This window comes from Haliotis rubra, unplaced genomic scaffold, assembly GCF_003918875.1.
Source record: "Haliotis rubra isolate DU_JTF1 unplaced genomic scaffold, ASM391887v1 Scf44, whole genome shotgun sequence".
Lineage (NCBI taxonomy): Eukaryota > Metazoa > Mollusca > Gastropoda > Lepetellida > Haliotidae > Haliotis > Haliotis rubra.
In genome coordinates this window covers 1,114,727-1,175,674 of record NW_025767124.1, presented here as the reverse complement: position 1 = coordinate 1,175,674, position 60,948 = coordinate 1,114,727, and the positions used below count along the sequence as shown (strand labels likewise).

Sequence of the window (60,948 nt, the reverse complement as noted above, 5' to 3'; positions counted from 1 at the left end):
GGTATGACCGAGATCAGCAACCAGGTATAACCATGACAGAGATCATCGCCACAACCAGTAACCAGGTATGACAGAGATCATCCCCATGACCAGCAACCAGGTATGACCGAGATCATCCCCATGACCAGCAACCAGGTATGACTGACATCATGCCAACGACCAGCAACCAGGTATGACAGAGATCATCCCCATGACCAGCAACCAGGTATGACAGAGATCATCCCCATGACCAGCAACCAGGTATGACTGAGATCATCCCCATGACCAGCAACCAGGTATGACAGAGATCATCCCCATGACCAGCAACCAGGTATGACTGACATCATGCCAACGACCAGCAACCAGGTATGACAGAGATCATCCCCATGACCAGCAACCAGGTATGACCAGCAACCAGGTGATCATGACCAGCAACCAGGTATGACAGAGATCATCGCCACAACCAGCAACCAGGTATGACAGAGATCATCCCCATGACCAGCAACCAGGTATGACTGACATCATGCCAACGACCAGTAGTTGGGAAAATTTAGAGTTCCACCCTATGACCAGTGGACCATGGCAGGTCTCAGGCTCACAAAGAATTCCGACACACAACTGGCGCTGCTCCCTGGAATGTAATTCCTCATATATATAAATATCTACATGTATAGTTCATACTCAAATGACATCTCTATACAGCATTTGATTTCTTGAGCATTTTCTATAAAAATGATCTGATTTCTCACTGTTACATTTTTGGTAAAATTCAAATCTTCAAAAAACAGAGTAAAATATAAAAAAGAATGCTTCGTTTGATATTCTGTAACAATGACAACACCAGAACATATGGTTGCCTGAGTTTTACACATCATACTGAAGAGTTCCCGCAATTACCTCCCCTTAACAGTCTGTGCGTCTCCCTGTGACAACTCTCGGGTTACGTTTGTTCCACTCTTTGATACCCTTGTTCCACTTTAAAAATGTTTGTTCAGTAACATGGATTCCATAAAAGTATGAATGATAAATTCTTTCAAAGCAAGTAATTTAAAAGCAAAAAATTAGTATTCAACCACGTATGTACAAAAATACAATATATCCAAACACAGACCATCTGATCCAAAACAGGATACACAAGGAATAAAAAACATGTTAAAAAATATATCTAAACCATAAAATCACAATGAGAACCCGCTAAACAAATGCATATTAAGTATACATAAGGCATTCTATTGGTTTTTGAGATTATCAAGCTTGAAAACCCAGGCCCACTCGCAAGGCATACGATTAAATGGTATTGTTGGAATCATCACTGTCATTCCTGATGTGGCGCCAGCTTGGAAGTTAAAGTATCCTGGGTATCCCAGCAACGTTACTTTGGTGGCGGGACCCGCTTGTGGGGCACCTAGCTCCAGCTTATCTCCCCTTGGCCAGTGGAGAGTGATGGCGTACACAGTAATACCGGTTGCTGACTTCTTGGATGTGTACCTGTATGTGAAGAACACAGAGAATAAGTGCTGGAAGACTTGGTAAATCCTCAGACAAGCTTGCACCTCACCTTAGAGTCATAGTTTATTAAAAATATCTGGGTTAGACCTGGGTTAGAAATGGTCTTCAGTAACCCAAGCTTGTCGTAAGCACCAGTTACAAGGTGGTCAGGCTCGCTAACTTGGTTGACACGTGATCGTATCCCAATTGCGTAAATCAGTGTTCATGCTGTTGATCACTTGATTGTCTGCCTCAATCATTCACATAGACAATAAGCAAACAACAAAAACAAATATCCTTTCTTGTTATGGACAAATGGATATGAGAACGCTGTGGGTATTTCTACCTTTTGTTCGAGCTTTCAGTCATATCGCGGCAGTCATTTCAATGTGAGAGGCAAGGCCAAAGATGTGTAGATTGTAATAGCAGCAAGGCGAAAAGTTAATTTGCTGGCACACCAAGATAGTGGGCGAAATTCCCAACCTGAACACAACGGAGACAGATTTATGGCACAAGGGTGGATCCAGGATTTTGGAGAAATCCTGCACCCCACCTCTCGATCCGCCCGTGTGTACTTGAGTAACAAGCCGTCAAAAGACAGGGTAAAGTTAAAGGTGCGTGAAAAAGTTGGGTTTTACGTTGTATATAGCAACATGTTAGCAATATAACGACTGGGGACATCAGAAATGAGATGTTGAACAACCCAGTATGAAGGTATTGTATTAAAAGTTGAAATCGTCTGATCGTTGGATTTGGGCGTCGACCATTTAACACTAATGGACAGAGATTGTTTTACTGATATTTTTTTAAAAACACATTTGAGAACACTTGTTCAGTGGTGATTTCATGTTTCCTGTATGTAATGTACCTACCAGACACCAGGTGTCGCTGTGTCGTTCTGGGAAGTCCAGGGTCGAGTCCCATAGATGGCGTCCCCGTTAAGCTTCAGCCATTGGCCAATCTGGAGCAGCCTCTCAGCAAATATTGGGTTGATCATACCGCTGGACGTGGGGCCAGCATTCAGCAGGAAGTTACCACCACAACTGCAGTTAACATGTAGAATACTGAGATATGTAGACTAACATAAAATGAACACATTTCACAAAATGACAGTTCTTCATTTTTTTTAACAAAATATAATAAACAGGAGCCTAGAGACTCGTTATTTTCAGCCTGAAACTACAGTCATCTAGACTTGCCAACACACTCGGTGACTTGTTTTATAGAGTGAGCTCGTACCCTGATGGCGTGGGACGTCTCTCATAATATCAATCTCTAGTTTACTTGGGTCAGGTTTAGAGTCCCCATGCTTCTAATGGACACCCGTAAAGATCCAATACGAAAGTGTTGTAGAAAAAGGAATTCCCCCCTCCAAGCACCTTCGAAAACCACTTCCCGGGTTTGTTTCATAAGCCTAATTAAGATTTAACTCTGATGAGGACATGATTTGGAATATATCTCGGTTTCATTAGGGGCATTTTGGTAACATTGCATCTGAATCAAAGCTGATGGTAAGGGTCCAGTGTCCAGGGTCCAAAGGCATATATACTGAGGGAAAAAAATAAAGGAACACATGAAAGTAGAAGTATTCATATATTCTTTTCCAGGTTTCTTCACAAGCTTTGTATTGCCATGTGAGTGAAAATCGGAGAATAAATAACAGAACAAAGCAATGAAGTGGTCATCCCTTATTTGTTTCTCTCAGTATACATGGTATATGTCATCGTATACACTTGATAATCGAGGATGAAATATGAATAACACTATGGTCAGTGACCTGCTGATAGATAACACAACGATGTTGTGATTGTTTCAGGGACGTACCTGACAACTTGAACAAGCTGAGTAATAAGTTCATAGACTGTGTTGAAGTCTTCAATCTTGGCGTTACGTCGGAAGGCCCATGCATACTTATCAATAGTTGTCGCATCCTCAAACTTGTGTTTCTGTAGTACGCCTAGAAAAAATGTTCACATTAAAATATCTGACTGGCATTGGAAGTGATAAACACACAGGAGAAACAGATAGAGCCAGTCCCTTCAGTTTTTACACTGTAAATATCTATGACTGTCCCTATGCAAGACCCTCATACAATGATTGATACCTGTGAGAGTATCCGGATGAGAATCCGGCACATGAAACACAATTCTGCTCAGAATTGGTCTTCAGCAACCTATGCTTGTCATAAGAGGCGACTAACGGGACCAGGTGGTTAACAAAAAACAAACAAAAAACATATGTGAAACCTACCTGGATTGTACTTATCATGGCAGGTGAAGTATCCTCCGTTCTTACACATACATTCATCTCCCCAGCGGTCGTTCGTCACCACAGTGTCCTTGATGGGGCTGTAGAGGGAGAATGTGAGAAAAGTCTTTTAGGTATGTAAGTAAGTAGGCTTATATTCTAACACTAGCACATTTTTAATTCATACAGTTTGCCCGAGCTCCAGATTAGATTTAGCTCATGTGGGTACTGTACCCACTGTATGTTTTTGGAGTGGGTATTATGAATGTTGAGTGGGTATTTCATTTTCAGTTACCCACTGCTTGCAAATATGTGCGTATTTCAGGCATTTTACTCACCTAAGTATATGTCAATGAGTAAGTTTACTAAGCAGGTATGTTCTGCCTTATGTCATACCTAATCAAAATGATTCCATAAAAAATCACTCATCCTATACTGACAGTACACTTGTCCTATACTAACAGTACAACGATAGCAATCGATGTCTTTTTCATTACGCAATCCATTTTTATAAATATATTCCGTACGCATTTGTTTTAAACTTTTTGCGTATCTAACATTTTAAATGCGTAATTGGTACGCAACAATTATTTTTTCAATGCGTAATTGGAAATTTTCTATGCCTATTTTACCCGGATACGCAGCTTATCTGGGCCTCTGGTTTGCACATCAATTTTTCGATTCTCACCCCAACACACAGCCAAACTCTAATAACACATCTGGGCGACAGCTGGTGAGTGTGATCGACACAACACATAGGTACATTCCTGCCAAGGGTAACTAATCACACAAGAACTCAAGAATATAAATTTACTTGCTGTACAGTGTTGACAATGACCGAACAGCAGCATGCAACTGAGTCAGATGCATGTGACATGACGGGTTGGTACACAACACTGATGTGTTCAGTATTGATCATGGCGATTGCTAGGATTTGGTTTGGTTGTCATTTAACGCCGCACTCAGGAATATTCCAGCTATATGGGGGCGGTTTGTAAATAATCGAGTATGGACCAGACAATTCAGTGATCAACAGCATGAGCATCGATCTACATAATTGGGATACGATGACACGTGTAAACCAAGTCAGTGAGCCTGACCACCCGATCCCATTAGTCGCCTCTTACGATAAGCATGGGCTGCTGAAGACCAGTTCTAACCCGGATCTTCACGGGTGTGGAATTGCTTTAAGTCCTGAGTATTTCATATCTATCAGATCCGACTAAAGCGGGGATCTGATGGCCCAGCTGTGATTTGACTGATTGGATCGTGGGCGGCATTGATCCTTGCTCATCCATTGCCTAAGCTGGACTGCGTCGTAAATTTTCTCACTCTTGCGTTCATTCATTGTGTAAAAGTGTTAGTGGGAACCACAACAGTAAGCAGTGAATGAAAATGGTTTTTCACTGCTTTTGGCAATATACCAGCAATATAAAGGCGGTGACAGAAAAGGGCTTCACGTGTCATCGTATCCCAATTGAGTAGATCGATGCTCATGCTGTTGATCACTGAATTGTCTGGTCCATACTCGATTATTTACAAACCGCCGCCATATAGCTGGAATATTCCTGAGTGCGGCGTTAAATGACAACCAAACCAAACCAAATCCTAGCAATCGCCATGATCAATACTGAACACATCAGTGTTGTGTACCAACCATCTTGGGAACTCTTTAAACAGCTATATCCACACATGGGTACCCGCCGTGATATTGCTGAAATATTGCTAAAAGCTGATTAAAACTAAGCTCCCTCACCGCTGTACCTTATCACAGTAACAAACATCATGAACATCTTTAATAATATTCAACAAGCAGACATTACCTGTCGTTGTACAACCAGGCCAGAAAGTGTGTGGAGTTCCAGTAGGACGACGGCGCCAGCCAGGATCCATCAGACCATATCAGATCGGGCTCGTACTGATTCACCAACTCATACAACTCGGGCATGGTCTTGAACTGAAATGAAACAGAAAATGTGTTATTTCAAATATACACTTGATTTTGGGGGGATAATTTTTATGATTCCTTTAGGAGAAAAGTTGGGTATTTTTCATATTAGTTTACAGTGGACATGCTGGATGTCTTGACACCTTCTTTAAATTGTATGTACTTAAACAGTGATTGAAACAATATTCTCTAAAATATCACCCAACATATACTACTCACACCTTGCTAAGGATCACAAAACTTACTTTAACTTTACTTAAACGTAGATTTATAATTTGAAATTGTATCCACTTAAAACTGGATAAATAATAATATGGTAACCCCTCTTTAGGCAAACAGCCACTTTAAGCTAACCTTATGCACTTGATACATGAGTAGCCATAAAAATGGTTTTCATGGCACCAATCAACCATTTTGCAAATCATGGAACAAGTAACTAACAAATACACAACACATGTCAATAGCAGGTATGGGATCCACAAGATGCAGTGACATACTCAAACCTAGGATCCATCCATGCTTACAATTTAAACCAAATTTTGAATAAGTGTGAATAGTATGAATAGTATACGCTGGGTGTTACATTGATGATATCTTTAATAATAAATGTGTTAAAGTGTACCTAAAAGAGGGTGTCTGTGAACTATTGTTGGATGTTGTGTGGAACATTGACTCATTTAGTGCACACTTGTTAGTAATTAATGTGTATTCCTTTGACAAACGGAATCTCTGACAAAAATGCGGAAATGAAAAGATGAAATATTTGACGCTAAACAAATGTTATCATTATATCAAGGCTCACCCGGACAAAGTCCTGTGTGCGGAATTTGTTCTTCTGATCCTGGAGCCAGTAAGGGTTGACAAACTCGAACAGTGAGTGGTAAATACCAAACTTGAGAATGGACTTCTTCCGGATAGAGTTGGCCAGGTCACCTGAAACAATGTTTACTGCTGTCAGCAAACAACTAAAACTGACATGTTTGCCACTATAATAGTATTAATTAACTGACATCTGCTCATCCGTTTTCTCAATCACCAGTTTCCCCACTGCATTGAAACTCCTACTACATGGAATTTGGGTGTTGGCAAGGTTCCAACAGGACCAGCAGTATACAGATTTGCACTTCAAATTGAAGGTCTGTGCCAAATTGATATATTCCAGTGAGTTTAATAGAGGAAATATGGTATCTTCGAAATAAATACAATGAGCATATTTAATAAGTTAAAAAGACATCTGATTTGGGTGTGTTTAAATAATGAAAGCTTATTCACATGACAACTTGAACAAAACCTATGTTGAGTTAGCTGGATTGAAGGAGGCCTAAATCATTTTCCAATTCTATCACTGTAGGCTTACTGCTCAAACAGGTCTTAGAAATCTACCATTTTGGTGAAACCCATGGCCATGGTCACAATGCTGCCAGGCTAACAATCGTCATAGCAACCAGCTTGAATTAATACCCAAGATCAAGGATCTCTGCACAAATAACACAACATACCCACTAAGTCCCTTTTGGGTCCAACATCCATAGAATTCCAGTTGAAGGAGTGTTTGGTGTTCCAGTTGCAGAATCCTTCATGGTGCTTGGATGTAAGTACAACATATCTGAAATTATAAACCAGAATAGGTCCACGTAGGAAACATACTAAAATAGACACTGAAGTCTTGAAAGCAACTATGTCAATTAACTCACGTGCTGTATAAGTTTTAAGTAAGGATATTACAGTCAAGAAATTTAAATTAAGCCCCACCTTTTCCATTGTTTAGGGACATCTTTATGGACTGATATTTCAAGTAGGGACAGAAACGAATGTGTCCATAAGACATATATCAGGCTACACTTTTTATTTCTGTGTTTCTCATTGCCACTAGCCTGTAAATAAAACATTTGTTGGGTTTTGTATTTCGAACCTGCACTTAGTGACTGCTTATTTAATTGCTACCTTCCTGTGTCAGAGCTGGGAGGAAGGCTGTAGGTAGAGGACAAGTGAACTTCCCAAAAGGCTAAGGGCTAGACATGTTAACATCATTAACATTCTTCCTTCTATACATTTCATTAATTAATACACTTAGATACATCAAGAGTAAAGAAACATTCTAACCAATAGAGGTGTGACGATACAAAAATTTCACGATACGATACGTATCGCGAATATCTTGGAACGAAACGATTCGATACGATGCGTATCACGATATGCTATCTTTAGTTATTTTCTTTAAAAAGGTGTATTTTGATAACAAGAAACAGTGTAAATTTTGACATAACCGTCAATATCAAGTGAAAATTCACAATTTTTAGGTCAATGATACATATCACGATACGAAAAAGAGTATTGATATATTTATTGTCAGAAAAAGTATCACAATTATCGATACTACGATATATCGTCACAGCTCTACTTACCAAGGTATCTAACTTTGATTAATCTAGTTTGATGTTCTCTGCTGCTTTTCTTTGTTACTGCTTCTAGTTGCACTGCAGTCTGTGTTATGGATTTAAAATCTGCCAGCAGATGGATAATATGCTGTATAGTTTATTGGTATTTCCTGAATACCAAAAGGAAATTAGTTTTTGAAGACAGGTATTTTCTTCACTCCTAAAGTGGCAACCTAAAGCAGAATCGAAGTTACAGATATTTTTGTAGATATGAACAAATCAAGATTTTTTAAATTCTTATTTTGTGTTATGTTAAAGAGACCAACCGAACAACCCAACTATCGATCATGGAAGCTGCATGAAATACATAAACATGCTGCCCTAATGGTGAAAAAACAAAGCTCTACAACTACAAGAAGTGCTCACATACTTTTGATGGTATAGTGGTTTTAACCATATCCTATTGATAATGTTATATAAATAATAACTACAACCATACACAACAAACCTACTTCTAAAACACACAGTATGCTAAAACACTGCCTTACTGTCTTCCTATCACACCGACAACACCGCGTTGCAATTTCACAAGAGAAGTAATAGAATATTAAAATCTAAATTGATTATAACTACAAATTGTGACATCTGTCTAAAGGATTATATCATATCAGCCTCTCAAAACCTGGTCTTGTGTCCGGATATGCTGCAACCAGGATGGGAATTTAGTGAAAGTCTCACTCAAATATAATGTTTGCATAAAGCAGAGCTAACTTGAGCAATACCACAACATTGTTACTTATATACTACATTATTGTACCATCTCACACTCTGGCCAAGCATGAGGTGAGGTTTGCGTTTATTTGGATACATGCTTCACTGCATGTGCAAAGAAGGCAACATAAACATTCCTAGAGAAACATGCTTCATAAGAGCAAGGTATCTTTCAGTTTCGCTTTTATGTAATAGCAAGGAACACTGAGCTGCGACTTACACATTAAAGGCATAATGTTACACATTTTCAACAATATTTATGCCTATACATGTATTATATATATTGGGGCATATGCACTCACTTTAGCTTCCTATGGATGCAATAAAAGACATATTACCCCTTGCCTGAAATCGATACTTGAGAGGCGAACAACTTCCAAACAGAGAACACTTGCCATATATGGAATGTAAACAATTGCTCCATACATCGAAAACTGCCTCACGCGGTGTTGTCAGTGTTTGCCGGAATGGTTTCAATCACAAGTTGTGCATATGATATTTGTAAAGAGAGCTCCAAGGGACACAACTCTATGGGGTTCGCTTGAAAAAATGCTCGGCCAGTTAAGAGCGCAAAAGTCATTTAACGCAACATTGCATTAATTCATTTGAACTTTTTAATTTAACATTCTAATCTAAATACATAATTTGGGGGGGAATAAATGATTTGCAGGGGTTAACCTCGACTCACAGTCACAAACATGGGGGTCCCTGAGACCCCTAATTATTAGGTTTAAGGGTCCTTGCTGGCAATATGAGGGTCCTATGAAGTAACAGTGTACAGAACTGTACGATTTGATAATTTCTTTAGACCCTGAAATGACTCATTGATCATCTGGACTGGTGGATGAAATGATGCATGTAACTGCTGTGAAAGAAACAACCAAACACTTAGCAAAGTCATAGATATATTGTGGGTACAGTGAATAATATTGTGAGTCCCCGGAGATGCAGTGAATTTTTTTTCTGCTTCCATTCTCTACATTTCTGCACACAGGATGCACATTTGCGCGTCGCATAAAACCCTGTATATGGTAGCTTCCCTCAGGGCTGATAGTATTATCGAGAGAAATGCATTATTTAGTTTTCTAGAAGTGTGGTGTGACATAGTGTCTTTAACGATTTGTACAGAGGCTGGCTGGCAACCAGACAGTAGGGGTGAAACGGTATACCGCGGTATTAGTAGAACCGCGGTATTTTAGCGATATATATTACCTCCGTTAAAATAACTGCTGGAGATATAAATTATTCTGGTAATGGAATAGAAATCCTTTGATGTTATATTTTCAGGTCGTTTTTACCTGAATCACCGGTAGATTGGAGCTAAACATAAGTACACAGCTGATTTTGAATTCCGGCTTAGTTGAATAATACATTTTTACTTGGTCTTTATTCCGGGTTATGTATAATGCGGGTGTCTCTTAACTCGGGAGGTCATCCATAGACCCCCAAGACCGGCGTTATGGCGAGGGATAACTGCAATTATGGGTATAGATCTGGTGGCTTTCCCATCACAGTTCTTAAGCCTTGTCACAGCTTGTGTTTGTTTGTTGTTGCTACCATCTCATTGCAAGCTATATCAGATCAATAAACATTTAACGACCAATAAAAAGAGAAAGTAGCTTTCTCAAGCTAAAACAATTTGTTTCAGAATGGAGAAATACATTTGGAAAAATGAACTTTAAACGATATTTTGAATGAATCTGAAAACTGAATAAAACAAATTCTGGAATGTGCCAAGATTGTGTAGCAGTAGTTCCCAAGGACTGTGGAAAGTCTCTAAATGTTTAACCGACTGAAATGAGAGATAGACAATGATTTAGAGGCAAGGACAATGACTGTAACTGTCTTATGACAACTGCGTTGAGTCAATTTGTTTAATTTATTTACCGGTATCTGTGATATGTCATCAACAGAGTCACATACGTCAAGATCTTATTTGTGGTTTGTTTTTAGGTTTTTTTTACCATGAATATATCTGGGACGTGGTGATTTCACTGCAGTAAATGCTGATGTGATTTTAGTGACTTGGCTACTTGCCATTTTGCCATTGCTGTGAGCTCCAAGGTTCCAATGATGCTTTAGTTGTTCTATCTTGTCATGAAATGACAGTTTTGTTCATTCAAAATAACAAAGATTATGGTTATTTTTTTCCACGATAATAAACAATGTTAAGTTTGGCTCTTGTTGTCAGTTTTCTGCATCATGATCATAACTCATATACCGAACCGAAACGGACCGAACCGAAGGCCTTGTACCGCAATACGTACCGTACCGTGGTAAGAGCGTACCGTTTCACTCCTACCGGACAGGAGGTTTCAAGGATACAAAGGTTCAGGTTATCAAACAAAATGCTTTGTCGAATCATTTCCATTCCAAAAACGTTGTGCACACTCAGGAACGCTCACTATTGTCCGGAAACTTGGCTATCCAGCTATCTGTTGTATTCTAGAATATAGGACACGACTGCATACATAAACACAATTTGGTAATCCCCCTTTGACCCAAATCCGACACAGAGGATGATACTATAAATGGTGGTATTGTCTGTGTTGCGATTATATAAAATACATTACAGGTTGACACGGTATTAATCCCTACAACTGGATGTTTCCAAGTTGAGGATCACAATATTATTTTCTACTTAACATGTCTATCAGTGTGGGGTGTTATTTATATTAACCACGGTATGGTTCAATAAAATTCTAAATCATTCAAATTCTTTTGTCTCTGATGTTCTTACTCAGTGCCAGGAAAGCCCGAATTAAAAATCACTGAACCAAAAGTATGGCCGGTAAAGTCCCACTGTATTCTACCTATATAATTTGAAATGTCGCTTTCTTGGCCCATAACATTCTCTTTTTGCCTGCAGGTATTGTTTAGGTATTAAAATCAGTGGACTGTACTAATCCTTAGAACAATGGGGATTTAAGGCTATAGTCTGTATTAGAAACGCATGCAAATAAGGAGAAACGGTGAAGTTTATCACATCTTGTTTATTGCATATAACACCTGCAAATACAATAAATAAACGTATATGAAACATTTGACAAATATGGTGACATTTTTAATTTTACTGACATTGTATGTAACAAATAGACAACCTTTCTTACAGCATCTCCACTGGACAGTTTGGTTTCTTCTTGATTTCACCAAAGACCATATAACATCTATCATATGGTCTCTGATTTCACTCTAAACTTACAACCATTGAATATTAAACTCTGGCCACTCCAGATATTGGGGCCCATTTCTGGTGTCCCCCGCCGTGATATTGCTGGAATATTGCTAAAAGTGGCATAAAACTAAACTCAGTCAGTTAGTCAGATATTGGGAACAAATTGAACACATGCCTTTGCCATTGTAGAATGACTTGTCATAAATTAAATTGTTGCTTTATAACCCCCATGTCTCATGTCATATTTGATTACTTTCAATGACTGAGTTCACTAATCATTATAAACTGTGGTCAGTGTGGTCAGTGAGTGAACTTCTTGATGGTGAGTGAACATCACTTACTCAAACTGGCTATAATTGTGCAAGCACTGGCCTGGTAATCCTAATCCGCTGATAGCCGAAGTGCAGGCAAAATGAGAATACACCATTAGAGTCGAGGTGGCAACAGAAAGTTTGGCATTATGACATCAGGTTTGCTTACACAACACTAGTTGGATAACTTTCAACTGGTTACATAACACCTGTTTCAAATAACCAACATTATCTCATACAGATATTCAGAACACGTGCGTAATAAAATTCAATATGATCTTTTCAATGATTTAAGTAACTGTTAAAATCTACAAAAGCATGAAAAACTGCAGTATTTATCGCCAATACCGGCCAATATAATGGCCGTTTTGACGTACACTGTTTTGTCCAAGGCGTTTCAGACTGACCATGGTTTAATATCTGAGTCCGTGTAGTGTCAACAGTCATCATACCGTTGGGTATTATGGCAGAAATATCATGACAAAGGCAAGTTTCGCTATGCTGAATTAACACTGTTACTGCAGCAATGTATGTTTGCTTGGTTGATTTTACTTCTTGTGCTATTGATCTCACCTTGCTCCAGAGGCGTTGAATATCTCCGCCCATTCGTCGGGGTTGTAGAATTCAGCTGTGAATTGAGCTGCAAAGTCAGCATAGGTAAAACCTGGTCTGTAGTTTTCCCTCATAAACTCCACAACGTCCGATCTGTTTTGTCGCCAGTACTCCTGGAACCAAGCTCCAGCGTAGCTTGGAACAGAGAACACCCCCCAGTGAAGGAAGATGCCAAACTTCGCCTCGTCGTACCAGGCCGGGAGGGGCCTTTGATTCAGTGACTCCCATGTGGGGTCGTAGTGGACACCTGCTGCTAATGTCACAGTCAACAGCGTAAACAACAACAGTCCAGCCATGTTGGCTGATCTTGTATACATATAAGATATCAGGATGTGGAGCTTGTTTTATCTGAATCACATGACTCGAAGCTAGTCACGTGATCGGTGTTGGTATGGGCGCTTTGTGAAGTTAAGCAGGTGTTTCGCTCCCCATGCGCGTCCTCAAATTATTACATCAAGAGACGGGGCCCAGCCCATTTGTGAAACCAGTTTCAGACTAAACGTACATGCAGTGAAGGACTAGTATTTTCACAGTACATTCTGCATGCCCGGTTTGTGATTAAACAGAATATGTTCCTGCCTCTTCTAAACACTTCTTTTTTTTTCGAATCTCAACATTTAACCCCATCACCTTATCTTTTGTGAAGACATGTCCATCTGGTAACAATAACGAGTAATGAAAAAAAAAGTAAATTGCCTTCTGCCATACAGACCCTGAAATAAATATACCTTATACAGACCATGCAAGTCTAGAATGTTTGGCAAGTCTAGATTACCACAGTTTAGTATCTGGGTTCTACATTAAAGTTTAACCGTATACATCAAGGACCGTTCGGCAAAATGGATCGATGTTAGTCATTTAAAGTGCAGTCACTAAATGGCACAATGTTAAAAATTTAATATAAAGTTGACAAGGGGGGGGGGGGAGACGGGCGGGGGTTAGCCTAGTGGTTAAAGCGTTCGCTCGTCGCGCCGAAGACCCGGGTTCGATTCCCCACGTGGGTACTATGTGTGAAGCCCATATCTTGTGTCCCCCGGCGTGATATTGCTGGAATATTGCTAAAACGGCGTTAAACTAAACTCACTCATTCTAACAGTTGGTTCATGTTCTGATGGGATTGATGCTATGGGTTTCAGTTAGAGCTTACTCTAACCCAGGTCTTATGCTTACGTGATATCGGAGCTATCTGCAAAGATTTGAACTACAGACTTGGAAAAGTAAACCTGTAACCCGACAGACGTTACACATGTTTGTTTGCTGTTTAACCCATGAGGCTACGACTTTGTTGGTTTAGAGTATTAAGTACATGATCCTCAAGTTGAGGCCTAGCTGAGTTGAAGGAGTATCTTCATGTAACATTGGAAGCGGTACACTGTCTATTTATTAAAAATATAATGGTGTCAATTATTCGTATCATCATAAGCATCGTCCATTTAATAAACTGTTCATTGAAAACCTTGGACTGTGTACATATCTCGATTTATGGTAATGAAACCTACTTGCACCCGGTGCAACCCTAGGTAATAGCCTTGTAGTACCAAACAAAAAACATGTTGCACCTGCTGCTCAATATAAAATTAAAATTAGTGTTTGGTATTGATGATTTAGAACATCATTATAACAAAATTATTCTCAGTCTGATAAGACCATTTTACCGTTTCACATAAATTATAGTTTCATTTGTGATCAGTCACAGTTATTCAATCCCTTTGCAGCGTCACCATGACAACACTTGCTGTTCCACGCCAGCCCCTCACTGTTCTGTTTCCAGGCTGAAATCTGTGTTCCTTTACAAGCGGCATATGTACATGCATTAGGCGCAAGATAGTATAAACATGAGGGTGCATGTTCTAGTTTCAGGGGCGGTGGGGTAGCCCAGTGGATAAAGTGTCTGCCCGTCACGCTGAAGACGCGGTTCGATTCCCCACATGGGTTCAATGTGTGTAGCCCATTTCTGATGTGAAATTTCTGGAATATTGCTAAAAGCAGCGTAAAACCACACTTACTCGCTTGTCTAAGGTTGCACCAGTGCAGGTTCGAAATGATTAATTAAGCCGAGCCCTGACAGCACAGGGGCGTGTCACGCTTAGAAACAGCGTTAGAAAGACATATAGGTATATAGACCCTACCCTAGTACTATATAAAAGGAAAGGGATGTGCCTGACAGTGTGTGCTCATGGCTACTCAGACAAAGGATATATCTTACTTCTATTATCTCGTAGCCACTATCTCAATAGACACTTATTACATAACCTACGGTATCACATAATGTGTTATCTACGGTTACCTAAGCCGATATTGTTAGGCAGCCATGTGACTCGATCACCCGCATGTGACCCCGTTCGCCATTGTTGTGTAACATAAGAACCCGGATCAATGAAGCACATGACTTGTATAGACTGTCACGTGGTGAGCAACATGAATAGATACAGAAACCCAGTTTCCTGATTGTATTGTCCTCGTTTCAGTGTTTGTGCAGGAATAATTGTCCTTGACAATCTTGTCACATGATGAATAACACGATATTTAAGAAAAACAAATCACGTTGGTATTGTATTTTGTAAAACCCAGACAGCTGAGAATATTTTTCTATAAACAATTTGAATCACGCTGAATGGTTATTTTTTACTTGATTTATTCATTCAAGGACATTCGAAAGAATGTTTAGATATTTTTTCCTTACAGTGTAGCATACTGATTCTTTGTTCACAGAGAGCTGTATCGAAAATCGTTTTCTACATACTGAGACTATAAATAGTTAATGGTCTCTGGTACGTGGCAATCGATTAGTTCAGCGTTATAACCTTATCCACGAATAACGTATTCGACCGTGAAAAACAAACAATTTCTGAATATTTGGAATAGGTTTGAGGTGGATATTTTCATACGAGTTGACTATCTGTCCGCTCTACATCACAAGATGTGTTTTCATAGGTTTTCATTTCTGAACGTGTTTGTATTCACCCTGACGGTGAAGAAGCTGCGTCTGTTTCAAGCTTCTCTGCTCATATGTGACAAGTGTTGAGTGTCATGATATATGATCTCCAGACCAAATCGAGTTTAAATAAAGCCGCACTCGTGACTAGCTTAGACTTGCACAAGTCTCTATAAGGTATTAATTAATAGTTTAAATGATATTTCTAAAAAAATATAAATTTCCGCCTAACAGACTGGTGTACTTTCCGTTTATCTAGACTTGCCTCTTTAAGGATAGGATTACTATTCATCCATGGGCTTAGCCTTCAGTACAGCCTTGGAGCAAGGCTAGACGAGCTACGAGTCATGCGATGCGTCCGTCCACCCGTCTCTTGATATAATTTAAGGACGCGGATGGAGAGCGAGAAACCAGTTTAGCTTCACAAAGCGCCCATACCGACACCGCACACGTGACTGGCTGCGAGTCATGTGATTCAGATACGCAAAGTGTACATCCTGATATCTTGTACAAGATCAGCCAACATGGCTGGGCTGTTGTTGTTAACGCTGTTGACTGTGACATTAGCAGCAGGTGTCCACTACGACCCTACATGGGAGTCACTGGACCAGAGGCCCATCCCGGCCTGGTACGACGAGGCGAAGTTTGGCATCTTCCTTCACTGGGGGGTGTTCTCTGTTCCAAGCTTCGTTGGAGCATGGTTCCAGGACTTCTGGTTGAATAAAAGAGCAGACGTCGTGGACTTTATGCAGAACAACTACAGACCAGGTTTTACCTATGCTGACTTCGCGCCACAGTTCACAGCTGAATTCTACAACCCCCAACAATGGGCCCTGTTGTTCAATGCATCAGGTGCAAGGTAAGATGACAAAGGCACTGTAAACAAACCCAGTGTTTCGTCCTAAGAATCAGCCGTGATTGTTACCATAGTTACCATTGACTGACGTTGACATGCTGTTACCAGAGACCTTATAATAGATGGTGTCTTCTACTACTGACAACCGCCCACTACAGAGTGAATACGAGTTAATAATTTCCTGTTCATCGGTAGAATCTATAAATAGTGTCAGCATCCCATTGGCTGGTGTGATTGGTTTCGCTCGTTTGATACGTTTTAAGACAACTCGTAGATATATAGTCTCTGACAGATAATAAGTATATTAAGAAATATTACTTTGAACATCACGATATTCATAAATTTATATCTCTGTTAACCTACTCTAGCAAGGAACACCTGGAAAAGTTGTCAATGTTCCTATACCATGCCTTTCTACACAAGAGAAATGTGCTCTCTACTGCCTAATAACAATATAGTCAGTATACATGTACTATAGGCCTGTGACCTCTTAAGTGCAAATAAAGACTATGTAGACAGACGCTCAAGTAGCAGTCTCCATGTGATACTATTAGCATGATTAGGTTGCTGGAGAGTAACACTGATATGCCATGAAGCATATATTACCGGTAGCCAGTGGCTAATGTGTGATATTTAATACCCCCTCTGAAGCCTGTCACATTTATTCAAGGTACAATATTTATCTTCAGCCCTCGCGATGCCTACACAGGTTAAATATATTTTGTTTGTACGCCAAAATCAATATACCTGTGAGGTTCGTCGTGAGTTACTGCCATGGACGTTTACAAGTAAAGGGAGGTCACTCTTCATGCTCTGTCCTCGTTTCCTGAGCCAATGATATGGTCTGTTGTTACTCATGATTGGTTTGTTGTTTAAGGCGGCACTCAGCAATATTCCAGCTATATGGCGGCGGTCTGTAAATAGTCAAGTCTGGACAAGACAATCCAGTGATCGACAGCAAGAGCATCGATCAAGGCATTAGGGGATACGATGAAGTCATGATTTGATTCAGATAATTGTTCACAGGGGGAACATTCACTTCATGTGAATAAAAGCGACTAAAACCTTTCTATATTCATGTAAAAATCTCTGCTAAAAGCAGAGAAAACCAGTATTAATCATGGAACTGTCCGGTTACCTTAACTACAAGTATTATTTATTTATTTACTCATTCATTCATTTTTTTCTTTCTTTCTTTATGTTGTGTGGTTCCCAAATGAGGGTAAAAGCAGTTACGTTTAGCACTGTTGAATGGGTACATGTATACCCATGTCTAAGCGGTGTAATTATAATGAATCGTTCCAAATGCGGTAATCGTGTGCATAGAGCTCCAGATATTATATACCTGGCTTCTTCTTGTCATTTGTACAATAAAAATGTCATGTTGTATTTCAGATATGTTGTACTGACAACAAAACATCATGAAGGATTCTGCAACTGGCCAACCAAATACTCCTTCAACTGGAATGCCATGGACGTCGGCCCTCAAAGGGACTTAGTGGGTAGGTTTACCTGCAGCAGAGACATTAGCCTTGCTCCAAGACTGTACTGTGTGCTAAGCCCATGCATGTAGAGTGAGTGAGTTTAGTTTTATGCAGCACTCAGAAATATTCCAGCTATATGGCGGCGGTATGTGAGTGGGAGAAGAAGTTTAGTTTTACACTGCAGTCGGCAATATTCCAGCTATATGGCGGCGGTCTGTAAATAATCGAGTCTGGACCAGACAATCCAGTGATCAACAGCATGAGTATCGATCTGCGCAATTGGAAACAGATGACATGATTGTGTCAACCAAGTCAGCGAGCCTGACCACCCGATCCCGTTAGTCGCCTCTTACGACAAGCATGGGTTACCGAAGGTTCATTCTAACCCGGGCCTTCACGGGTCGGCAGCGGTCTGTAAATAATCGAGGACCAGACAATCAAGTCACTGGGGTACTGAAGATCAATTCTAAGCCGGATCTTCATGGGTGCATGTATAGTAATTTTATCCTTTAAAGAGGCAAGTCTACATAGCGGGACAGGACCCTATTCTGTTATTTTAGTTCTTTTATAAATTATTATTTAAACTATTAATTATAACCTTAGAGACTTGTGCAAGTCTACAGAGACATGAACACTTTCAGTCAGTATACGGACCCACAATACTGATTTGTGAAAAACAAGTATCAAAACATATATATGATTTTAATGGTGAATAATGGATGTTGAATTAGAAAAATAATACCAGTATCTTCCTTTACGTGTACAGAATAGTTAAAGGCTACTCTGTCACTGAATCTATTGTACAATGAATGGCGTTAAGCATGCACGTTTCACATGTCAATGCTTCTCAAGTTAATGTCCGAAATATAGCCGGAGGTAGGCCTCGGGCGTTCAGAACTTAAATGAAACCCTCAGATATGATACTAACAAACCTAAAAATATTATCAAGGCGAATGTTAGATTCGATCCCACAAAGGGAAGCAACTCTGCATTGCGAATTGCAGTGTCTTTAAAGAATGGCGCCCGGACCCTTTCACTGTGGAAATAGAATAGACGGGTGTCTTATATGTAGAATGTATAGGGTTAGAATGGAATCCAAAACATTAACAGGAAACACGAGCAATGGGGACTTTCGACCATGTACCTCTGTCGAGCATGTTTGGAAAAGATGTTTTTGTTCAAGATTTAACTTGTTTTAACATTCTCGTTGTCATAAATTGTAAGAAATTGGGAAATCAGGAATTCAAATTGGGAATTTTTACTGTTAGTCGCTACAAACCTGAGAAGGTCTAGATAAATCCCCGATCAGGTTGTTAGTACCTCCGTCAAAATTGCTGTTGAAACTGAACTAGTGCAGTTACAGTCACACGCCAACATCCCTCAAGAAAGGGCGATATAACCACACTTCTCTCTGTGTTTCAGGTGACCTGGCCAACTCCATAAGGAAGATCACGAACATCAAGTTCGGTCTTTACCACTCACTGTTCGAGTTTGTCAATCCGATCTTTCTTCAAGATCAGAAGAACCATTTCAAAACTCAAGACTTTGTTAAGGTTGGTCTTTTATACATTCCTCAATCAGGCCGTTTATATGCCATGTCTACTTCATTTATACTTACCGTGTCTTCTGTATTTACACTCAACATGTCTACTGCATTTACACTTACTGAAGTAACAGCATTTACACTTACCGTGTCCTCCGTATTTACACTTAAATCCTTCTCATAATGTGAATAGCAGTGGCTGAACAAAATGAACGATTTGTATTGTGAAAAATATCCGAAAGTCAAACAAACAATAATGTAAATAAATAGATTGTTTGATGGTGTAAATACATGTAAACAGTTGGTTGCTTACAACTGAGGAAAACAGAGATTGTACTTAACATTTACCAGCCCATGGCCAGTGTAACTTAGGTTACATACAGACAAATTGTGTATTATATCAAACAAATGATCATTCCTTATTTGGTGTCCTACCCAAGTTATTGCTTCCAGTACAAGACAATGCCCGAGTTATACGAGCTGGTGAACATGTACAAGCCTGACGTTATCTGGTCTGATGGGGACTGGATGGCCAATTCTACCTACTGGAATTCTACTGAGTTCATAGCCTGGCTCTATAACAACAGGTAATTTTTCGAATATTATATCTAGAGCATTCCCTGTTTGGTTTCTGTGTTGAAAAAGGCCCCAGCAACACTACTGCCCCAAAGAACACTAAATAAAATGAGTGGTCATTTTCAACTTCCTCAATTGTGTCATTGTTGCTAATAATGTCACTGAGTCACTGGATTGTTTGGTCCTGACTCAATTATTTATAGGCTTTCGTCATTGCAAAATATTTAAAATTTGACAAAATATAGAAATTCAAAATCTAAAAACAATGTATTTTGTCTTTGTTTGTCGGCATATCATTATTTTATAACAACTGCAGTTATTATCCACAGTTGCCATACAACAACAGTTTTCAGCTACTTGTTACATTTCGTATGTATTCATCCGCTACATTATAAATGATATACATAACTCATTTATGATGACTATACGTTGTTTAAAGCCTTGGTGGGGGCGGTGGGGTAGCCTGGTGGTTAAAGCGTCCGCTCGTCACGCCGATGACCCGGGTTCGAATCCCCACGTGGGCACAATATGTGAAGCCCATTTCTGGTGTCCCCTGTCGTGACATTGCTGGAATATTGCTAAAAGCGGGGTAAAACTCACTCACTCGCTTTAAACGTTGGTTATTTGATTATGAATGTTATTGTTTTGCAGTCCCGTGAAGGACTCTGTTGTGGTCAACGACCGATGGGGAAATGATACATGGTGCAAACACGGGGATTACTACACGTGTAGTGACAAATACAACCCAGGTAATACAGGGAGCAATACAACGTGTAGACAGGGTCCCAGTTTCACACTGTCAAAACGTTGTCACAACGTTATTCTGTGGACTCCCATTTACCTTGCAATTGTCACAACGTTGTGGCCTGACGTTGTGAAACTTCCATTTTTACGTGCCACGGGTTATTTGATGCTAACGTAGTATTAACGTTCTAACTTTAATAATTGAATAGTTTTCCCAGTAGTGAACAGTACATAAGAAACGAAGCAGACATTCACTTCAATGTTTATTCGTCAATTTGCATGTTCTGTTGGTCGTGTGCTCTGAAGCTGTAGCTTTATAGTGAAGAAAGAATCTCAAAGTGAAAAGTTTTATAATAAACTTTATCGTGACACCATCGTGTTATAACGTTGTGAGGAGCCCAAAACATAACGTTTCATCAAAGTAAATTTTCAACGTTGTTATTACGTTGTGACGTAGCGTTATAAAAAGACGTTGTGTCGTGACAACGACGTGGTATGACGTTACCAATCTACAAACTCCCCACAACGTTGCGTTAGCTAGGGTGGCCTTAACAGCATAAAACGAGCTCAGGTAAAACAGTGCATTAAGGCCCTACCTGCGAAAACACCCACAGGAATAAAGATGTAAATGGTCGATAAATTTAAACACTTTTTATTATATTTATATGCTTCCAACAAAGTCAGTGTTCAAACATTAACACATGTTGAACAGCAAAGATTTGTCAAACGTTTGAACAAAATCATGTGAACCTTGAAAAATAAATTCAACAAGATATCAAGTTTGGTATTTTTCATTATATTTAGTAAAGTTCATGCTTAATATGCATTTACACGCAGTCACAACTTATTTACATTCCAACAATGCAATTAAATTTATGTATACTATATATCCTATGCTCTTGTACCACCGTGGGTGGTTAAAAGAGAATAAAGATTGATTGATTGATTTACATTAGCATGGAGCCCCCATGTTTATAGAGGCACCCGGGCAAGTGACATTGTGTTCTAGCATAAGACGGAACTGCCCGTACCTACCTAGTCTGTCTCACAGTCCCTGAACCACATTATTTTCCCTACTGCCTAGCCCTTCAGAGACGAAGCAGCGTTAGTCTAGTAAATACCAAGTCCGCACTGAAGGCCAGGCATTGGTATTACCTGCATACATTTTCACTCTTCAGGTGTCCTGTCTAAGCACAAGTTTGAGGATGCTACCACTATTGACAAGGTGGCATGGGGGTTTAGACGTAACGCCCTGCTGAGTGATTTCAACACCATAGAGGAGCTTCTTCAACAGTTTGTAACTGTTGTCAGGTAAACGAATGGAAGCTTGAAGACCCGCCAAAGAATTGGTATTGATTGTAAGAGGAGTGAGTGAGTTTAGTTTTACGCCGCACTCAGCAATATTCCAGCTATATGGCGGCGGTCTGTAAATAATCGAGTCTGGACCAGACAATCCAGTGATCAACAGCATGAGCATCGATCTGCGCAGTTGGGAACCGATGACATGTGTCAACCAAGTCAGCCAGCCTGACCACCCGATTCCGTTAGTCGCCTTTTGTGGCAAGCATGAGTTGCTGAAGACCTATTCTACCCCGGATCTTCAGGGGTCGCTTGTAAGAGGGAACTAACTGGATCGGGTGGTCAAGATCGCTGACTTGGTTGACACATGTCTTCGCATGACTGTTGATCACTGGATTGTCTGGTCCAGACTCGATTATCTACAGACCACCGCCATATAGCTGGAATATTGCTGAGTGCTGCGTAAAACAACAACCAAACCAAACCTAAATGAATGGAGATATACAAACTCAAGTATTTTCTAACACTTGGGCCAGTGTAACACGTGTAACGCCGGGCGCCGAAAAAACAAAGCCAGGCAAATTTGATAGTATAGTGTCATTTTCGAAATCCACTTGTTATTATAAAACTACAGGTAGAATATTTAAGTTACAGCAATATTAATTTGACGATAACTATCACCTGCGAAAAGTGGGGTTTGGGTGTTGCTATCACGTAAAGTAGGGCGTTATTATAAAAAGAAACACGGAAATTTAATAAACTATTGCCTTATTAGAGAATTGTGTGATGTTATAACCGTAAAATAGTTTCAGTTGTTCCGAATGTATTGAATTTCCTATCTCATCGGACCTCTTTTTCTATCAAAATTGCATATTTTCAGAAACTAGTTTTATGGTGTACCATCAGACCCACCGGCGCGTCACGTTGCTTCTATTATTTCCCACTGGAACTCGTTATTTACCCGCTACTTTCTTTATTAATTTCTTAATAATCTTTAAATAGATGTATTAATACCTTGTTGAATTTGTGTTAATTAAATAATGACAGGTATTTTTTATTGGTTGTGACTGGTACAGGAATATGTACTCTATGAGTGAATAAATGTTGTCATGAATCTTGAAACCATTTGCTGAATTTTGAAATAAAATCCTCGAGGAAGTCTTTATAACATTAATAAAGTTGTTAATTCTCAATTTATAACAGCTGCGGTGGCAACTTCCTGCTGAACGCTGGCCCCACCCCTGACGGAATGATCACCCCGATCTTTGAGGAGAGGCTACGACAGATAGGACAATGGCTGAACGTTAATGGAGACGCCATCTATGCGACTCGACCCTGGACTACCCAGAATGATACAGCGACACCTAGTGTATGGTGAGTGCAAGGCAGGGCACTGTTGTCTCCATGACAATTTGACTATTGTTGACTGGGAACCTAATTACACTGACCCGTGAAGATCCGGGGTAGAATTGATCTTCAGTAACCCATGCTTGTCGTAGGAGGCGACTAATGGGATCGAATGGTCAGGTTCGCTGATTTGCTTGACACATCTCATCGTATCCCAATTGCGTAGATCGATGCTCATGCTGTTGATCACTGGATTGTCAGGTCCAGACTCGATTATTTACAGACCGCCGCCATATAGCTGGAATATTGCTGAGTTCGGTGTAAAACTAAAGTCACTCACTCATTCACTCTTAATTACACTAGACACACCATTTACCTTCGTTAAAGGTCTCAACAGGCTTGCGATACTTTTCATTAACACTGGGCCCAAAAAAAATATTCGGGTAGGGGGCGCTCGGGTAGTTAACGTCGGAAGCCTGGAGACGAGATTATTCTGAGAAACGAAGACTTTAAATTAACAATAGAATAACATATGATATGGGTTTAAAAGGTCTTATTACCCATTTCTCCCGAAACTCCCCTTATTTCAAAGTGTTCATCTGGGGGCTGATGCTGCACTGTTTATATTTTAGGTGACAGCCGAAAACTTGAAATCATTCACATATTTCTCTTCCTCCCAAATGTCGTTTGCAAATTCTCGTTCTCTATTTCCGTGCCTCACCCAGGGCGTGTAACTGTAATCGCGTTTCGGGTAATGGTGACTGAACAATACTTTTCATTGTCATATATCAAAAAATGGTATGTGGTATTTTACGAGTGTGAATGATATGTCACAGCATTGCTTTCACTGCAGGGTCATATCATATCATATCAGTACAATAACTGTGACGAGTCGTACAGAGCCCTGAAACATGTATTCTTATAGCGTCTCGATTATTAGGCAGGTCTAGATTACTGTTTTGGAGAAAATATCTGGGCTGCTTTTTTTATCATATTGTATGTAGAGAAAATCTTTTTATATTCAAGATTTAAGTGTTACTTAAAACGGATATTATTTCCAGGTACACTTCCAAGAAGTCTGCCACCGGCATTTCCGTGTACGCCATCGCTTTGAGCTGGCCAAAGGGAGATAACCTAGAGCTAGCTGCCCCACAAGCGGGTCCCGCCACGAAAGTGGCGTTGCTAGGATACCCAGGATACTTTGATTTCAAAGCTGGTGCCACGTCAGGAATGACGATCATGATTCCAGGAATTCCACCCAATCGTTTGCCTTGTCAGTGGGCCTGGGTCTTCAGACTTGATAATCTCAAAAATCAATAGTAAGATCAAAGTGAAGTTGTGTGCATTTTTAAACAAAGGTACTTGAGCGGACGTCCGTGGTTTTTGTCTCTTATGTGTTGTATTAATTACATGTGCTTGTACACATTTTATTTCATATCCCATTCTGAAAAATACTTTGAAAATATTTGTCCATCATACATTCATTAAATCCAATGCGATTACTTTGCTAACTGGAACAATCTCATATCGACTTTACCTCAGATAGGGGCGCACAGATCCTTGAGGATACATCTCAATCGCGGGAAGTCTTTTGAATGTAAACATCCGGGTATCATATGTTGGTAGTGACGTCATTTCAGGACCAATGTGAAATAGTAGGTAGTGATAGATTTGTAACAGTTCTGTGAAAAATTCGTTACCCACTCGGCGTTATACCGCCCAAAGCCGAATAGCGTGGTTACGGAAAGGGGCGAGACGTGACGAATGCTATGAAAAGTCATTTGAGGGGTTGTGGGTTATTGTACCGGAAGCCAAATTCTGGTGTCCCCCGCCGTGATGTTGCTGGAATATTGCTAAAACGGCCTAAAACCAAACTCAGTCAGTCAGTCAGTATTGTACCGGAACTTCACGCATTCCATATTCTGCCTCCACGTGTCTGTGACTATTTGTTTTGGTGTGTGTTTAACACATTACCTTCGTGTTGTTAGCTGTTCAGATATATTGTTAACGAAATCCTCAAATTTATTAAATGTGTTGGAACCTGTCGCAATGATGAAAGGTGACCCTGAATAGTCTACCATGGGTATTCCGCCGTGTTTCAACAGTGTGAATGAAATCAGAAGGGGAGGTAACTTCGTGTGGCCTGAGCTATAACACTCATTTAATGTGGAGATAACATGCTTATCAAATTCATTTTGTACAGAATGTTATCAGATATATGTCAAAAGCAGGGTATCGGAGTAAACAAGGGATGAACTGTTCAAAACCCCTATTGTCCGTATTGTTTAAAACAAGCCTGTTTTGTTTTAACAGCAGGAAAAAAAGTGTTTTATTACTCACCCTTTGAAGATATTACTGTTTAATATATCTACAATGTTATTACACATTGCGTACACATTGTGTAATGACATCACGTGCTGCCGGAACTCTTTGCACTCGGCCACATGACCAAAGTAACGTGATCAAAACAATATGTCGGCTGTCATTCATAACACATCTGGAAGTCGCGATATTCAACTGTTCTTTGCTCGGATGCGTGTAATATCATTTATATCAAATAAATAACATGTTGGCTGAAGTCATTTGGTCCCTTTTTCATACCCCCTTGTTTATTTAAAAAAATCAAATTAAATAGACTAATGTTTAAATGAAATGTAATTATACGCGTGACCCCTGTTATGTCGGCGTAATGCACTCGTTCTGTAACTTGAATTCTGAGATATTATTCTGCTAATGATGGGTGAGTAATAATACAATACTAAACGATGCCCCGTGTAATGCGATATTTATGAAACGAGTGAATGGTTTGGTATCTAACGAGCGAAAATGTCTGTTTATTGTACATTCCATTTGTTTACTATTGTAATAAAGACACATGATGCTGTGTTGCAGCGGCTTTGATGTCTCACATCAAAGTTTCTCTGTATATTTCCTTTGTAATATTTTTCATATTTGTCCATACTTACAACTTATGCTCCACAACATCCTTTGAAATATTTTTAGCAGTTGTCATGTATACAATTTATGTTTGTACAAGTTTGTAAATACAGACATCTGGATGGTCTGTGTGTTGTTATGTAAAGTATTTTGCATTTCCCGACGTGACCTCCTTCTCCGGGTTTCCTCCACAGTAAGCTCACGCTATACAAAGGGGCGTTGAACCAAATCGACTCACTCACGTACATATGTCTTCAAAGATGCCTTTACTGTAGATACAACGTTCACGGATGTAAGATCACTGACCGATCCAGGGTGGTGGTGGGTTGTTCAGGTGGTTCGAACATGAAAATGACTAAAGACAACATTGAAGTTAATGTTTTGCATTGGCGGAGCCAACGGGGGTTCAGGGGAACCCCCTTAGACAAAACACACACACACACAGACACACACACCCTTGAAAATTCCTGGATCCGCCTATGAAGATGGTAGATCTGTGTCAAAAGATTGATGTGAATCACTCGACGATCGAACATTTTTATCTGCCATTTGCTGGATTTCTGGGTAAGCATACAGGAGCCTAAAACTTTATCCACACTCTTCGTTAGAGGCGACTAAATTGGTCTGCTATCCAGGCTCGAAGTTAGGAATTCAATATCGATATGAATGGAGTAGTGAGTTTAGTTATACGCCACATTCAGCAATATTCCAGCTGTATGGCGGCGGTCTGTAACTAATCAAGCCTGAATAAGACAATCCAGGGATCAACAGCATGAGCATCGATCAACGCAACTGGGACACGATGACATGTGTCAACTAAGTCAGCGAGCCTGACCACCCGATCCCGTTAGTCGCCTCTAAATTACAAGATGCGCTCGTAATACTTCAGCCCCCGCATTCTTTCCAATCATCATCCACTTGTTGATATATCCCGAAAATAGTGTATTAAATACAATTTAAAAAGCAGACAAATGACCTAAAGGATTGAAACATTGTACCGAAACATTTACAACATTCAGAATATACGAGGGAGAGGGATATTTCCTATCGGTTTTTTCCAAATCCACAAAGAAATCTGGGACGTCCTCGGGGGTTGCACCGCCTGAGCTATAACACTCATTTAATGTGGAGATAACATGCTTATCAAATTCATTTTGTACAGAATGTTATCAGATATATGTCAAAAGCAGGGTATCGGAGTAAACAAGGGATGAACTGTTCAAAACCCCTATTGTCCGTATTGTTTAAAACAAGCCTGTTTTGTTTTAACAGCAGGAAAAAGTGTTTTATTACTCACCCTTTGAAGATATTACTGTTTAATAAATCTACAATGTTATTACACATTGCGTACACATTATTGTAATGACATCACGTGCTGCCGGAACTCTTTGCACTCGGCCACATGACCAAAGTAACGTGATCAAAACAATATGTCGGCTGTCATTCATAACACATCTGGAAGTCGCGATATTCAACTGTTCTTTGCTCGGATGCGTGTAATATCATTTATATCAAATAAATAACATGTTGGCTGAAGTCATTTGGTCCCTTTTTCATACCCCTTGTTTATTTTAAAAATCAAATTAAATAGACTAATGTTTAAATGAAATGTAATTATACGCGTGACCCCTGTTATGTCGGCGTAATGCACTCGTTCTGTAACTTGAATTCTGAGATATTATTCTGCTAATGATGGGTGAGTAATAATACAATACTAAACGATGCCCCGTGTTATGCGATATTTATGAAACGAGTGAATGGTTTGGTATCTAACGAGCGAAAATGTCTGTTTATTGTACATTCCATTTGTTTACTATTGTAATAAAGACACATGATGCTGTGTTGCAGCGGCTTTGATGTCTCACATCAAAGTTTCTCTGTATATTTCCTTTGTAATATTTTTCATATTTCGTCCATACTTACAACTTATGCTCCACAACATCCTTTGAAATATTTTAGCAGTTGTCATGTATACAATTTATGTTTTGTACAAGTTTGTAAATACAGACATCTGGATGGTCTGTGTGTTGTTATGTAAAGTATTTTGCATTTCCCGACGTGACCTCCTTCTCCGGGTTTCCTCCACAGTAAGCTCACGCTATACAAAGGGGCGTTGAACCAAATCGACTCACTCACGTACATATGTCTTCAAAGATGCCTTTACTGTAGATACAACGTTCACGGATGTAAGATCACTGACCGATCCAGGGTGGTGGTGGGTTGTTCAGGTGGTTCGAACATGAAATTGACTAAAGACAACATTGAAGTTAATGTTTTGCATTGGCGGAGCCAACGGGGGATTCAGGGGAACCCCCTTAGACAAAACACGCACACAGACACAGACACACACACACAGACACACACACACACACCCTTGAAAATTCCTGGATCCGCCTATGAAGATGGTAGATCTGTGTCAAAAGATTGATGTGAATCACTCGACGATCGAACATTTTTATCTGCCATTTGCTGGATTTCTGGGTAAGCATACAGGAGCCTAAAACTTTATCCACACTCTTCGTTAGAGGCGACTAAATTGGTCTGCTATCCAGGCTCGAAGTTAGGAATTCAATATCGATATGAATGGAGTAGTGAGTTTAGTTATACGCCACATTCAGCAATATTCCAGCTGTATGGCGGCGGTCTGTAACTAATCAAGCCTGAATAAGACAATCCAGGGATCAACAGCATGAGCATCGATCAACGCAACTGGGACACGATGACATGTGTCAACTAAGTCAGCGAGCCTGACCACCCGATCCCGTTAGTCGCCTCTAAATTACAAGATGCGCTCGTAATACTTCAGCCCCCCGCATTCTTTCCAATCATCATCCACTTGTTGATATATCCCGAAAATAGTGTATTAAATACAATTTAAAAAGCAGACAAATGACCTAAAGGATTGAAACATTGTACCGAAACATTTACAACATTCAGAATATACGAGGGGAGAGGGATATTTCCTATCGGGTTTTTTCCAAATCCACAAAGAAATCTGGGACGTCCTCGGGGTTGCACCGCCTCACAATAATTGTAAGTACAGGACGCCCAGAAGTTTTGTTTACGACAGAATATTGTTAGAGTCCTGGCTACAAGACAAACATATTTTTCGTTGCCAATATCATATATCCAGCATATCAGGTAAACGCCAGGAAGGAAGCGATGCGGGTCTGCCGGTCTATTTCTGACAAATGCTGTCCTTATCATCACTATTGTGAACTGGTATAATCAAATAAAAATGCCACGCAAATAACGTCCTTTATAAATACACCGAAATAGACTCCTTACATAATCCATATGTCACGATTAATCTAAAGACAAAAAATCATAACTGTGAATGCATGAAATTCCCTTTCAAAACAGATTTAGGGGGCGAGGAGCTACAGTAAAACGGAGAGGTGAGTTCATGTGAAGCTGGTATGGAAATTATGCTTAGGAAAATGCAATCAAGGACCGTTAATAATATAAGGAGGGAGGGTGATGCGAGAAAATAAAACCTCAGCGTAAAGACTTTTCTTAACATATTTCCTCTTACTAAATGATTTACTCTAAAATATAGGCCTATATATGAACTGATATAAGGGGGATATGTATTAGCATATTCGGGAAAATTATTAAAATATGTGAATAAGTATAATACATGCGAATAGTTAATTTTATAAGGAAAGAGGTAATTAAGCCTATGTGTCCTGACCCTTCGGTTCTAGTAAATAAGGGATACGCCCACTGGAATGCCGCTGTTTGAGACGGGTAATTGAAATATAAACACACAATGTGGGTCACAACGCTGACACTCTTCACCGGTACATGGACCGTTCCACTTTGACGTATGAGTTACTTCCCCTGATCGATACAGTCGCGTCAGTCAGACGCGAGGCAACCTCCAAGGCTGATAGTATTAACGGCTTCTTGTTCAATCGACAATCATGGCGGGAGACTCCGGAAAGATGAAACTGTACTGGTATCCTGAATACAGGTCTGTGCGACCGATATGGCTTATCAAAGGTACGTGCTGTAGCTTTAAAGGACGATATCTTAAATTATGAACAGTTAAATATTTCCAAAACGACAGTCGCTTCTAACCAAACCATCGGTTCTCTTCTGTGAACGATTGCATCTACAGAGACGGTTGGTGGAGTTACGTCCGCTGCTTCTGTGCTCGATTAGACAGGTGCGACTTGAGCTTGGTTTGTTATATAAACAGCTATTCTCCATTGCGGAAAGCTGAAACTGCACTGGTATAACCTCTCGATCTGTGTCAGACACAGACCCACTTTCTGAATAGCCTTGATCTGCCTGTCAACAACCAATGCTAGAAAAAACTTCAGTAACACACGCTGATAAAGAGGTCGGCTGTTCTGCTGAATCACGATGTAGTAGGCCAACACAGCTAGCAATATGTCCAGGACACAGTCAATACGTCTGGCCCGTTCAGAAACGATCGATGATATAACTACTACAATGTTTCAGTTAGTCTGTACTGGGCCTCTCCCAAGGTTTGGGGCGGTGGGGTAGCCTAGAGGTTAAAGCGTTTGCTCGTCACGCCAAAGACCAGGGTTCGATTCCCTACATGGGTACAATGTGTGAAGCCCATTTCTGGTGTCCCCCGCCGTGATATTGCTGGAATATTGCTAAAATGGCGTAAAACTAAACTCACACACTCACTCTCCCAAGGTTTAATAGATAGAACGCCGTCCGAGATAGCGGGGTCCCGGTGGTTCAATCCCGTCACTCTGTCTGTTTCTCTCCTTGCTGCTCTGGCGTTCTACCAACCAAAAGACTTTAAAAGACGGCACATAAACTATAGGTTAAAAAGGTACTTAAGACGGTACTGAAGAGGGTTGGTAAACAGGTACTTAACACGGTACAGAAGAGGGTTGGTAAAAAGGTACTTAAGACGGTATAGAAGAGGGTTGGTAAAAAGGTACTTAAGACGGTATAGAAGAGGGTTGGTAAAAAGGTACAGACGGTACAGAAGAGGGTTGGTAAAAAGGTACTTAAGACGGTACAGAAGAGGGTTGGTAAAAAGGTACTTAAGACGGTATAGAAGAGGGTTGGTAAAAAGGTACTTAAGACGGTATAGAATAGGGTTGGTAAAAAGGTACTTAAGACGGTACAGAAGAGGGTTGGTTTAAAAGCACTAAAGACGGCACATAAGAGGGTTGGTAAAAAGGTACTTAAGACGGTACAGAAGAGGGTTGGTAAAAAGGTACATAAGACGGTATAGAAGAGGGTTGGTAAAAAGGTACATAAGACGGTATAGAAGAGGGTTGGTAGAAAGGTACTTAAGACGGTATAGAAGAGGGTTGGTAAAAAGGTACTTAAGACGGTACAGAAGAGGGTTGGTAAAAAGGTACATAAGACGGTACAGAAGAGGGTTGGTGAAAAAGGTACTTAAGATGGTAGAGAATAGGGTTGGTAGAAAGGTACTTAAGACGGTATAGAAGAGGGTTGGTAAAAAAGGTACGGTACAGAAGAAGACGGTACAGAAGAGGGTTGGTAAAAAGCACTTAAGACGGTATAGAAGAGGGTTGGTAAAAAGGTACTTAAGACGGTATAGAATAGGGTTGGTAAAAAAGTACTTAAGACGGTACAGAAGAGGGTTGGTAAAAAGCACTTAAGATGGTATAGAATAGGGTTGGTAAAAAGGTACTTAAGACGGTATAGAAGAGGGAAGGTAAAAAGGTACTTAAGACGGTACAGAAGAGGGTTGGTAGAAAAGCACTAAAGACGGCACATAAGAGGGTTGGTCAAAAGGTACTTAAGACGGTACAGAGGAGGGTTGGTAAAAAAGCACTTAAGACGGTACAGAAGAGGGTTGGTAAAAAGGTACATAAGACGGTATAGAAGAGGGTTGGTAAAAGGGTACTTAAGACGGTACAGAATAGGGTTGGTAAAAAGGTATTTAAGACGGTATAGAAGAGGGTTGGTAAAAAAGGTACTTAAGGTATTTAAGACGGTACAGAGGAGCGAAGGTAAAAAGGTACTAGGATACAGAAGAGAGATAATTTAAAGATTCTAATTTTTTTCACTCATTACTCATGTATCAAATTTGAATATAAGCAGAACATTAATCCAGATTCAAAGACAGGTGAACAGTTAGTATTTTGTCAAGTCACCATGGGCTTCAATGCAGGCTTCAATGCGGCGGGGCATACTACTGATCAAAGAAGTTAGAAAGTCGTGGCCCATGCTGTCCCAATATCGGACCACCTCTTCTTTCTTTTCAGCAATATTTGTCAGATTTTTCTTATTGATACTTTCCTTCATAAGTCCCCAAACATTTTATATTGGATTTAGGTCAGGCTTGGCCAATCTAATAATGTCATATTTTGGGTCCGAAACCAGGCCTGTGAATGCTTTGAACGATGTTTTGGGTCGTTGTCCCGCTGGAAAATCCAAAAAATTTCCATAGAACACGTGAGCAGATGGAAGTAAATGTCCTTCGAGAATATCTGTGTACCGCTCACTGTTCATATTCCCTTTAAATACACAGAGGGGCGTTGTCCCTAACACAGATATGCCACCCCACACGTTATATTTCGGACTACTTTGGGCGCTGATACAAAGGTTTTTCAGTTTGTTTGGTCCAAATTTCAGTGTATTAGGAAACAGCCACACAGAACTTTTATCTGAGAAAATCACATTGTCCCAGTTAAAATTTCTATGCTGTAAGCACCAGTTCAACCTTCGCTCCTTTTGTTCAGGTTTCATGATCGGTGATGGAATTCCTCGACTTTTCTGCCAACTCATTGCATGCAGCTCAGTTCTAATTGTCTCCTTACAGACAGCCACAGTTCCTCTATCAATCATATCCAGCCTTAACTTTTCTAAACTCCTTCGTTTGTTTTTAGAAACAAGAATACCAAGCCGCCTCCTGTCACCGACAGTCAATTTTCTGGGCCTACCTGCGCCTCCCTGGTGCTCAATGCCATATCCATTTGCAATATTTTTCAAAACACAATAAACAGTGGACAAAGGGATGCCTGTTCTACTTGAAATCACTATAGCTGATCTGACGTCCTTGTTATAATACTCTAAAATCAACCCTCTTTTCTAAATCATCCATACTGAGGATCACTGAAAATGTCGTCTGCTAGCAAGTAAACAAAGGGGGATAACTCTTCACAAACTAATGAAAAAGGATTAACGGAGTTGTGTCTCTTGAATGAAACCAAGCACTTGGTAGCTGGTCAAGGTTGTTTATACTAGAAATCCAATTAAACATATCCCTAAAATTCGCAATAATTTCTGGTCATACTATACACGTAACGCTAAAATACAAGGATGGGTTGGCTCGGTGTATAATGCGTCTTTGTAGGGTATTCAGGACAAAGTGTGTCATGGTATCCCAGTTTACAGCACTAAGTACAACAGGGTAACCCCAGTCTGGTACGAGCACACATACCGTGGTGTATTTCTCTATGTATATTTGTGCATGCACTCCGCCAAATGAATTCATTAGCCTTGGACTTCAAACCCCATGCCTCTCATCCCACTTTCTATGCATAATGAGTTTCATACCAAACCACCAAATGTGCACAATCATGCTGTGAATAGAAGTAAAGACGCCCGTCCTGCCTGTGTACATATTGGTTTGGATTCGATTGATGTCGGTTGAGTCGCCGTCCCTTACATTTTCCGTTCACTATGTTCACTTAAGACTAAAATTCACATGCAACTATTTGGCCTTTTGTTTATTAAACACTAGAGTCGGATGTGGGATCTTGACTGATATAGCTCCACAGTCTATGCTTGCATTATCCAGTGAGTACATATCACTACAGGGTAACGGCCTCACGACAGCTGAGACTCGAAACGGTATGAACTGGGTTGGACGCATACTCTTCAAAACGCCCCTTGTCTGTGCACGGATGGGTCATGGTGCTTGGCTTCAAGGGCAATCTTTTTCTCTTGCGAAATGTCTGGCGACTAGTGTCAACATGTTCTCAACATGAAATTAGACCTGCAACTTACTGTGTTTGGAATGAGAACAAATGTATATACTGATGATGTGTTTGATTTAATATTGTTGTGAGCTAAATTCTTCATAATATAAATGTAAAGTATTAAAAACTACTCTTAGCTATAAACATTTTAGACATTATTTACAAGATAGGTATTTTATTGAAAAGAATGTAACCTTCAGTAAAAGTGAACAATATAAGTTTTATAAAAAGTGGATGTTATATCATGATTTTGCAAATTTTAAATTACTTTCTGAATTCTTTCTTCTTGTTCCCTAATGAAGAAAAAATATAGGCTGAATGAACTTGAACTTAAACAAACTTACTGTAATTATTTGAAACTTGTGTGATTGGTGAGTGAATGTGTTGTGAGGTCTTGTGTTGTTTTGTGCTTTGTTAGAAAAAACATCGTGTTTTTCTGTTGTCAAGTTTTTTGAAAGGCCCTAGAGTCCCCTGGCTCTATTGCCTTCTACCGTAATAGGGGAAACAGGAAATTAAAATTGTCAATTATAAAAAAATTAAAAATAATTCTGGCTACTGATATATTCGTTAAGGAATTTAACTGTTAAACTTTGACGCTGACGAATGCAACTCGTGATTCTTGCCCTGAAGTTTACTTGTATCTACCAATAACTAAATTTATACCAGTTAACACCTTCAGGAGTCCCTGAAAAAGGAGGTGAAGATTTCCATAATCGATAATAGGTGTGGCCACTTTTATATATTTGAGACTTTTTATAGGCGGAGAAGGTGAAAATAATTCTTCAGCTAAGGAACCGTTCATAATTTATGGCTGGTGTGTGTGTGTGTTTGATGGTGATGTTAAGGGGGGAGAGGGGCCACCCATTTTGTACACATGTACCATAGGGGGGGGTCATCAATTTTGTACATGACATGCAGGGGGAAGCTACTTACTTTGTACATCTTTTTTTTTCTGGGGGGGGAGGGTTTTTTTTATTCACATCGTACATGCTACTACATAAAAATCACCTCACACTCACACACGCGCACGCACGCACGCACGGCCCCTAAGGTAGGATTCCCTAGCCTATCATATTTCCATTCAAATATAATTCAAACCATGGACCTATTTGTTGGGTATATTACACTGTTACGATGGATAATCGGAGACTTAAAATCGAATTCGTTTCAACACAAAATTTTAAATATTTGCAGAACTTGAGGCGGAGCAAGACTTTGAGCTGGTGCGCTTCTTTCCCGGTGGCGATGCGGCTCATGACGCCGCCTACCGCAAGGACGTCCACCCCCATTGCACAATCCCGGCTCTGGTTGTTCCTGGACACATTCCCATCCTAGAGTCGGGAGCCATCTGTATGTACCTCGCCGACCGATACGGCAAGCTCCTGCCGGAGCCCAAAGACAAAGAAGATTACTACAGGTGCTTATGTCAGGCTGTAGACGGGAGTTACTGAGTGTCCTGATGTTGCTGGGAAATTGCTAAAATGCACTCAACGTATCCCAATTGCGTAGATCGATGCTCATGCTGTTGATCACTGGATTGTCTGGTCCATACTCGATTATTTACAGACCACCGCCATATAACTGGAATATTGCTGAGTGCGGCGTAAAACTAAACTCACTCACTCACATTCTTTCACGTTTTAAAAGTCCCCATCTCGTCTGGGTCTTTTGTTTCTCTCACAATATATATACAAAAAGAGCTTAATTAAGCACCCCTTGTATTTTTGCAATGATAGGTTTTCAACACGAACATAAAACTCCTCGTGGTGACCACGATGGAAAAACATGAGTTTTTCTGACCCGTATGATCCTTTAACTCATAAGAGACGACAAAATGATTGGAATCCATGTTGATTTTATGGTGATAATTGCTCATTTTATAAAACAACTCGGATTTCCATACAAAACCATATCTGTACAAGTATGGCCCTGGAATGTTTAATGTTGAATTCATTGGTGAATGTGAACATTCAAAATGTTATTTTGCGTGTCATACACGATTCAAGGTCAATACAGAGTGTAACCTCGATGAGACTGTATACCAGCACTCTCCTCCTCATACCCCCTGTCAGCCTCCTGATCCTCTGAAGGGGCAGTCTACGCCATTCCTCGTGTAGAGCAGCTTCCAGTTGGGGATATGCTCCAAAGGGTTCAGATCGGGGCTCATTCAATCGTGAGATATGACAGGGGGTGCTTAACTAAGTTCTTTGTGTATATTTTCTTGAGACTAAGCGTAGGTCTAAAAGGTGACAAACGGTTGGCACAAAAGCCATTTATATTGGGCAGTCATTTTATGTAAACCTCACCCGCCCTGGTTTACCGCTAAGTTACCTGAAAACCGCGTGTTTCAGCTTCATGCTCTACACCACGGCCACCTTAGACGGAATTTTGGACTTCTTCTTCGAACTGTACGGCATGAACAAGACCTTCACCGACGAGAAGGTGCAGCAGATGACAGATAAGTTAAACGCCGGCTTCGACTTCATCTCGAGAAGACTGCAGGGAAGACAATTCATCTGTGGAGACAAGTAATAATATTTTTTTTCGTAATCCATGTAAATAATATAAATGGCAAAATGACATGAGTTGGGTTCAACCAAAACGTGGCGCTGATCGTTCGGCTGACCTATTCGATGAAACCCAGAGAAATGAAAACTTCGGATCCTTACACGGCTAACCGAGGTAACCCTGCATACAATCCACTGCACGGGACCTAACATGTCTCTATGTTCGTATAGCCTATATCTTCATCTGGTGTAACAAGGTTGTTTCTACTGTGTAACATGAAGTATTTGTATTTATCAACACTGAGGACAATAGTACTCTCTTGTCAATTAAACATAGCTAGACGAAATGACAGTGGACGGGGCAGTTCCCCAGACCCTAGGCACCAAATTAAGGAGCCGAGTTCCAAGAAGTCTAGAAAGATTCGGCAAGTGTAAATTAGTGTGCCTCAGCTCTAGGCTAAAATGAAGAATTGTACTGGGTTCCTTTTTGAATAATATATATATTATATTATATATTAGAAAACACCCAGAAGCTCGGCACTATATACTGAAGAATATTGGTTATATCTTTATGTACATTGTTGATGTATATATTATTCCAGATTCACTGCTGTTGACTGCGTCTTTGGCTACATCATCTACTACGCAATGGTTTTGAAGGATGGAGCGCTGCTTAAAAACCACCCCGTGCTCCTGGAGTACCGCGACCGTATCCAGAAGCGGCCACACTACCAGGCCACTATCAATATGAAGTAGAACCCAAACCCTAGTCACGCTGTGTCACCTACCACTTAACATTCTCAGTTTTGTAAGAGACAATCACAAATAGATTACTGCTTTAAGACAGTACAACACATTCTTTTTAAAACATCGTAGTTTTTTCAGTTGATTGTAAACATCCTATTTTACTGTTATAGGATATTTACTGATTCTTTATCAATATTTATTATGTGATAAAGATTTAGTGCATAATAAAGATTTGTTTTGTAAACGCAGACCCTAAGTTTTTGTTGTGACTGGAATAAGTACGATTTTGCCTTGAACAACATAGAAACATTATAATTATGCCAGTGAGTGAATGGTCTTTTACGCCGCATTCAGCAGTGTGTCGGCATGTGCCGACTACATCACGGTGACATGTAAAAATTCCATAAACAGAGTAACTGGAGTGAGTGAGTATGGTTTTACGCCGCTTTTAGCAATATTCCAGCAATATCACGGCGGGGGACACAGGAAATGGGCTTCACACATTGTACCCATGTGGGGAATCGAACCCGGGTCTTCGGAGTGACGAGCGGACGCTTTAACCACTAGGCTACCCACCGCCCCCAGAGTAACTGGAGGCTGACCGCCTGAGACACTCAGTCAGGTCAGACATTTTACCCATCTGATCCTCATTTGATGGCCCTTGTCACAAGGATGGAATTTCATAAATAGGTAATAGAAATAACATTTTATTTCAGCTGTAATAAGTAAAAAATAGATACAAAAACATGATTTTACAATATATCTCAAACTGAAGATTTCATGGAGAGTTCCATCATGATTTAGTGTAAGCGGTGTCTACCAGTTGTCTGAACGTGCATGTAATCTTGTAGACTTTTAACGCTTCGTCTCTGAATACATATTTTGGTAGAAACAATATTATTCTTTTTAAACTGAAAAAGGAGCCCCAGTGAGATGGGAGATTCTGAGGATTCTGAACCTGAGGAAATCTAGACTTGCTTCATTTAGGGATTTAGCATGGCAGAAAGGACAGGGTGTGTGGAATAATAATGTGGCTCAGTGACTGTGAGACAGACTGACTTTGCTGCCTGGTGGAGTTTAAAATGAATACGCTGAAAAATATGAACGGCCGCAGAAACGCCAGACTAAAATATCTCCATTGAAGTGAAATGTAAGCACAGTGTTTAAGATTTAAGTTGAGCAATAGTTATATATAAATATATTGTTTTGAAACTTGAAGCTATGCACACTGACATTACCTAAAAATGTTGGATAGCGAACGTAAAATCTCCAAAGCAAACCTACAAGATGGTCCAAGAAAACAAGAGAGACGTTATGTGAACAAGTGCACATGGGTGTATCTGAAACTCTCGAAATGACCATAATGCAATAACCCATTTAAGTACTCGGGTTTATTTTTATCAAAGTACCTCATTCCTTACGAGCATTTTGATTGGTTTGCCGTATTTTCCCACATCATATTCATCGATTGGGGAACGAGTCTTCTTAGATCAGGTGGAAAACAGTAAAGGTAACTCAAGGCATCTCTTCACTATTGTAAGAAATTTGACTGACATCAAATCCAATGTTCCAAATAAATCCTGCGATGAATCTCAGTCTCAAGCGGAGAAGCTGGCCAATTTCTTCACTGAGAAGGTCAATAACATTGTGTCGGACATTGCATCTATACAAACAGGCATCAGCCCTTGGCCGGTGATCGAGAATTTGCTGGTGAACACCTTACTGCCTTTAAGCCAGTCAATGAACTTCAGTTACTCAAGATTATCCAATCAATGAAAAGTAAGACTTGTTCCCTGGACCCTATACCATGCTGGCTGTTCAAGTCTTGTTCATCCGCAATCATCACTGCCACCTGTGATCTGCTTAACACATCACTTTCAAGTGGATGTGTTCCAGATTCATTCAAGAAGGCCATAATCACACCTGTTCCAAAGAAAACAAACATTCATCCATCAGACCTCAAAATCTTTCGGCCAGTTTCTAATTTGATGTTCATCTCTAAAGTCTTGGAGAAGGTTGTTTCCTTTCAACTACAGTCTCACATCACCGATCACAATTTGTCAGAAGTGTATCAATCTGCCTATCGGAAAGGTCATTCAACAGAAACAGCATCAGTACGACGTCGTGTTCACAACGATATACTAAGAGCTATGGACAAACAAGAAGTCGTACTCCTTGTCATGCTTGACCTCTCAGCGGCCTTTGATTCCATCAGTCATGCCATTCTTCTTTGATTCCATCAGTCATGACATTCTTCTTTGATTCCATCAGTCATGACATTCTTCTTTGATTCCATCAGTCATGCCATTCTTCTTTGATTCCATCAGTCATGCCATTCTTCTTTGATTCCATCAGTCATGATTCTTCTTTGATTCCATCAGTCATGACATTCTTCTTTGATTCCATCAGTCATTCTTCTTTGATTCCATCAGTCATGCCATTCTTCTTTGATTCCATCAGTCATGCCATTCTTCTTTGATTCCATCAGTCATGCCATTCTTCTTTGATTCCATCAGTCATGCCATTCTTCTTTGATTCCATCAGTCATGACGTTCTTCTGTCACGTCTACGCCCCACCTTTTGTATTACCGATGTGGCCTTAAGATGGCTGGAATCCTATTTGAAGGGCAGGTCAATGCGTGTATGTGTTGACGGTTCTGCATCAAGATCAATATCAATCCAACATGGCGTCCCACAAGGATCTGTTTTGGACCCAGTATTATTTTCAGTATATATTCAGCCTCTGGGAGATATAATCAGGAGTCACTCACTGCTGTTTCATGGTTGTGCTGATGATCAGCAGTTGCATATAACCATAAAACCGACAGATGTGTCAAGTGCCGTCACTACGATGCAACACTGCATCACTTATGTCCACAAATGGATGTGTGCAAATTGCTTGAAATTGAATGGTGACAAGACATACCTCATCGTTTTTGGTACTCAGAAACAGTTATCAAAACTCCCTCCTGTGAGCAATAAAGTGGATTCAGTCCTTGTCCATCCATCATCACGGGTCAAGAACCTTGGAGTAATCATGGACTGCTTGATGTCCAGTAAAGCTCAGGCACTGAAAATAGCTCAAACTGCAAATTACCATCTCAGCAAAATAGGCACAATCCGCATCTACACTGATACGGACACTTGCAAAACTCTCATGAATTCCTTTGTCATATCAAGATTAGATTATGGTAACTCCCTTTTGTCCGGATCAACTGTCATCTCGCACCTTCAACGAATCCAGAACAAAGCAGCGCGAATAATCACCCGTACTCGCCCAACTGAACACATCTCACCCATCCTAAGGCAACTCTACTGGCTTCCTGTTAAGCATCGTATCACATTCAAACGTCTTCTTCTCACGTACTCCACACCTAATGTGGACTCCTCACCACAGTATCTCAAAGACCTTCTTAATCTGTACCAACCCGCAAGAACTCTCAGATCCTCAACCAAGCAGCAGCTCAGCTCGCTGAAAATGCCTTCTCTGTATATGCTCCTCGACTCTGGAACTCCATTCCAATGGACATCAAATCTGTGGACTCTGTTCAATCCTTCAAAAAGTCTCTAAAAACATTTTTGTTTAGCCATTAACTCTTTTCCACTGCTTTCCTCAAAAGCGCCGTTGAGCAGGCCTAGCCTGGAAATAAGGCGCTATACAAGTGGATTATTCTATTAGAGACTGCAGAAAAGGGGAGTGGTGACGAACTATTTAGCAATAAATGGTATACCCACAATGTATTACACTAAAACAAGCTAACTACCTTTGCTGGGGCGGTTGGGTAGCCTAGTGGTTAAAGCGTTCGCTCGTCACGACGAAGGCCCGGGTTCGATTCCCCACATTTATACAAATGTGAAGCCCATTTCTGATGTTTCCTGCCCTAGACATTGCTTGAATATTCAATTTGCTAAAAGGGAGGTAAAACCCAACTCACCCACTCACTCACTACTACCATTGCGATATGCTCGGGCCTGCCCCTCCATATATATTTCCATGGTGGGAAGGACGCGTACGTGTGAAGGACTTTTTCAGTCGATTAGCTTTATCTACCAGCGATAAACTATGAAGTTAAAGGTTCGTATAGAATTGAATTAGAATTGAGAAATGATACAAAAGAAAGAATGCACACCTTGTGATTTGGGATAATTTTACAAACAACAGCGTAACTATTTTGAAAAGTATTTTGATAGCCAACCACGATGTCGCCAACGCCCCATCTTCCCCGCCCAGCGCATATGATGTTGACGGGACAAAGACATGCCCCGAAATGGTCCACACTCAAAATTCATGTAAAAATATTTACAGTTTTTTTAATAATCCCCCCAAACCAGAAGTGTATTTTACTTAGTACGTCAGTTTTTAATGGAAAACCAAGGATGGTACTCTCTCACCCAGACATTCGACAACTGGGGACACTCCGTCTTGCATCGACCCATCTTCAACGCGTCAGTTGTGTAACTCAATACTTGTAGTCGTGTAGCGTGTAGCGTGGTAATTTTAAATTACTTTGCCCACTTCTTGATAGGGACTGAAAAGATGTTGAAGTCTAGATAGTGCTCCCTGGGCTCAAGTTTAACGCACGATATTAAAGCTTGATGACTTCAAAAGACCTTTCTAACTTGATGTTTGTATTTATCTGCACCCAAAGATCACATTGAAAGAATAGAGAATTTGAAAGAATTCCATTCTGTATTCGTTGACGCAACATCGTAAAGATATTGTTCGAGACAGTCATTGACGGTACGCCTGTACTGACTTGACGCCCCTAAGACGGAGAAATGGGGTAGCCCTAATCCAGTTGATCTAAAAATAGAGCACAGGCGCAGCACAGGCGGGTTGGTGCATTGACTGACATCCAATATCTGCCAACTGGGTACATTATCACAGTGAAGGAACTCGATTTTCATATATGTTGCATGGGACACGCCTCTTGCCAACACTAACTCGAACACAAGCTCTCCCATTTTGCCACCGACCCAACTTCAGCATTACAATGGCCGACACCGACGCTCCGAAAATGAAACTGTACTGGTTTCCTCAATACCGCTCCGTCCGAAATATCTGGCTGATCAAAGGTGAGTTGACCGTTGTACCCTGTATGTGTAACATTCATGGCAGTTGATTATAAAACTATTGATCTGTGATGTTAGAAATACCGTCACACTGCGAGACCTATAATCAACACATGTGTGTGTGTTGCACCAATTTAATGCAGCAAGCAATGGGTAATTTGAAAAACAGTGCATGGCTCGCTGTGAGTTGCCCCGAACTTCAAGACACGTAGCGTTTAAATCACTCCTTCCGAATTGTCTGAAATTAGTTGCCATGCTTCGGAGATTCTTTAGAGGGTTTACACATTGTTGAGCAAGATACCTTTGATGAACATACACTTTGTAGAATGCAGTTAGAAAAGAAAATTGCGTGGAACTAGAGCGTTAAGCAAAACCGGTCTCCCAGACGCAAGAAGATAAATATTATAAAGCAGTCTAACTCAAGTCTAGATTGCCTCAGCCCTGAATAAAATCAATTAATTCTCCGTTAAAGCCCTTCCGCAGTAGATAATGAAATAACTGTTTATGTGTTAATTAAAAATGATCTTTCGTTGACCAGAGATGGGCGTGGAGAACGATTTTGAGTTTATCCGCTACAAGCCTAACGATGAAGACAATCCCGCCGACGTCGCCGCCTACCGCAGGGACGTCCACCCCCACGGTACTATCCCCGCCCTCGTCGTCCCCGGGGAGGGGTCCGTACTGGAGTCAGGGGCCATCAACATGTACCTGGCAGACAGATACAAGAAACTCCTGCCGGAACCCAAGTACCTGAAAGACTATTACGAGTACGTGAAAAGTGTTACGTTAATGTTACGTGTAGCGAGCAATGTAACAGTTTATTTCACTATCATGTACGGCATCACTCAAAGTATGTATGTATTGCACGATCACCATTTACTCCACTGAAATGGCTTATTGCCATAAATGGGTTATTGCACAAATTGCGGTTTATTGCAAGATCAAAGCTTACTAAACTGTCAAGGTCTACTGCACATCACAGTTTAAAGATTGTTGCACTTGTATCATTATTGCACGATTACAGCTACTTCACTGGCTTATTGCACTAACGGGACTATTTGCACTGTGGTCTCTTGTCCTTTACACTATGTTGTGTTACAGCTTCATCATGTACGGCAACATTGTTGTCTTATTGCACTACGTTGTGTTACAGCTTCATATTGCACGGCAACATCGTTGTCTTATTGCACTATGTTGTGTTACAGCTTCATCATGTACGGCAACATTGTTGTCTTATTGCACTACGTTGTGTTACAGCTTCATCATGTATGGCAACATTGTTGTCTTATTGCACTACGTTGTGTTACAGCTTCATCATGTACGGCAACATTGTTGTCTTATTGCACTACGTTGTGTTACAGCTTCATCATGTACGGCAACATTGTTGTCTTATTGCACTATGTTGTGTTACAGCTTCATGTACGGCAACATTGTTGTCTTATTGCACTACGTTCTGTTACAGCTTCACCATGTACGCCAACATGGTTGTATTATTGCACTATGTTGTGTTACAGCTTCATCATGTACGCCAACATTGTTGTCTTATTGCACTACGTTGTGTTACAGCTTCACCATGTACGCCAACATGGTTGTATTATTGCACTATGTTGTGTTACAGCTTCATCATGTACGCCAACATTGTTGTCTTATTTCACTGTGTTGTGTTACAGCTTCATCATGCACGGCAACATGGTTGTCTTATTGCACTACGTTGTGTTACAGCTTCATCATGCACGGCAACATGGTTGTCTTATTGCACTATGTTGTGTTACAGCTTCATCATGTACGGCAACATCGTTGTCTTATTGCACTATGTTGTGTTCACAGCAACATGGTTTCTTATTCATGTTGTGTTGCTTCATCATGCACGGCAACATCGTTGTCTTATTGCACTATGTTGTGTTACAGCTTCATCATGTACGGCAACATCGTTGTCTTATTGCACTATGTTGTGTTACAGCTTCATCATGTACGGCAACATCGTTGTCTTATTGCACTATGTTGTGTTACAGCTTCATCATGCACGGCAACATGGTTGTCTTATTGCATTGTGTTGTGTTACAGCTTCATCATGTACGGCAACATGGTTGTCTTATTGCACTACGTTGTGTTACAGCTTCATCATGCACGGCAACATCGTTGTCTTATTGCACTATGTTGTGTTACAGCTTCATCATGTACGGCAACATCGTTGTCTTATTGCACTATGTTGTGTTACAGCTTTATCATGTACGGCAACATCGTTGTCTTATTGCACTATGTTGTGTTACAGCTTCATCATGCACGGCAACGCCACCCTGGATGAGCTCATCGAGTTCTTCTACGAGCTGTGGTTTGTGAAGACGCCCTTCAGCGATGAGAAGGTGAAGAAGATGACAGACAAGTTTGATACATGTATGGACTACCTGGCCACGAAGCTAGAGAACAGGGCATTTCTCTGCGGGGACAAGTACGGCAAACGTTACATTATGTTTTATACACCTGATATATTATCACTAATTAGCATTTGCGAGCCCGATGACACGACAATTCGGTAAGCAAATGTGAAACTCTTTCGACAGATGTTAGGAAAAGCGTAGGATGCAAGACATAATGCTTCTTAAATATTGGTATCATTCGGCAGATAAAGGTCGGTGTTGGCACAATTATACTAAAATTGTTTACAAATTGCATTTTAATGTGTAAAGATTATAAGGTCGGACAATTTCCTCACGTTCACTGCCAACAACTGATTGCTGGTCTCGAGCGGACTGATGAATATGTTCTGGATTCTTGACACCACATCGTGATTCCGAGAGAATCGGCCTCCAACAACCTAGGCTGACCTCAAGAGGGGAGTGGGTAGCCTAGTGGTTAAAGCGTTTGCTCGTCACGCCGAAGACCCGGGTTCGATTCCCACATGGGTACAATGTGTGAAGCCCATTTTCTTGTTTCCCCCGCAGTGATATTGCTGGAATATTGCTAAAGGCGGCGTAAAAGTAAACTCACTCTCTCAAGAGGGGAATATTAACAATAGTGGATCGAGTGGTGATGCTCGGGTTGACAGGTGTCATGGTCTCTGGTCCTGACTCGACTATTTCCAGGCTGTAGCTAGAATGTTGATGATATGGGCTTTTAACAACGAACAGTGCTTTAGTGTGAACATGACCACAAAGTATAAGACCCGGAAATGATTTATGGATATTTTACAAAGAATATTCGCACGAATGTCCCACTGGACTATTTAAAGCGCCTTTAGCAGCTTGTGGAACCCGTGAAGATCCGGGTTAGAATTGGTCTTCAGCAACCCACGCTTGTAGTAAGAGGGAACTAACGGCATCGGGTGGTCAGGCTCGCTGAATGGTTGACACATGTCATCGTATCCCGTAGATCGATGTTCATGCTGTTGATCACTGGATTGTCTGGTCCAAACTGGATTATTTACAGACTGACGCCATATAGCTGGACTATTGTTGAGTGCAGCGTTAAACAATAACCAAACAAAGCTACAAAGTATATTTATGTGCACTAATGCGCGGGGGTGTGTGTGTGTGTGTGTGTGTGTGTGTGTTCAGACAGGAATGCTTACAGATCTTTGGAACCTTGAAACTCGCAATTCCAAACCTCCTTGATGCTTTGCCCCATCCTCGGCAATATTCTCCCAATTTGACGGCGATCTGTTGATAATCGAGTGACTGGTGTGATGAGCAGCTACCCAGTTGCTATCAGACAGTTCCAACCCCGAGCCTGACCATCTGATCCACGTAGTTCCGATTTACAGCTAACTAAGGTTACTGGGGACCTAGTCCAACACGAATAACCACCAACACTTTCGCTGAAGGGTTGTATGACGAAGTGGGGTGTAGCCAAGCTTAGGTTACTACTTAAGATCATCCAATGCCAACCTAACATACCAGGTTCATATGCAGCATTACTCACTCACTCACTCACTCACATCTTCCTCTTTCTCCAGGTTTACTGCAGCTGACACGGTATTGGGCTTTGACCTGTACATCGCCGCGGTGTTTAATGACGGCAAACTACTCGAGAAACATCCCAAGATCAGAGAAGGATATTACGCTCGGCTTGAAAAGAGACCAGCATTTCAGGCAGCAATCGCCATGGCCTAAGACTGTTGCTGTCAAATTGTTACCAATAGTGGACCAAGAATCGTAGTGTGTATGATGTGGCCTTGAATAAAACTGGACGAAATATCGATGTTTCTTTGTTTGCTGTTTATTATTGATCATACACAATGTTTATGTGTGACCGGTGGGGATTCCAGACTGGTCCCCAGGGTATGCTGCGCTTGCTTCTCTCCGGTCAGTTGGGGATCCCAGGTTCGAACTGTGCGCCAGCAACCGATGCTTGTTGCAAGAAGCGACTTTATTGGTAGGACATGACTTGATAGTTAGAGTTTTATCGTACCCAGACTTGAGAAACCTACCTCAAAATGCCAACCACTGGTTTTGTGGGCAGGATTGATTACTTATTGGATGACGTCTTTATTAAAAGTCGGAATATTTTCAGTAGCAACAAAGTAGCAAACACCAAAATATATATGTTTGACACCCTCGAGAAAAATCACTGACTGACAATTGAACCGTTTGAGCTGAAAAATCCGTGCAGACGACAATCAGAAACGTATCCCCTGTTCAGCTCTTTGGCCTGTCCAGATATGCAGAGCGGGGAATATGGGCACGTCTTATAAAAGTCAGTCTTGAAAATTAAAATTTCTCTTTTGTATTTCATCGGATAGATTTGTTTCTGTTAAATCTTAAATTAATTTCCTGTATACAACCGTATATATGAATGTATATTTCAGGGACAATATTTGTGTCTATCAAAAATGTAAACGTAATTAAATAGGTATATTTTATAAGGGCAAAACAGATGTGGATTGTATAAAACAGGACTATCAAGCACCAGGAGAAAAAGATTTGGAGGAGAGGAATGTACTATGTTATAAACGATTTCATCGACCCTATACAAATGTATTTAGAACGAGTACAGGGGCGGTGGGGTAGCCTAGTGGTTAAAGCGTTGACTCGTCATGCCGAAGACACAGGTTCGAATCCCCACATGGGTACAATGTGTGAAGCCCATTTCTGGTGTTCCCCGCCGTGATGTAGCTGGAATGTTGCTAAAAGCGGCGTAAAACCAAACTCAGACAGTCAGCAGAACGAGTACAGCCCCGAAATGTGTCCCCTAAGGATTTGCAGGTCAGTGACTGCCAACGTTTCCCCGTCTCAGTGACCTGAGTAGATCACGGGTGTAACTGTTTACACCAACCTACATGTACATTTATGTATATTTAGATCCATGCTGTTAACAATGAAACGTGGAAACTTTACACTAACGTAAAGAAAGGCTTCGACTCGGGGTGAGACTTAGATGTACAAAGTACGTTTGCCTTGGTAAACATCCCCGTCATTGGACACCAGTCTTTATAAGGTGGCCGTTCACATCCCAAATACCCTCCCTCTGAAATCAACCCGCCCCTGCTTCATAATGACGGACAATACTCAGTGGTGTCAGCAGTATCGTTCGGTTTGAAATATGTGGCTTATCAAGTGTTAAGTTGCAGTATTCGTGCAGTGATGCAGTTGAATCATTTGTCCATTGACAGACGAGACCGTGCCGTAGAAAACGTCCTTCAACGGCTATGTGTATTTCTCAGTCCGTTATGCTTGTCTGGCACTTGTACCCAATAGCGTATGCCGTCTGAGTTATATGGCGGATTATATATACTATTCACATTTTGCTAAGGATCAAATCATGGATTCAATAGAAAACTATTATGTGGGGCCAAATTTGGTTTAAATATCTAAACTTATTGTAAGCATGGTTCCTAGGTTTCAGTATGTCATTGCTTCTTGTGGAAACTATACCTGCTATTGAAAGGTGTTGTTTATTTGCAAAATGGTTGATTGGTGCCATGAAAACCATTTTTATGGTTACTCATGTATCAAGTGCATAAGGTTAGAATAAAGTGGCTTTCTACCTAAACAGGGGTTACCATATTATTATTATTTATCCAGTTTTAAATGGATACAATTTCATATTTTTAAGTAAATTTTTGTGATCTTTATCAAAGTGTGAGTAGTATATTAACCTGACAACGCAAATTTTAATATGTGTGTGCGTTCGTTCGTGATTGCATATGTTTGTGTGTTTGTGTTTCCGCGCGCGCGTGCGTGCGTGCGTGTGTGTGTTTGTTCAGAGTGTGCCCCTCAGAGATCGCCTGTGTGTGAGGCGTGCGTGATCCTGTGCGAGGAGTGCGTAAGTGATTGTTATTACACTTAGACCCTGTAGCCTAGTGGTTAAAGCGTTCGCTCGTCACGCCGAACACCCGGGTTCAAGTCCAAACATGGGTACAATGTGTGAAGCCCATTTCTGGTGTCCCCGCCGTGGTATTGCTAGAATATTGCTAATAGCGGCGTAAAACATCACTCACCGGAATCCCGAATTCATCAGGACTGTCTTGAGAGGCTCTTACTCGTGGTTTTAGTTGCTTTTAACGCCTAACAACTGTATGCATAAAACAGTGTTTAAACTGACATCTACAGTTTTATTAAACAGTGTCCCTTTAATAAACTAGTATCGCGATATAGGTCACGGTCCTCGCTTGTGTATTTCGTCATCGTCGCCACTACGACCTCGCTAATCAAATCCATAGCCGTTTAAATACTGCTATCGAAGGACAGAAGCTTCTAGGGAACAAAGGTCAAGGTGATCTCCGAAAAGCCAGTCCACATCTCGAAAAAGCACAGGTTCCGATTACAGATTCCCCCTGGGTACAAGTCGCCATGGCGGAGCTGATGACACCATACTGGCATCCCCTGTTTCGCTCCGTCAGGGTCATTTGGCTCATTAAAGGTAAACTGTCATATTTCACTCCTCGTGCTCACGTACTGATAAAACATACTTACCCTGTCCACAACAAACAATATTTATGTTTTGTGTGGAAACATGGTTACATCAATACAAGATGATTTTAGGTGAAATATATGGTGGGAATCCGGTCGTGATTCAGCACATGCATTCTCAATTGTAGTGTGTGAGTGAGTGATTTTAGTTTTACGCCGCACTCAGCAATATTCCAGCTATATGGCGGCGGTCTGTAAATAATCGAGTCTGGGCCAGACAATCCAGTGATCAACAGCATGGGCATCGATCTGCGCAACTGGGAACCGATGACATGTGTCAACCAAGCCAGCGAGCCTGAAATAGAGGAGAGACAGGCGAGGATGAGAGACAAGCTGAATACATGCCTTGACTATCTCTCGACCAGATTTGGCAGGGAGAGACTTCCTCTGTGGAGACAAGAGCATCTGCCATAAATTTTAGCTGACTTTACCCTTATATTTCGAAGCAGTAGAATATTTGAGTCGTACAATACATTTGAATGGAGGAATAATATTCAATTTGATTCATTTGTATATATTCTGTTATGACCTGCCTGGGGATTTTTGGGGTTGGATTTGAAACTGCTTGAACAGTACATTCAGTTTCAGCACACGTTAAACCACGGGGCTTGTAACGCAAAAATCTGGCATCAAGGTACATACTGTCACCAACGAGGTCTTAACACCATGTAAAAGGAAAGGGGCTTAACGAGGTCAACACACCACGTTCGTTTCAGGGCGAATTCAACAATGTTCACTGTATTTATCCCATTAAAAAATGCCCACATTTCAAGCCAATAGATTTACCTACAAAATGAGACATACAGCACAAAAATCGAAGCAGTATTTTTGGATCTAGGGTCTTCGGAAGCTCGAAAAATCGTGATTTCTCGATTCCGAGACAAAATTCCTGCTCGGATTTTGCATCGCTAACTCACCGATTCTCTTGTATATTTCACCGTATACACGAACGACATACACCAAAACATGCTGAATTTATGGCACTTATCAACGCGATACGGAGACAATTACACCTAACTAATAAGTTGACGTGCATGTATTCATAGCATACAGGCCTGTGTCGTGCCCATTCGCCATTGACGACCTTGGACTTGAACTGCCCCGCACTGAAAAACCCCAGCAATCTGATGGGACATATTATATTTATAGCCAGTCAGATCGTTGGCTCTTTTCACACCCCAATCCTTATATATGATACAGTCAGATTGTGAAATCAGTCATTTTGCAAAATGACTAAAATTTTCAGTCATTTCGTGAAATGACTGATTTAGAGGTCTAGCGATATAGTGGTAAGACCCCGTTGATGACAGTATGTGCCTTGATGCCAGATTTTTGCGTTACGAGCCCCTGTACGTTTAACAATATGTGATAAACTTAAATATTTTATTCATGCTGCACTTCCTATAAAACATTTAAGCAAATTATTACATTAATACTGTAACTCAATTGTAATAGTAACTGTAGGAATTCACTAACCCTGTACTTTAATGTTGGAGGTTACACCAAGTATAAAAGAAAAAAGGTCGCATCCACCAGGGGAGATAACTCCAATTTTCTATCTCGATGTTACATCTGAAGGTGGGATGGAAATTCAGTGTCGCGTATTACTATACATGTACTACTCACCCAGAAGCTACTCGCTGACCCACTCATTCAGTCAGTCAGTCGCTCTCTCATTCATTTACTCACTCACTGACTCGAATATACGTTTCAGGTTGACTGTTGCTGACTGTGTAGATTTACATCTACGCTGTACTAAGAGACGGGGAACTTCTCCAAAACCATCCACGGGTCAGGAAATATTATGACCGTCTCAAGACAAGATCTGTCTTCCAAGAAACTATCAAAGATGGCCAATGGTATCTCGACTCATTGAACAGATGAAGCCAGTTGAGTGTGGTAACAGTTCAGTTAAAGATAATCATCGATTCATTCTAAACGGCTGGAAGTCGTAAAATAACATGTGACCTCAGTACGTCACGATGGAATCCTCAGCTACATAACATTTTGATTTCTCGTATCTTGCAAATAAACAGTTGATTAACTAGTGTGCAGAGTCTCTTTCAATGGTCTCTTTCTTCAGAAAATATTTCGCCACAAAGCTGGGTGATAAATGGCTAAAATGGCTGGATGACACAGGCTACTGGTATCGATAACGTTTATATGTTACAGTCAGATTGTGAAATCAGTCATTTCGTGAAATGACTAAGCGGATCAGCCATTTCGCTATTGACCATATCAATAGGTTTGGACGTTTCCCTCAAATTTGATGTCGGCGGTGGGGTAGCCTAATGGTTAAAGCGTTCGCTCGTCACGCCGATGACCAGGGTTCGAATCCCCACATGGGTACAATGTGTGAAGCCCATTTCTGGTGTCCCCCGCCGTGATGTTGCTGGAATATTGCTAAAAGCGGCGTAAAACCAAACTCAGTCAGTCAAATTTGATGTAAATGTGCTTGATAATGATTGACAATGTTCGTGATGCACGAAACAAATCGCCAAAACGCATTTTGTGGCCCCGACTCTCAGAAACACGAAACACATGTCTTAGTCGGATACATGGGAAAGATCGTACGAAAAATCAGTATAAATGGCCTTTCCAACACTGCAATATCACTGCACATAAAATCACACAGAGAGAATGCAAAGGTTAACCCAGGAGAAAGAGATTGAGCAGGTGGGATAGTTGAATCGCTGACCATCTTACGTATTTCACGAAATGACTGATTTCACAATCTGACTATAACGGCATACTTCATGTTGCAAAATAAATATCATCACTAAATATACTCAGCAGCAAAACAAACGTCAGTACGAATTCAAAATTATATAGGCACTGCAATCAAATCATTACAGAAATGGACATAATAAGCGGATCAAAAACATTTTTTGTGTACAATATCTTGATACATCAATGAATAACTCAGCACAATTTCAAGACATTACGTGAACGTTTGCAGTCCATTCAGACTCTTGACTTCAGTATCTAGTGTGACCACCACGAGCGGCAATAACTGCAGCACAGTACACCAATCGATTGATGAAGGCCATTGGCACCTTGAACCATACTCTGAGAAAGGCCTGGCGCAATAAATCGGCTGTGTTCGGCCTTGGTATGACATTATTCAGTCTTCTCTGAATTTCATCCCAAAGATGTTCAACTGGGTTTAAATCAGGACTAAGGGCTGGCCACTGCATAATGTTGACACCGTTCTGCTGTAGGAAGTCCCGTGTAGCTCTGGCAGTATGGGCCCGGGCGTTAGCATGCTGGAAAATGTTGTTCCGGTGACGTGCGAAATGTGGTATGACGTGGGGTCTGAGAGCTTGGTCGATGTAGCGCACCGCTGTGATTCCGCCTCCTCTCCTTGGACCAAGGTTCTGGAACACCACAGGACCCACTCTCTGGTTCAGGCCTATTTTACCCCATACCATGATGCTTGCATCTCCCCATAAGTCTCTTTCCATAACACATTGGTCTTAGTAACGCTGGCCACGTCGACGCCATATTTTTGTTCTGCCATCTGCAGTTGATACGCAGTACCGACTCTCATCTGTGAACAGAACAGTTCTCCACTGCCTGTATCGCCAGTTTTGGTGTTGTAGGGCAAACTGTAGACGTTCACGCCGATGACAAAGGGTGAGGATAGGTCCACGGTAAGGTCTAAGGAGGTTCCCGCTGTTAAGACGTCGGCGTACTGTATCAGTACTGATTGGTCTTCCGTGTGTTCCCACTGTCTGGCGTGCTGTTTCGGATGCCTGCACGAAGGGATTCTGTACATGCTGTCGCACAACATGGCGGTCTTGTCGTCTTGTGGTCACCCTTGGTCTGCCAGTACGGGGGCGATCATTTGTAGTGTTGTTGGCCCGGAAACTTTGCTGCAGCCTGTAGATGGTCCAAACGTTGACCTGGAAGTGATTGGCAACGGCTTGTGCAGTGTGGCCAGCTTCAAGTCTTCCTTGCGCCTGGTTCCTCTGAGCTGTCGTGAGAAGGGGCATCCTGCTGACGTTGTAATGTGAATGTTTCAACCAGGTTTGGGGTGCATTTTATAGGGCTGGTCCTTGTGAACAGCACGTGCAGCATGAGTTGTATGAAAAACATGGAGAACACCGTACCATCTCCGAGATCAGGTTGCGTTTTTGAGACCATTTCCTGGGTTCCATTCTGAGCAAACTCAGAATGTCTTTGCTCAGGTAAAGTTGGAGATGATGTCAACAATATACAATCAAAACATTAAATGAGTTTACAGTTATCAGTTTCTGCGAAGGAAAAAATTTCAAACTGACGTTTCCTTTGCTGCTTAGTATATAAATGTTCCATCACATTGCAAGTGACAAGGTATACCGTGTGTGTGTGAGGTAAGGGGTAGGGGTGGGTTGCGGTCGTTTTAGAATATAGGTCCCCAGGGAGATTATCAAATGAAAATTCAGTTCATTACGTGTCACGTTGCTTTGATCGCTGTTCACAATATTGATCATGAGATTGTATGGTCCCGATCCGACTATTTTAGTTTTGAATTTTGCGGCGTTTAACAAACACGGCCTTTATGTTTGATATTGACTACAATGAGACCTGGAGACATACCACGACCTTTGAGCGCCGGGGTTGATATTGACTACAATGAGAGCTGGACAGATATATTAAGGAATGGTCCCTTTAGTCATAACTTCCTGTCCCCCAAATGGCACGGGTTAATGGATGTTATGTAATCGTTTCATTTGAGAGGCGTCTTTTAAGTTGGGATTCCTAAAGGTGCCACATATCTCAATAAGCGTCGGGTCTCCAATAAGCGCCAGACCTCTAATAAGCGCTGGGTCTGGAAGTCCGTTGAAAAGGAAATACGGTACATTGTTGTAAGACTTGGCTGAAGAATGTGTGGCCTGACTAGTAAATTTGTCAGCACCACACCCTTGTTCATGGGTTTAACAGAAAACGTCAGTGAGTGATTTTAGTTTTACGCCGCACTCAGCAATATTCCAGCTATATGGCGGCAGTCTGTAAATAATCGAGTCTGGACCAAACAATCCAGTGATCAACAGCATGAGCATCGATCTGCGCAATTGGAAACGGATGACATGTGTCAACCAAGTCAGCGAGCCTGACCACCCGATCCCGTTAGTCGCCTCTTACAAGCATGGGTTACTAAAGATCAATATTCTAACCTGGACCTTCACGGGTCACAGAAGACGTAAACGTCACAGACCAACGTCACTTCCGGCCTCCCTCCAACATCAAGCTGACATAAGGTAAGTGAAATACTGCTCAAACCTCAGTCACTAACTATTATGTCTTTTACTGATACGGAAAGTTTCATTCTTGTTCAGTATATGTAATTGCCACAGTGATCAGATCCAACACAATAGATATCACTCTCAGAGATGTGTGCGTCTACGTGACAAAAAATGGGTCAACGAGCAGACCACACCGGCCAATTTGTTCATTGATCCCAGTGTTAAATACTTTATAATCTGTGAAAACAAGATGTTCAAACATACATAAAAAGTGAAAGGTGGCATTAAACAATTAAGTAATATAGCTCTTTTGGTAAAAAGTCTGGCAGACTGCCACTTGCAGTGCCGTATTGGAGCGTCACAAATCAGTGTTGAGAACCCCCAACTTCCCATTTTAGAAATTCAGAAGCCAGAGTGGACCGGTAAACCCTAGGGCGCTGCGCTTTACAGCGAGGCCAATTTTGAACGGAACTCCACCGAGCGCCAGGCATCGGGAGCCCCACGCTTATAGAACGTGTACCAAACGGGACAGCTTGACTGGACAGATCAGCCGGAATTTATCAGCGATCAATGTTCAGAAGTGTCAACCAGACACACGCTCCGATAGTGGTGGTCTCACTCGCCTATATAAACCGTCCTTTTCTCGCACAATTCTGAAACTTGTGTCTTGATAACTCATTGCGTTATAAAATCTGTTTCGAGGTTGATTTACTCTATAAGTATACAAATGAGACCTTTTCATATTAAATATACAATGTGGTACATTAATAATACTTAGAAAGTGACGGATTATGTAATTAGTGTGCAGATTACGCTCAAAACCATGATATCTGATTTCCGGACATCTTCGGCAGATTCCGCTATCTTTCACAAACCGGTCATAAGGCTGCAGCCGTTACCGTACGAAATACGCACAAATTAATTCCCTACATAATGTTAATAATTGAGAGAATTACTGTTCCGCGAGTTGCTATTTGCTGTTTGGAACTCCTAACTTGCATTGGCGGAGATGGAAAGGAGATTTATGAATAGGGCGCTACAATATGCATAAACATTGAGGTTTCAATATAATACGTATATGGTTTCTGGAACGTTAGCCAACAGACATTTCCAAACACCGAGCCTTAGGTACCAACGTCTTGGTGTACGACTGACACAAAGAAGACGTTTCACACCAATGGGCTCATACATACAGTAGCACTTACTAGCCCTTGCAGTAATGCTATGCCCTAAATGGAGCACGTCTAGAGTTTCCAAAGGTTTCCGACTATGTGACCTCACCAGAGCTCCTGTTTAATGTATGGTGGTGGGGTAGAGTGGTGGTTAATGGTTCGCCTGTCACGCAAAGACCCGGTGTAACAGGCCAGAGTATACCCCTGTTCCAGACTATACCCGGGGTTCAACTGGGCTAGCCAAGACTATACCCCAGGTATAATCTGGGCTAGCCTAGTTTATACCCTGGGGTATATTCTGAACTAGGCTATAGTATACCCCCCCCTAGCCCAGATTATACCCCTACAGAAAACAAGTGATTAAGGATACTACTATAATTTTATTGTACTTCTCACACAATTAAACACTGGTATAATCTGGTGGGGGGTTATTCTGGGCTGCTACACCGGTTTTGATTCGCCAGACGTTGGGTGCACTGTGTGAAACCCTTTTCTGGTATCCCCAACCCTGGAATATTGCTAAAAAATACTCTAAGGTAAAAAATAATAGTTTAAATGATAATTTCTAAAAATATAATAAATCACAGCCTGGGGTCCTTATACTACTGTCCGCTTGTCTAGATTTGTTTCTTTCATACATTTCATTGATGTCCTTTTTTCAACCGTACATATGACTATATATTTCAGCACAATAGTTTTGTCTATCAAAAATGTAAACGCAAATGTGTATATTTTATAAAAGCAAAACAGATGTATATTATATAAAAACTGGCCTTTAAAGCTCAATTCGAAAGCAGAATTCACCTCCAGGAGAACAATATGTATAGTAGAGGAATGCACTATGTGATAAACGATTTCATCAACCTTATACTTAGAACGAGTACAGACTCGAAATGCGTCCCCTAGGGATTTCCAGGTCAGTGAGTGCCAACGTTTCTCTCTCTCTCAGTGGCTTGAGTAGAACACGGGTGTAGATAATGTCTTACAGGTGGGCATTGTCAACGTGACACAGATAACCTCATTCGGCGGTGTCCGGTCTCTTGGGTAAGACGCCAGTTCGGTTGCATCAGTGACAATGGAGGTGATAGTAGATACTGATAGCCTGTCTCAATGTCCCTCAACCATATGTTCACTTCCGCCCAGATCTTTCTGTAATGCAAAGTCCCCTAAATGAAGTTTAGATAGATTCGGGTTCCTAACCTTTCATCTCATTGGGGCTTCCTTTACATTTCAACCCGTGAAGGTCCCGGGTTAGAATTGATCTTGGTAACCCATGCTTGTCGTAAAAAGGCGACTATGCTTGTCGTAAGAGGCGACTAACGGGATCGGGCGGTCAGGCTCGCTGACTTGGTTGACACATGTCATCGGTTCCCAATTGCGCAGATCGATGCTCATGCTGTTGATCACTGGATTGTCTGGTCCAGACTCGATTATTTACAGACCGCCGCCATATAGCTGGAATATTGCTGAGTGCGGCGTAAAACTAAACTCACTCACTCACTTTACATTTCAGTGGAGTGATTTCTTTCTGTCAAAATTGTCACAGATTTAATTTGTATAACCGTATATCTGACTTTAAGTCAAGGACAATATTTTGTCTATCAGAAATGTAATCGTAAATGTTATATATATTTTATGAAGATAAACAGATGTAAAAACAGCTCCATTCAATATGAGAGTTCACCTCCAGGAGAAAGGTTTGCAGGAGAGGAAGGTACTATGTGATAAACGATTTCACGATCGTTTATTTGTGTAGGTAAACGTGACAAAACAAGGGCACGAGTCATTATTAGAAAGTAGGTCATACATCTCCCAGATACACCCCCTCTCATTCAATGTCGGGTCAGATCAACATGCCCTTGCTTCATAATGGCGGGATCAATACTCCATGGTGTCTGCAGTATCGTTCTGTTCGGTGGCTTATCAAGCATTCAGTGGTTGTTATATTCGTACAGTAATGGCTAGTCAAATCACTCGTGTTGACACAGTAGAATCATTCGCCCATTGACAGAGAACACCTTAACCTAGAAAACGATATTCAAGTGGCCATGTTTATCGCTCCGTCCGTAATACTTGTCTGGCACTATTAGCCAGTTGGGTATACCATTTCTGTTGTATGACGGATTATATTAACTCGACAAATTAAATTGTCGTATGTGCGTGCGTCCGTTGGTGTTTGCACGAGTGCAAGCGTTTGTGTTGCAGCCTGTGCTGGTCTAATCTAGAATGACCAAGGCGGCGGGTCGTGAGAGATGTATTTAGTTCCTCAGTATGTCTCTGTGGGCACCTATAGCATGACACTGTAACAATAATAACAAAATATACAATAAATATTTCTATACACATTCACGTATATACACACGGGTAGATTAAATATTGCAAAGAGCAATTAAAACATCATTATCAAGCCACTGCATACATATGATATGCAGTAATATAATTGCATAAGAAGTTCATAAACAAACTCATACAACTGTTAGTTGATCGTCACTGATAATATATCATATACTAATATATGCATTGGGTTTGTTTCCGTATTATATTTTATTTTATTTTGTGTGTGTGTGTGTGTGTGTGTGTGTGTGTTGTGTTGTGTTGTGTTGTGTTTGTGTGTGTGTGTGTGTGTGTGTGTTTTTTGTGTGTGTGTGTGTGTGTGTGTGTGTTCGGAGCGTGTCCCTCAGAGATCGTTTGTGCGCGTATGTGTGAGGTGTGAGTGGTCCTGTGCGAAAGGTGCGTGAGACATGTCCGAAGTGTCGCATGTGATTGCTATTACACTTAAGCACCTTATCTGTTGTATTCTCTGTTGTGTTGTTCTCTTATGTTATAGATTTTAGTACACATAACAAATAGATACACGGAAATGGGCGCCAGTCACTGAGCTGAGAGATTCAGACCCTGACCATGAAGAAAACCTAGACTTGCTTCACTGGGGTCTTCAGCAGAGAGGTGAGTGAGTTAGTGAGTGAGTTTAGTTTTACGCCGCACTCAGCAATATTCCAGCTATATGACGGCGGCCTGTGAACACTGAGACGCCTGAACAACGTCAGCTTTGTTGTTAACAACCGGACGACGTCGGCACCCGCACCCACACCTACACCCACAACAAGAAGCGCTCCTGCAATGTCATCACAATACGAAAGCTGCCGGGCCTGTAGCCAATTACAAACACCTGTTGATGACACGGATGACCAACACACGCCTCGTGATGACACAAATCGTAGTGACTTCTACGATAACATCTCCTTTGTTCCCTTTACATTCCTTTCATGGAGACTCAGATTCAGACTCAGATTTCTTAGCCTTCCTAGGTCAGTTTGACCTAATATGCCTATACGAGACTTTGTTGATAATCTGATCACAAAACCAGAGTTATCTGAATTTCACTTGTATTTTTGTAAAGCTCATAAATTGTCTAATTTTGGACGGCTTTCAGGGGGGTATCTACATGTTTATATGGAATTCAGTGTCACAATACTGTTCAGAGATACCTATTACAATATCAAATGTTATCTGTTTACGCTTATGTTGAATACCGAACGAGATATTTTACTTTTTGCTGTATATGTTCCACCAGAAGGTTCAACATTCTATAAGAAAGTACAAACATGTACCCTGTTTGATCAATTAGAAGAGTGGTTGTTAGACAACCCCCATTATATGACTGACTGTGATATTCATTGTATGGGTGACTTTAACGCTCGTGTTGGAGATGGTAATCAGCCACCTGATGCTCCAGATGATAGAATTGATCACTATTTACCTGAAGATGAACCAGTACCTATAAACACCAGGTCAACTCAGGATGTTATTGTAAATAGATTTGGGAATTTACTTTTGAGCTTTTGCTATGTTTTAACTTGTTTCTAGTTAATGGACGTGTAAAAGGTGATGAACGAGGTCAGTTCACGTACATTTCTGATCAGGGCTGTAGTGTTATTGATTATATTATTCCGTCCCCTAATTTATTCAAGTTCTTTGTTAGTTTCAAAATATGTGATAGAATTGAAAGCAAGCACATGCCACTGGTACTCAGTTTCAAAAGTGTAAAAAGCAATTATAATCAACTACTGGAAAATGATTGCATCCGAAAATATAAATGGAAATTATGTGATGAACAAATATTCGTATGTAATATATATGATAGAAAGCATGTACTAGACTTACTCATAGATTAAATTTCAATTGACATTAATAATGCTGTTTCCAAATTTGCAGATTGTATATTAGAAGCGGCAGGTTGTATGAAAATGCCACCTCGATGTAAAACTAGACCTAAGAACTTCTATGGTAGTGATTGCCACAGGGCTAAATTAGAGGCAAGAAAGGGTCTTAAGCGCTTTAGAAATGATAGAAATAACCTAAATAGAAAGAAAAATTGCATACTCAGAAATACTTATAAAAATAAATGTAGGAAGTGGAAAAGAATAAACCAACAGCTAACAGCCAGAAAGTTATATAACTCTAGCCACAATCCTATATCGTGTTGGAAGGAACTGAGAAATATATCTAATCCCAGGAAACCACCACCCGATATTTCTGATGAATCATGGTTTAATCACTTCAAATTACTGTATGATAAAACTGATCTTTCTGATCAAGATCAAGATACTTTTGTTACATGTGCTGCACATATATGTCCTGAATCAAGCGATTTTGCGAAACAGATTTTGGATTCTCCAATTAAAGAAGAAGAAATTTTCGATGCTATTAAACGGTTAAAAATTGGTAAATCGT

The 60,948-nt window shown here is 40.8% G+C and overlaps 4 protein-coding genes and 2 long non-coding RNA genes across 6 annotated transcripts; 4 read left to right on the top strand and 2 right to left on the bottom strand.

Moving 5' to 3' along the window:
• Nucleotides 1-699: 699 nt before the first annotated feature.
• LOC124289329 (alpha-L-fucosidase-like) lies at nt 700-13,325 on the bottom strand. The gene is made up of 8 exons (XM_046725943.1): nt 12,871-13,325; nt 7,162-7,268; nt 6,465-6,595; nt 5,538-5,671; nt 3,718-3,815; nt 3,292-3,424; nt 2,340-2,510; nt 700-1,467 (listed from the first exon to the last, which is right to left on the bottom strand). The coding sequence occupies exons 1-8, from the start codon at nt 13,224-13,226 to the stop codon at nt 1,209-1,211; spliced, it is 1,389 nt and encodes a 462-aa protein (XP_046581899.1). The 5' UTR covers nt 13,227-13,325; the 3' UTR covers nt 700-1,208.
• Nucleotides 13,326-16,233: 2,908 nt separating this feature from the next.
• On the top strand, nt 16,234-25,196 carry LOC124289332 (alpha-L-fucosidase-like). The gene is made up of 8 exons (XM_046725948.1): nt 16,234-16,703; nt 18,096-18,202; nt 19,607-19,737; nt 20,181-20,314; nt 20,955-21,052; nt 22,226-22,358; nt 23,550-23,720; nt 24,755-25,196. Exons 1-8 carry the CDS (start codon nt 16,369-16,371, stop codon nt 25,011-25,013), a joined length of 1,368 nt encoding a protein of 455 aa, XP_046581904.1. The 5' UTR covers nt 16,234-16,368; the 3' UTR covers nt 25,014-25,196.
• On the bottom strand, nt 25,128-42,786 carry LOC124289339. The gene is made up of 3 exons (XR_006901664.1): nt 42,775-42,786; nt 39,311-39,317; nt 25,128-25,204 (listed from the first exon to the last, which is right to left on the bottom strand). It is a non-coding gene; the product is annotated as an uncharacterized LOC124289339 (long non-coding RNA).
• On the top strand, nt 30,477-38,081 carry LOC124289337 (glutathione S-transferase 1-1-like). The gene is made up of 4 exons (XM_046725953.1): nt 30,477-30,635; nt 35,774-35,996; nt 36,931-37,107; nt 37,689-38,081. The coding sequence occupies exons 1-4, from the start codon at nt 30,557-30,559 to the stop codon at nt 37,840-37,842; spliced, it is 633 nt and encodes a 210-aa protein (XP_046581909.1). The 5' UTR covers nt 30,477-30,556; the 3' UTR covers nt 37,843-38,081.
• LOC124289336 lies at nt 42,612-47,101 on the top strand. The gene is made up of 4 exons (XM_046725952.1): nt 42,612-42,909; nt 43,445-43,673; nt 45,179-45,355; nt 46,859-47,101. The coding sequence occupies exons 1-4, from the start codon at nt 42,744-42,746 to the stop codon at nt 47,013-47,015; spliced, it is 729 nt and encodes a 242-aa protein (XP_046581908.1). The 5' UTR covers nt 42,612-42,743; the 3' UTR covers nt 47,016-47,101.
• A 2,399-nt stretch (nt 47,102-49,500) lies between these two features.
• Nucleotides 49,501-51,862, top strand: LOC124289411. The gene is made up of 2 exons (XR_006901683.1): nt 49,501-49,764; nt 51,529-51,862. It is a non-coding gene; the product is annotated as an uncharacterized LOC124289411 (long non-coding RNA).
• Nucleotides 51,863-60,948: the final 9,086 nt, after the last annotated feature.

Excerpts from the sequence above, each read along its gene's own strand:
- LOC124289329 (XM_046725943.1), bottom strand. The coding sequence starts at position 13,226 with ATGTATACAAGATCAGCCAACATGGCTGGACTGTTGTTGTTTACGCTG. Across the intron at positions 7,269-12,870 it reads TTCAACGCCTCTGGAGCAAG|ATATGTTGTACTTACATCCA; the intron begins GTGAGATCAATA and ends TTATAATTTCAG. Across the intron at positions 5,672-6,464 it reads GCACACAGGACTTTGTCCGG|TTCAAGACCATGCCCGAGTT; the intron begins GTGAGCCTTGAT and ends GTTTCATTTCAG.
- LOC124289332 (XM_046725948.1), top strand. The coding sequence starts at position 16,369 with ATGGCTGGGCTGTTGTTGTTAACGCTGTTGACTGTGACATTAGCAGCA. Across the intron at positions 20,315-20,954 it reads GCCTGGCTCTATAACAACAG|TCCCGTGAAGGACTCTGTTG; the intron begins GTAATTTTTCGA and ends ATTGTTTTGCAG. Across the intron at positions 21,053-22,225 it reads TAGTGACAAATACAACCCAG|GTGTCCTGTCTAAGCACAAG; the intron begins GTAATACAGGGA and ends TTCACTCTTCAG.
- LOC124289337 (XM_046725953.1), top strand. The coding sequence starts at position 30,557 with ATGGCGGGAGACTCCGGAAAGATGAAACTGTACTGGTATCCTGAATAC. Across the intron at positions 30,636-35,773 it reads ACCGATATGGCTTATCAAAG|AACTTGAGGCGGAGCAAGAC; the intron begins GTACGTGCTGTA and ends AAATATTTGCAG. Across the intron at positions 37,108-37,688 it reads CAATTCATCTGTGGAGACAA|ATTCACTGCTGTTGACTGCG; the intron begins GTAATAATATTT and ends ATATTATTCCAG.
- LOC124289336 (XM_046725952.1), top strand. The coding sequence starts at position 42,744 with ATGTTGCATGGGACACGCCTCTTGCCAACACTAACTCGAACACAAGCT. Across the intron at positions 42,910-43,444 it reads AAATATCTGGCTGATCAAAG|AGATGGGCGTGGAGAACGAT; the intron begins GTGAGTTGACCG and ends TTCGTTGACCAG. Across the intron at positions 45,356-46,858 it reads GCATTTCTCTGCGGGGACAA|GTTTACTGCAGCTGACACGG; the intron begins GTACGGCAAACG and ends CTCTTTCTCCAG.